General features: G+C 43.4%; 3 protein-coding genes, 1 long non-coding RNA gene and 2 pseudogenes across 4 annotated transcripts; 3 read left to right on the top strand and 3 right to left on the bottom strand.

Annotated features, from left to right (window-relative positions):
- Positions 1 to 2350, bottom strand: part of LOC114788836 (epidermal retinol dehydrogenase 2-like) — a 4713-nt pseudogene extending 2363 nt beyond the window's left edge.
- Positions 2351 to 3089: 739 nt separating this feature from the next.
- On the bottom strand, positions 3090 to 4755 carry LOC114789097 (proenkephalin-A-like; annotated as a pseudogene).
- Positions 4756 to 17442: 12687 nt separating this feature from the next.
- On the bottom strand, positions 17443 to 23344 carry LOC114788795 (inositol monophosphatase 3-like). The gene is made up of 5 exons (XM_028977696.1): positions 22784 to 23344; positions 22344 to 22503; positions 19708 to 19803; positions 18738 to 18899; positions 17443 to 18662 (listed from the first exon to the last, which is right to left on the bottom strand). Exons 1-5 carry the CDS (start codon positions 23120 to 23122, stop codon positions 18394 to 18396), a joined length of 1026 nt encoding a protein of 341 aa, XP_028833529.1. The 5' UTR covers positions 23123 to 23344; the 3' UTR covers positions 17443 to 18393.
- Positions 23345 to 27853: 4509 nt separating this feature from the next.
- LOC114789321 (uncharacterized) lies at positions 27854 to 49145 on the top strand. Its single transcript, XR_003749647.1, has 3 exons — positions 27854 to 28118; positions 41628 to 41717; positions 48996 to 49145. It is a non-coding gene; the product is annotated as an uncharacterized LOC114789321 (long non-coding RNA).
- Positions 49146 to 49158: 13 nt separating this feature from the next.
- On the top strand, positions 49159 to 51622 carry LOC114789320 (protein FAM110B-like). The gene is made up of 2 exons (XM_028978612.1): positions 49159 to 50735; positions 50878 to 51622. The coding sequence occupies exon 1, from the start codon at positions 49295 to 49297 to the stop codon at positions 50546 to 50548; it is 1254 nt and encodes a 417-aa protein (XP_028834445.1). The 5' UTR covers positions 49159 to 49294; the 3' UTR covers positions 50549 to 50735; positions 50878 to 51622.
- Positions 51623 to 65896: 14274 nt separating this feature from the next.
- Positions 65897 to 68368, top strand: LOC114788849 (cholesterol 7-alpha-monooxygenase-like). The gene is made up of 6 exons (XM_028977773.1): positions 65897 to 65976; positions 66349 to 66589; positions 66746 to 67350; positions 67600 to 67730; positions 67817 to 67995; positions 68069 to 68368. Exons 1-6 carry the CDS (start codon positions 65897 to 65899, stop codon positions 68366 to 68368), a joined length of 1536 nt encoding a protein of 511 aa, XP_028833606.1.
- The last annotated feature ends 3558 nt before the right edge of the window (positions 68369 to 71926 follow it).

Here is a 71926-nt window from a genome sequence, read left to right as displayed (position 1 = left end):
TGCTATATATGGTCCTTTGGTGTAGTGTAGCATATTTAAAATGTATATGAAATGGAGCAAAAGGACACTTACTTTTTCAGTGCCATTAAAATGTATAAGGTCCTTGGAAGTAAAAGAAAGGCTTGATCGGTTAAAATGGCATCCACAATCTTCTTTGCGACGTAGTTTGGCTCCAAAATGGGCAGCAAAACTGGCCACCTACAAAAAGCAGACCATTACTATAGACCTGTAAAACACTGTTAGACACGTTTTCCTGGTTTCATGCCATTCTTTTACAATATCTTTGAAATCTAAAATGCACCCAGCAAAACAATGGGAAAAAAAAAAAAATCTGTAGATAATCACAAAATACTTTGCATTTCTGAGCAGCTTTTCAACAAATGAAGTGAATTCTTGTAACAGTGTGATTGCTGAAGCATGTACGCCCTGAGACTATGGCTGGGAATCCTTCAGTGTGGCACTCATCTTGGTTCATAAGGATGCCGCTGCTACCATTCGGGGATCTGAATTTGGCAGTGAAAAATAAAATTATTTCTCCATGTTCAAGAGTGACCGAGCATTTGGGTCAGTACCACAGAAGCGGTAAAGTTTGGTACCCAGAAATCACCTCTCCAGATTGCGCAAATAAACTAAAGAGCAAACAGAGCAGGGGCTTCAAAGTACTCTGGCTCACACGACAACTCGAGTTGCCGGCCAAAATAAAACCTTTTCAAGCGTGTCTCGCACTTACTTCGTGCCACAGCCGTCAAACATGCCGGTGTTGATGAAGTACGGGCACACAATTGTGGTCTTGACGCCATTTTTGCCCGTGGACAACAGCTCTAAAGCAACAGACTCTGCAAATCCAACCGCAGCAAACTTACTGGCACAGTAATCTGAGTGAAAGAGTAAATAAGATGTTGTTCATACTGGTTTTAAACCACGCTTATGTTGAGCGATTTTTTTTTTTTTTTTTTTTTAAATTAGGGGTTATTTTGGCCAAAAAAAACTTACCCGCCAGCCCATTCACACCAATCAAGCCAGCAGAACTGGAAATACTGACCAGATGTCCATGATTGTTAGAAGTCATTGCTGGAAGGAATGCCTTATATGTCTGTTGGGGAGAGAAAGACGGGGGGAAGGGGGGGGGCGTGCTGTTATATCAAAGTAACAAGTATTTAAAGATTCTAAATGGAAGTGGTTTAGCTGAAGTGTAGCTGATAAAGCAGCAACTAACCCAGAAATGGGACATTGTGTTCACTTCCACAGTTTTTTCTATGAGAGAATCTGGAGATTCCATAAACTTTTTGCCAGTCACAATCCCCGCATTGTGATGAGAATGCTGACATCCCCCGACTTCTCTCTTGACCTGTGCAAAAGACATGGACAGACGGACTTATAAAAATAAATAAATATAAAACAAAAAAATTAAATAAAAAAAAATTTAAATAAAAAAAAGAATTAAATGTCTGACTTAGTCAGGGCTTGAAGGTACATAAACATTTAACAATTACATGAACAGCCCATCTAAGTGTCAAATATTAATCGGTCCATTAGATCCTGCTGAGCAAAGGTGGTATTAAGGGAGGGACTTACAACTGAGATAAGAAAAATAGGACGAAACAGGAGAGCCCGTATGTTAGAGATGTTAACGAAATTTTTAAAAAGGGGCAAACTCCAGACCAGGGCTGAATGTGGTTGAGATCTCAGGTGGCGTACCTGCTCGGGCTACTCTGTAGACCTCCGCCCGGTCGCTTGCAGTCGCACAGGTAGTAATGGACCCGCTTGGCCCCCGCCTCCTTCGCTTGCGGGCGGTCTCCTTCATGCCTTCGTGGCTGACTGTCCACAGAACCAAAGCCACCTCCATGCTGGCAAACTCCAGGGCCATGAGCCTGCCGATTTGCCACTGCCGGAGCCGGTGATCAGGACTATCTCGCCGGTCACATTTTTCTTCTTGGCCGGGATGAAGAGCCTTACGAAAGACTCCACGTGTAATATAATGGACAGCAGACCAGCTGCAGAGTTTCCAGCAGGAAGTTCATTCTGATGGACGTGTGTGTGCACGGGCCTTAATGCATTAAACAGAAAAGTACACAAATAAGTGAAGTCCCAGGTTCAAACCACACCTGTGCACAACTGTGTCCCTGAGCAAGACACTGAGTGTCCCCAGGGGGACTGTCCTTGTAACTACTGGTAATAAAAAAGAAAAGTAAACGAAATGCTCACCTTTCCGGTCTGGTGAAGTGAAATGGTGCAGGCAACACACAAACAAACCGAGTGAGCGTGAAACGACAAAGACGCGCCGCGTCGCCTCGCCTCCGACCTGCGGCGTCCAAGCGAGAAACTTCCCGGTTCGCCAGCTGGCGGAATTTGTTCCGTCAGAGCGGCGGTCACGTGGCTGCCAACCAATCGCTGCTCGCTGCGTCGCGAAAGGCATTGTGGGCGGGGCGGACCCGCCTACTTTTTTTGCAAAGTACGAAGCGATTCATTTGACGTCAGCCAGGCGTTCGGCGGTGAATCGGCTCGTTCGTTCGTTTTCTGTGATTCATTAGCGTCATTAATCATGGTTTTTCAAAGGCAGAGAAGTGACGATTACGTCCACAAACGCAGTAACTTAATTTAATGAAATTAATTAATTTAGGGACAGAATTCACACAGACCTGCACTATGCAGCCAAATGATATGTTCTATTTTACATTTTTGTCGAGATGAAAAAGCGACTGATGACTATTTGTGCCAAGCCGTGACCACAGCAGGTGAAGATTCTTACTGGGATTCTATTTAATCAGTGAATGCACCACCGTGTGTGTGTTTCTGCGCATAAATGAATTTATTGTGTCCAGTTCGGGGATACTGCAGTGTTACAAACAGAAACGTGAAATAGTTTTACTAAGTGCAAACATCCCCAGTAGTACACATACAAGAAAGAGGTACAAAACAAAATATACAATAAAAATAGTCAAGAGCTTCATTGCTTTCTCCGTTTTATGTTCTCTACAAAAGGTTCATAAAACTGGAAAGCCACTCTTCTAGCGGCTTGGACATCTTCACAGGTAGCACAGTCCGGTCAAACAGGACTCACAGGACAGAGAAACCAGCAAACTGAATGTTTGGTAAGCTTGCAATTACGAAAACGAAAGGGGATATATTTAATAATGACTAATGGAAAGTGAGAAAATAATACTAATTTTGAACAAATAAATAATATTTACTACATACTCCTATCTTTACATATGTAGGAATGGGAAATGTCCTTTCATTCTGTTGCCTGTAGCGTCTAATCCATGAAGCCACCATATCGCTTCTCCATCTTGGGGCACGCTGCTCTCCTCTCTCTCCCCCCAGGAACGTTTCAGCATCTCATTGTAGGTCTTCGGATCATCTAACCACTCTGGTCGGCCTACCCTGCGCATGAAGCCTCCGTAGCGTTTCTGAAGATCTCGGCCTTCCTCTCCTTCCTGACCCTCCTGCAGGCTCTCATAAAGCCACCGTAACGCTTGGTGACTTCGCCGTTGCGCTGGCCGCTGGTCTCTGCCGCCAGACCCCCGCTCAGAAACTCTCGCAGCACCTGCAGCTGCCGGTCGTCCTCGTGGTCAGAGCCCGCGTCCTTTTTCTTCATGAAGCCACCATAGCGCTTGCTTGCCTGCACTGCGCCCTTCGGCGTCGGCCGGCGCGTCACTGCCGCCAATTTCGGCGGCCTTCTTCATCACGAAGCTGCCGAAGCGCTTCATGAAGCCGCCGTACTTCTTGTCCAGCTTGTGCTGCGGCGCCGCGTCGCCCTCCTTCTCCTGGTCAAGCACGTTGCCGACGGGCAGTTTGTCCTCCTCAGGCGACAGATCTCTGCAGAGCTCCATCATCCTGGTGTTAACTGTTCCTTTACATTCTAATGTGCAGCCCTGTCAGAGAGAAGCAGAGTAAAGTAAGAAAACTGCCACTGCCACCCATGACACTGTCCTGGGCATCAAGTTACATTAAATTACACCACTTCCATTGAGGACGATGGATGACAACAAAGATGCCCTTATCCAGAGCGACTCACAACGTGCTTTCAAGTTACCATAGATGAAGTGATCAGTTCTAGTTCATTAGGACCCTCAACTATGAACACAATCTTTTGACAAATTGTGCTCAATTTGGGTGTGTCAGTAGAAAGAAAGTGGTGTGGGGTTTAAGATAAAAAGAGAAGGTGGCTGGCAGCCTGGATTGAGATTTCCTGGTGTCCTGTGGTCTTCAAGGAGCATATGCCGATATAAATGTGATCGATAGATCCGAGTTTTGACTCAATGCAATAAAATTCCCTTTAATAACAAGGCAGCATATATTTCAATACCGTGCAAAAAAGGCGCGTTTTTGCGCATAGACTAACCCCCCAGTTTCCACGCCAATGCGTGCATCTACACGTCCCAGAGAACTTACCGCGGCGTCGCCGTCCGCGTCCCGCCCGAGCGGCCGAGACAAGCAGCGCGCGCACTCCGTCCCGCAGTCCGCGCGCACCGTGAGCGCGCGCCACGGCCCCAGCAGCAGCAGCAGCAGCGGCCAGAATAACGCCGCCATCAGCAGCGCCATGCCCGGGGGACCCACCTGTCCTGTTCAGCTCTGGCCACAGGAACAATACACAGAAATAGAAACAGTAATAATACACACACACACACACACACACACACATTACATTAACTACCTTAGATGTACAGCTTTGCAAGTTGGTTGCCAAGTGTTACACTGTACGTGGACGTGGACCTGGGTGGGCTACTTATAGTGGGGCCAAACCAAAACGCCCGATGAAAAGGCGGAGCAGCCAATCAGATCGCTCCGAGCCCCGATCGCTCAGCAGCCGCCCTCCGCGCTGCAGAGCTCAGGTCCATAACGTCTGGTCGCCAGGGGAGACCCTCGCATCCACCCATCACCCGTAACATTAGCACCGATGTTGAGCGGTCGAGCCACGTTAGACCTTGGGAATGGACCTCTAGGTCTTGACCCCTGCAGAGGGGGGAAATCCCACAAGAGCGGCAATTTTGGAGATGCTGCTTAAACATCACCATCTGGCCTTCATCCATAACACTTGGCCATTAATTCTGCTTCAAGAATGAAAGTGGTGGCTTTAGGTTTAAAGCCACAGGTTTAAATCCTGAACAGTCAAGCTGCCACTGAGGTCCCCTTGATCACCGCTTACCAAGGGTGTAAAACACATTTCATTGTGTCACCATGTGCTGTGCTTGCTGTGTATCACAATGACTAAAACAATCACGTGCATTTTGAGATGTTCGCTTGCTGCCATTGTTCCACTGTCATAATGCTAGTTGATCAGTGTATACATCCCATACTATTTTGCACACACTATATTGTGTCATATAGGGGTCAAATGATCAGCTTAATTTTTCTCTCAAACCTGACACCCATCCCTTCTGAGACTCTACAACCTCATTAAACTCTTAAATTACTGCAAACTCCTCCAGTTGTCTTTTATTACGTGATGAAAATTCCCAACTCCCTTTGCCAAAATTAAATGGTCTATGGCCTAAAGGCAAGACACAGCAGCAGGGCAAACTGTTGGATTGATAATAGACCCACTGAGATACAATATGGCTCTGCCACTTCCATTAAAGGAATACATACAATATGAAAAAAACTTCCACACAACAAAAATAAATAGCGTTTCCAAAATGAACTTACATTTATTTATTTAAAAGCAATGTTGGTGATCCAATTTAAAATGCACATTTAGACAGATTTTGAGAATATTCCCTCCTTTTGTTTGCAGAAGGGGCTTACAATGAGGAACCCTGATTCAGCCAATCATGCATAGAGACAGTGGGAAAGGGATAATGTAAGGAGAGGGTTTAAACAAGGTGAACACTAAATTGATCAGCTCCATGCGTACTTAACCAGGACCGAGACAGCCAAAGTGCATCTGAAGAGCCAGCATGTTTATTGGTGCCTTTGGATAAGAATACTGCTAATGGTTTCACTCAAATCTTAAATTACAATTGTATTTTCTCTCCTGTTTATCTGATATTGCTTTGGCAGCTGATTATATGCTTGGTACTCTTTTGTTCTTGGCAAAGAAATATTATTTACTGTCTCTATGTGGGTGTCACAGATATCACGTCTTCTTCCACTGTGAATGAAATGGACAGATTCTAGAGAGTTTTGAGTCCTGTATAAATCTACCATCAAGATTCTGGAAACGGACATACATTTGTACTTTTTTATTTATCTTTCTAGTTTCATTTTGTGTCATAAATAATTACAAATATGTAACGAAAGATTGCCCAAAAAATTGTGTATGACATGGGCTATTTAAATAAACTGGTGGGTTGGACCTTTCATATTGTTCCTTTAGCACCCTATGCATAAACTATATTGACATTATTCGTGTTTCATAAGGAGCATTACATAATGGGATGTAATTGCTTGCTCTATTTTTTCTAGAACTGAATAAGGTGCCCAGAGCTGCCAGCCACTTACAGGTTAACATATAACCTTGTACATATACAGCCCTGATAAAAATACATGATCGGAAACTTCCTGAGCGTCACAGGAAATTGTTTAACTGCGGAAGATCTCAATTATCAGTTGCTGAGCCAGCTACCAGCAATGAATGCATTTCTACAACCAAACTCAAATACTGTGCTGATTTTAACTGAAATAAAGTCAGACAAACTTTGTCAATTTAAGAAATATGTTTCATGATGCAATCATGGGTTTATATTTAAAAGGAGAACAATAATGAAAAAGGAAGGCAGAGAGATGAATATGCTAGACTCAAATAGTCAGCCTCGGACCAAATAATACTCACTTGAATTAGCTGTAATTATGAAGATGGATTGAATTCTGTGTTGCTAATGAAGAAAGGCATATGTCACTTAATCTTATCAGTCCTTGCATTTGTTATAATTTTTTGATAACAGAAAAAGCATTTCTGGATCAATCAGACGTCCTTATCCAGAGTGACATACCTTTGGAAGTTACAGGGACAGTCCCCTGGAGACACTCAGGGTTAAGTGTCTTGCTCAGGGACACAATGGTAGTTTGAACCTGTGACTTTGTCATCATCTGGTTCATAGGCAGGTGTGCTACCCATTACAACCACCCAGGTTATCTATTAAATTCACCAAAAATACAAACAAAATCAAGTTGAGAGTTGGGCACTTGTGGACAAGATATAGTCTAACAATTGTAACAATGCAATAACTGTGGTGAAATTAAACACAAGTGGGGTCTGGGTTTCAGCAATCAGCTCATATTCAATTTCCTGTAGGGAGTAGATGGAGAATCAGTTTCATGATTACCCACGTCATTCAAACTGTGGCTGAGCGGGGAGAAGAATGGGCAAAGCAGCACAAAATTACATGACTGGACGTTGTGTGCATATAAGCACAGTGATTAATTCTCAGAAAAGTTCATTCTGAATACATCTAGACTGTGAAATATGGCTTATTGACGAAACAATTATCAAATATTTAATGAAGTATATCACTTAGTGAATAAGATCATTAAAGGTTAGACAACATTTTTTATGAATATTATTATTTGTCATTTAAACTTACTTTAATTTAGACTTTTTGGGTGCTCCGGTTCTTTGTTCATGTTTAGTGCGCCTGCTCTGTTTAGTATAAATGTATTCTGTTTGTGTCCTGTCCCTGTGTCATTTACTGTGTATTTTACTGTGTCCTGACCTGAGTGTCCATGTGCTTTTTGTCATTTAGTAAATCCCCTGTTTTTGTGAGTCATGCAAATGTGACCTTTTTTCCTGCACTGCCACTGATCCCTGACAATTAGGGAAAAATTATTTTAAAAAAAAAATAATAATTGAGATTTCTGAGCACTGTCCAAGTTTCTGTTTCCATGTTGATATAATTAATATAATATAGACCATTTGTTATAATTATCATCAAATCAACTTTCTCTAAGCATTAATAAAGATGAGATGACTCAAGTAAATATCTAAATTTATAAATATATTAAATTAGAAATGTACTATTCCATGTCTTTTCTAGTTTCATACTATTTCAAAATTCTAATTATCAGTCAAGGAAAGTACATGTTTAAGTTGCAGTGCAAAGGAAAATTCTGTTCTTATTGTGTTTTTATTTATGCATTATTATTTATCCTAAAGTCAGCCCAGCCACTGGTGATGCATGTGACAGTGTATTTCTTGGTGCCAGTCCCTGGTGAATGAGGAGGGCTGCTTCAAGAAGGGCATCTGCCATAAATCTTTTCACATTGTGAATATACGGACAACCATCCGCTGTGGAGACCCCTATAACAGGAGAAGCCAAAGGATGAAGATGAAGTTCTATCCTCAAGTCAACACTATAAATTATACAGAGTTGAAATCTAAAGAGCAAAGTTCAAGGGTTCAAGTTGAGCTTTATTGTCATTTCAGATACATACATGTTAGACCGTATACAGTGAAACCTGGTGCTACATGTAACATTTAAACAAAGTTGCATATTGACATGAAGTGAAGTGCACAGACAAACTGGGCTACATAAAGTGCAAAAAAGAGCAAACACAGAAACCAAACTAGTGAAATGAATACTGAATGTGCCGTGTAAAAAAATACGACTGTAATAGATAATATTTTGTAAACAGAGAAGAGGTAGAGGCCATATCCATTTTTCTCTAAAACTGTAAAATATGTCTTCAATCTGGCCTTGTGTCCACATGAATGAATTTATCTTTTCCACGGCTCCGTGTGGACGGCAAGTGGCTTTTTTTGTGTGAAAACGGTGACGTATCAGTGTCGCGTAACTCACAGGGGACGAGTTACAACAACACAAAACCAACTCAATTTGACCCAGCTCAGCTATATAAAGGAAGACTTCACCCCTTGTCCCTACTCTAGTGCACCAGTGGGTGGGTGTTTCTGTAACTGCAACTGATTTCACCCGGTTTCGAAACATTGCTATTTTGTGTCTGCTCCGCCGCACGTCCCTGATAATTAGCCCAACCTCCGGCCTGACCTATAACCCCAAATGCGTCAAATATACAAAAATGGTGGATAGCATGCTTGTGTTTGTGCTGCAGAACCTCACTAAGCAACGTTCTAATGAAAAGACAATGCTGGAGAACAAAGACTGTGTTTAATTCACTGCAGAGGAGAACTAGACACAAAACAAGATGCAAGACTGGGGAGTTACAGCATCACTTACAGGTGTGGAGGGGATTAAAACAGCATTCGGGCTGTTCACTGCATCTCCATGTGGATGCAGTCATGTGGATGGGGCCAGTGTGTGTGTGTGTGTGTGTGTGTCAGTCCAAAGAGATTTAAGTTCCTGAATGTTCAGATGTTCGATGGCCTGTGGGATGAAGCTGTTGCACAGTCTGGCAGTGAGGGCCCAAATTCTTCGGTACCTTTTTCCGGATGGCATGAGGGTGAAGAGTGCATGTGAGGGGTGTATAGAGTCCTTCACAATGCCGGTGGCTTTCTGGATGCAGTGTGTTTGATAAATGTCCATTATGTCTGCTGTCCTATGTGCTGTAGGGTCTTGTCGTCTGATGCGGTGCAGTTCCCAAACCAGGCAGTGATGCAGCTGGTAAGAATGCCCTCTGTCACAATCTAACTATGGTGGGGTAATCCGGCTCTGTGGTTAGGTTCTGAGTTTTGTAGTGTCAATGTTGTGTTCCTGTCTACCCTGACTATGTGCAGCTGTATAGGTTTATATATGTATTCCCATCCTATCATGTCCTCAGAAAATCGTGTATTGTTGTCCTGTCTTTTTTGTATGTTGTCGTGCGAGTGTATCATTCCATTCACCCCATTGCCAGAGACACTCCCTATAACCCCTCTATAGTCCCCCTATATGATGAGGATGGCAGGTGGGAGACGGAGATGGATGGTGGAAGAGATGGTGAGAGAGTTGTGAGTGACAGGATTACTTCTGCCAGTAAAACAAACATGTGCTTATCTCTCCCTCCAAGGCTTCTGTCTGTTAGAAAATATTAGAAAATAAAGACCATGTGTTAATTATGAAGCAAGGCACGTGAAGGTAGCTTTGACAGCACCAAATTGGATGTTTAACAATAACATCTGAAAGTGATTAGAGCTGGTTTACTTCTCTTCATTAATTATCTCTATTTGTACAGTTCAGTGCCGGTAAGCGTTTCAGGAAAATTAATTAAACCCATAATCCAAAAGCTGCAGACACTATTTGGGTCAGTAAACCTTTCTCGGAGTCCTACAACAAGTATTTGGGCCTAGTTTTTGCTGCACTACAATATACAAGACGTTATGCATGGGGAGTATGTCATGTAGACTTACAGAAATAAACCACGAAACATAAAAAACCTGCAATGACTGCATCTCCACAGCTCATCTATGATCAAACTGCTGACTTGGTCTTGTCAGTTTGTGATTATATAAAAAGTACCAACTTCACTTGCAGTGATGAACACAAGTTGAGTAGCTGTAGCAGTCTTATACAGCCTTAAACTAGATTTGTATTATTATCTTTCCCCTTGCAATTTTAGCATTAACCAGATCTTCGGATCCAGAGTAATTTTAAAGCTTCCTTTTACAATTAACTAAGAATTCCATTAACTAAAAATGTACAATAGAGAACACTGTGGTGTACATCAGAACAAATCTAAAGAGCTTCCAAGTATGAATGAATACACAGTATGGAAACTAGGTGCATTCTTTGTTCATAAAACCTTGCTTGTGGAATATCTCCCTCTCTCCAATGGACTCCAGAGCACTTACAGCCCTCACCGAGTACTCGGACCCTTTCCTAAAACAAACAAGGACTCGACATTGTCCAATGATAAGAAATGTGCACAGAAGCGAGCCCCTGAATGCCAACCAAAACCAATCAAAAGTGTGTAGAAAAATGTACTTGTCTGTGTCTTACCCATACCACAGCATCCCAACTAAGCAAAGCAGGTTTTTGACACACCATTTGAGATAACTGAACTAGGGAATGTAGTTTGGGCCGAGAATGATGGCAAGGATGCCCATCAGTGTGTTAATGAATCTCCTAATAGAACGGAGAGGTGCTCCACCCATTCTTAGATGAGGGAAATATGTGACATTCGGGTGTGTCATCACCACCCACAACCCAATACAGGCGCTGGACTGTTGCGCACTGGCAACAATTGCACAAATTTGGCAGTGATTTTAATCAAATTGCCTTTCATCATAACACTGGCCTGGCATCCTGTCCAGGGTGTGTGCCTGGTCTCTGTTCAGCAGAGTTAAGATTACATGGATTGATGGGTAAATGTATGGAGAGAAAACAGTGCTTTCCTTTTTGCATTGGGCTGGGCCTTTCAACGTGTGAGTACATAATGTGCCACAGTGTCTGACAAATGATTTAGTTGATGAAAAAGATGAAGGTTAATCTCACAGGCTAATGTCTCATCAGACCGCCTCACTTAGGGAAGCGCAGAAAAATTATTTCATATTCCAGAGAAACACATAGAATAAATGCTGAACGCAGAATGCTCCAAGCACAATTTGTATTTATTTGCTGCTGGTTTTAATTGCATGTGTTTGGCTCTTATTTGCAGAATGCAGACACAATTAGGAACCTTAAATGAAGTGCAGCTTTTAAAAGTGTCTCTGCCTACAAATTAATTCAAAGGACAGTATTTACATAAAACTTGCAGTGGCAAATTTTATTCGCACATTTGAGAAAAATGGTAATTTTCTCTTATGCCATTACATATGATTTGTAATAATTGGTACAGCAGTTTGCACTTTTTCACCTCAGCTGCAAATTCATTGCTGCATAGTCAGATACTTTATGTTAAAGTCTTCATTTAGCTGAGGCTGGACGTTGAAGTGAACGAAAGAGTAGAAATTGCATGCGTTTGAATTTTGAACAATACTGCCGTATTGTAAATATGGACATACAGTATAATTTCTGAGGTTAAAAAGTGAGCTCTACTTTTTTTCACATTTTCATGTTGCTGGACCACCTGGATGCGTGGAAGAAGCATTTGGTTATCCAGCTTCAGTTTTAATGGAGCGACGGCCTGTAATTGCGCTCCGTGTCTCCCGGCTCTCACCTGCGCTACAGCAGCCACAGAGGGAGCAGTGCTGTAGAGAGCCGGGGGTCGAATGAGAACACATTACTGTCCTTGTTTTGCTGTAACAGAGTACACAATTGGTGTAATTATTGCCATTTTCATCAAAGCCTGTAAAAGCAGTATTTATGTAATATCACAAAATGACCAGCGGCAAACGGACACAGTGAGACACTGATGAAATTAAAAAGAAGCAACATGGGGACAGAAATAATGGCCCTTTTCTCTGATCCACGCCAGGTTTTATAATAAATGCCAAATGTAAAGCTTACATCCTTAATAACACAACACAATGTGACAGAGCTAAAATCCATTTGTTTGATTATTTTGCAAGATGAAATGACCAAATTAAACGTAATTTTGATAACTACAATCATTTTTTAATAATGCTCATTGGTATTATTTAAACATGTTGCCTTCATTATTTTTTTTATGAAGGCAACAAGGATGCATTTAGAGAGATTTTCTCAGACCAGTGAACTTCTGTATCTGTATCTTCATCCTTTGTTCCAAAAATCTGCAAACGGTGACACAACTCATTATTGAAACACACCGCAAATGTCTGCCATGGACAGTTGACATGAGAATAATGTGAGGTAGACAGATTAGAACCATTGTGTTTCCAGTAATCTCCCATAAGGACAATCACACAACTTTTTAAACTTTTAAACGAATCTCATCTATGAAAAATGAGTGAGAGAGGGCGGAACAAAGAGGCGCACAAGGAACATTTGCATATTCTCATATTAGGAGTAATGGCATGCGGTATTTCAGTGAAAATCTAATTAAATGGCATGTGTTGAGCAGCCACAGACGACTACATCATTTCACTCGTCCTCCCTGCCTAAATGAATATGCATGAGTCTGACATGAGTGGTGAAGAGTTTCACCGCTCTGTCTGGCAAACTATTCCATTAGAGAAACCTCCAGTTGAGAATGATAGCCTCGGTTCTTCTTCTGAGAATACTTATTTATTGTTCCTAACTCGAGCCTTTCTTTCTATCACTTTAGAAAAGAAGGTCTACACAGAATAGAGAATGAATATATATCATTTTCTCATATTTCACTTGAGGTTTGAGGCTAATATTCAGCACGATATTGACGGTAGACTAATTAATGTTACTTAGTTGTCATTTTAAAATGTTGAACATGTTTTGTTGGGTATGAATGGCTCCAAACATTTGAGGATGCTCCTCCCTGTCACAAGTCAGGATGTAGAGGACGCAGGTTATGTCCACACATATTTATTAGCACATTGGAAAATCAACTCGGAATTCACACACCCACACACATCCAGGGCTCAGCTTTGGGAGGGGGGTGGTGGAAATGGGGACAGGGAAGGCACCGTCACACGGGGACACTCCACACGGCACCACAGGACTGTTGCAACAAATTCCAAAACACCTACAAAACGAGGAGTCACACCGACTTCCCCCATGCCGAGACCTTCACCTGGAAACAGATACAAGAGTGCATGAGCGCCAAGTTACATTTCCCTTAGTTCTTTGCGGTTTGGTGCAGTACCAGGATGCAGAGTGCTGGTGCAGGAACCCCTTTAAATGGTATATTACACAGTAATATATTTGTGTGTGTAATGAGAAAAGGACTCAGTCAAAGAGAGATGGACATCACCTTAAATGGCTGACATCAGAGCAGCATCAGAAAAAAGAATGTGAAGAATTGTGTGAGGAATTTCTTGGTTGGGTTGTATGTGGCCTGCTGGGTGGCTTTTCTCCAGGTAAATACAGCCAGTCTGGAAATATGTAGACATTTAAACAGCATGTATGAATCGAATTGTTCACTAGTGTAAAGGTTAATGTGTCATCAGGATTCAGATAAATAAGTAGATAAAACAAGGAAGAAACAATATTTCATTACGTTTGAGAGTGTGATGTATTGACAGGCCTGTCAATCATCATCAGGCTCCTCCCATTTTAAACTGTTTACAAAAACATCATGAAAGATTGTGTTTTGGGTAACAAAAATACCAACACAACAACAGGGCAGTGGTGGCCTAGTGGGTAAAAGAAAGCGGCCCCGTAATCAGAAGGTTGCCGGTTCGAATCCCGATCCGCCAGGGTGCCACTGAATCGCCATGAACCCATTATGATAAGATGTAAGACATTACTTGATGATAAGACATGATAAGATGATAAGATGAAGCGGTAAAGAAGCGGACCCGTAATCAGAAGGTTGCCGGTTTGAATCCACCGAACCGCCAAGGTGCCACTGAGTAAAGTACGGTACCTATAACACTGCTCCCCGGGCGCCTGTCATGGCTGCCCACTGCTTAACAAGGGTGATGTTTAAATACAGACCACATTTTTTTTACTTATATGGTTATAAACATTAAAAAAGAATCCATCATTCATATTTTAAACAGTGCGTCCAGCATGCATTAGGAGCAAGTAAACCCAAGACAAACCATTCTTCTCACATAAAGGCTAGAGATGGACGGTTATCCATGTCAGGACGCAGTGAGATATCAGACCTTGTGACGTGATCTGTCACCGTGCCACAGACGTCGCCCCAGGGCAGAAGCAAGGAACAGACAACTGTCCTGTCTCTGTCAAGAGCACCGAAAGTGGGAGAGAACACTCCATGATATGCAGGCCATTATCAAGTGCTGACAGTTCAATCATAACCGGCGCCGAGGAAGCAGCTCACCCGTTAATGGCCACAAGAGCAGCTTCCTGAAGAGGCATCATATTTTAGTGACATTTGTTTTATTTTCTTAATGAAATATAATTTCACTAGCATTTAATTTCAGATAAACGCAGCAATTTGTATATATATAAATATAGTTTCGTATGAGGGAACGATTACCCTCATTTTTTAGATCTTCCGGCAGGTTATGATTCATTTCACACTGATATCCTGGCAAAGCTTTACATCACAGATTTTTTTTTTCTTTGTTACTTTTTCTTTCAGGCAAAAAGAACGGTGTGAAGGTTCCTCCATCTGCATTGAAGACACAAGCAGATGGTTAGGATAATTACTTGAAGCCCAAGGAGGACACGAAAAGACCACATGAGGAGACCAAACAAATCTAGAATGTCTCCAGGCAAGCCAGGGGGGTGGGCAATAGAAAGTTGTTATAAATAATAGTGTTCTTTTAATTTACATTACAGTCTGCTGCATTCAGAGATTCAAGGCAAGAACAAAAGGGTGTTCCAAAAAAAGAAAAGACCTGTGGTCACGTCATAACAGCTGAAGTGTAAAATGGCCTGTGAATTAAATGAATTTCTTCAAGAATCTCCATTATGTTTCGAGTGTGCATCCTCCATAGCATTTCCATGATAACTTCGCTGAAGGCAATTTGATGCTATGGGCCCTGTGAAGAGGCACCTTCATCCTGGAGCTGAGTAGGAGAAAATGCTTCAGTATTCTTCAAGAACTCATCTTCTAATCTCTTCCTCAATAATCCCTCACTCACTTTTTTCCTGGCCACTTAGTCCCACAACTCAGGGTTGCGGCTGCTGACTCCACACCGGCGAGGTGCTGCCCCCTCAAAACTCAATTCCATAGAGGAAACAAATACTGACAAATGCATAATGGAATTTCAGTAACACGTACAGAACAATCACCATGGAGACAGACACCAGTTCCATTAAAATATATTCGTGTAAGAGAAGATATTAGGGATCCTATAACCTCGCCATGATTGCTGTTTTTCCTCTGAGCATCTTGCAGCAGGAAGATATCGACAGAAGGAACAGTGAAGTGAATAACGTTGATTATGATAGCTGGAAGTGGACCTGTAATCGAAAGGTCGCAGGTTCAAATCCCAAACCGCCAAGGTGCCACAGAGGTCTCCTTGTTCAAGGCACCGTCCCCACACGCTGCTCCCTGGGCGCCTGTCATGGCTGCCCACTGCTCACTCTGGGTGATGGTTAAAGTCAGAGGACACATCGCGTTGTGTCCCCGTCTGCTGTGCTGCAGAGTTTCACAAAGACAATCACTTCACTTATCCCCAATAGTCCTTCTGAATATTGACCCCTGCCAGGAAGGGTTTGAAGACCATGACGAAAGGTTCGAGTTGTTACAGGACTTGTAGGACCTACTGCTAACACCTTGTCACTAGATCCCACAGGACACCTTCAGACGCCCATGCCTCAACAGGTCTGATGGAACATGCTGCGGTTGTTTCCGCCTGCGTGCGACGGTGTGCGCTGGGCTTCTCGTTTAGAAGTAGGCGCTCAGTGCTCTGGATCTGATTGAGGAACTCGGGCTTAATTCAATCCTACTAAAGGGCAGTGGTTCCTGCAATGCGGTGGCTTTTTTTTTAATTAGGGAAGGAGGAGGGCTGGAAACTGCACGGAAGATGACAAAACCGACAGTTTCATTTACCACATTATTCATTTGAAGATAATTGCGTCCACAGGTAATTCGACGAGCCCTGTTTTTATTGGCCCCTGACCGCACGCCGTAATTGCTTTTATACTCTGCCGGTGTTTGCGCTCCAAAGGAACGGCTCATAATGAAAACATATTGTCTGTGGAAAAAACCTGCCATTTCTTTCCATTAGGTGAAGGGGCTCATCGTTCAGGCCGCTGAGAAGCGATCATAATCTGGTCATAACCGATCATAGTCCTGTAAAAATTGTTTTAAAAAAAGCTAAATGTCTGCATAATTATTACTTATGCCACATGATATACATGGTGTTGATAAGATAAGTGTTGGGTGTGACACCCAGCACAAGGTCTACATTTTCCCAAGAGGAGATGTCACTGCTGAAATCATCTAGCTTCCGAGTGAAGTTGAGCTCAAAAGCGACGAACCAGATGCTGTCTTTTAGGGATCAGGGGCTGCCATCACCCCTGATAAAGAACAGCTCATGAGTATGATGCATTTAATGCATTTCTTATCCAATCAAGCTGAAAATCTAATTTGCGAGGGGTTTCTGATGCATGCGTGCAGTCAGGACCTGCTAAAGATGTGCCTTTCAATGCAATGCTCTTCGTTTCCATCTTCCAAACAGGTCAAGCACAGCTCTGGTTCACAGTGCCATCTTATGGTCAATATGAGCTTCTTTCTCCCAGGATAAAACTGGCCAACATACATTAGTTAGAATCAGTGATTTAACAAAAAAATATCAGGGTGTAAATAAAAAAAAAAATAAAAAAAACTTATACAAAGACTACAAACACGGTGTACTAAACCCCATTTGTTTATTGTACTCAACATTTTCACCAAAAACAGTCAGCTGTACTTCTGGAGCCACCACCAAATACATTAATTAGACAGTAAAATGAATTATTTTACTCTTATGATCTGGAGTGAGAGGGTGATGTCAAAATATCATGCCAGGAAACTGCAAAATTATTAATATCCAATTCTCATGACCAAAAAAAAAAAAAATCATGGCCCAGTTCTCAAGACGTCCATGCACAAAAAAAAAAAAAAGAGAAGAAAATCCAAACACACACACACACACACACACACACAGAGGCACATATTGCATGCAAAAAAAAAAGCAGAGCTGAAGTACAAAAATAATCCTCTAAAATCTTTCACCTAGAGAGCACAGTAAATGCAAGTCTTACCAGTTTATGCAATCTACAGGTAATAACTATTCCAGGTAAATGAGTGTGTTGTAGTAAGCATGAAACTAAAGCACCATTCACCCAATAATTTTAAATTATTATTTACAAATATATATATATATATATATATATGTTTTCACTAAAAAAATGAAAAGAACCAGGCAAACGATCAGCAAACTTCTCAGACAAAGATTCTCTTCAAATTATTTTTTAAATCTTTGCATTCATCTTTTAGTATTTTAAACAAAACTTAGTCACAATACATTTCATAACTTCCCCGACACGTTAATTCTTCTTTTCACTCACACAGAAAGCCAGAAAACTGTAAAGAAGATGAAGGTACCCTGCTTTCCCATGACCAACCGGCATGTGCTAAAGACTTCAGATTCGGAAAACATCTGAAATATATTCAGAATCAATCATCGTAATCAGAATCAACATAATGTCGTGTGCTTGTACATCCACACACTAACACAAACCGGTGTAACTAAATCTGCTTAAATCATCCCATCATTGAGGCATGTGATAACACTGAAAGCCCATATGAGATTTTCTTTGTGCTAAATGTTGGGTTGTTGTAGCGTCCCGACAACCATCATGGACCATGCAGTTACTTATCGGACTACATGGCGAACAGTTGAGGATCAAGAGATGCACACCAAGGTATTTAGACGAGATTATTCGGCAGTGACCGCTCCTTTCATCCCGTCGCCAGGTCTCGGATGAACAGTAATGACTACACGAACACACGAAAATGACTAAGTAGACCCTGCTAAGAGGGTCCACAAAATTCTGTTTCGCTGTTTTCTTTAGTGCCCGGAGCCGGACGTGAGGCTTATCAGTGCTTGTCTAGGTCCCGTTTTGGGAGTCGGTCCACCAGTGCTTTGTGATCCACCTTGACACTTGCCAGCAGCCCACCTTCATTCTTCTCGTGACCTGAGTAGTCTATCTCCTGTCCTTTTAAAGTTGTCATGTGACCACCGGATGCTTTTAAAATGGCATTGCCTGCACAGATGTCCCACTTTTTTATGAAGGTGACATGAACGTAGATATCTGCCTCCTCGTATTCTTCATCGGGTGGGTCCAAGAGCGCAAGCACCTTGTATCCTGCAAGGTTAATTGTTAAATGAGTTACATAGACTTGATTATTAACAAGAAACGTTGGCTGAGAAGCAGACATACCTGCACCTCCTGCTGGAATGATGACGGTATTGTTTCCGAAGGCCTCCTCTATGAAGTCCTTCACCTTACCCGCATGAGACCGGGATACAATAACCTTGGGTGGGTTTGTGCTGTACTCAGCTCGGGGCATCACATTAGATCCACTACCGACCAGAGCCCAAGCTGAAGAGGGGGTCAAGAGGCAAAGTGGTGCGATTTTTAGGCCCTTTCCCATGTTCCCGTACAAACTCAACCTTATACGGTGATCCGTTGGGACTAAAATGGTTCTTGAACCTGGTAACTGTTCTGGTGTCACATTCATTAAACCTACTATCACTGTGACAACAGATTCATGCAGGGTCACATTTAAGGCCATAGAACCATGATTGATTGTTTCTATTCTAACAAATGACAACTGGAGAGTTGATTTAATTTTAGCATTGTTTCACATACGCTATCAAAATAAAATAAATCAGATGCATTTTACATACCCAAACTCATTTTCATGTCCTATGCTCCAATCAAATAAGCAAACAAATAAACAGGGGAGGGGAACTCACCCCAAAACTGCATTCGAAATGCAGAGAAACCCATCCTTTATAAATTGTCACAGCAACAAGATCATCAAGTCTCTCTGTGCCATCACAACATTTTAGAAGCAATGTGTTTCTATACATAATGTGTTTCTATTAGAGTTGTGAACCTTCACCGGTCTCACGATTCAATTTGAGTTTTTTATACCGCCGCCAGAAAACCACCAAGCACCATCATTATAATATAATCAATTATGTTCTGCACTGCATCGATGCAGAATCTTCCATGCCATATACGATTCATTTCTACACCCCTTGAAGCCTGCATGTTTTCAAAATATCAAATAACTAAATATCGATAACTAGATTTGATCAAATAAAATATTTTACATAAAACATTGAAATAGTTCTATAAAATAAATGCTGCTCTGGGTCTGGACATCAGATGTGATGAATACCTGTGTATCCTGTGAAGGGTTTGTGGATCACTCCAATAACAGGCTCCCCATCAACAGCAACACAAACCATGGTTGTAACGTACTTCCGGAGGTTCTCTGTTGATGGAGGGAAAAATTAATTATGAAATGGGGTGAGAAATATATTGATGACATATATTAAGTGACATTTTGGGGGGAAAAAAATGGAAAATGACCCTATTTTCATCTATTTTTTACATTTTATTTAGTTTTTGTGTAACCACCCCTCACATGCCCTGTTCTCCCTCCTTCTGTCTGGCAGACGGTTCCACAGCATCAGAACCGTAACTGCCAGACGCTGCAATAGCTTCTTCCCACAAGCAGTCAGAGCTCTCAATACACTGCCATCACCAGAACACTGTTAAACCCAACCACAACAACATTTCCAGCCTGAAGCACCTGATTTTTGCACATTCCTGTCCTGTTCGACCAGTTCATTGTACAGAAAAGTTCTACTTTTCTCCTATAGAGATAACCTGTACAGTAATTAAGTTTTAGTTTGTGTAGTTTAGTGTGTATATACATACATATTTTTCTTTCTTTTGTGGTTGCACTATGGGGTGGTCTGTGAGAAACATTATTTCAATACTCTGTATACTGCGTGTACTGACAATAAACCAATCTAGCTCTAAAGTTATTAAGAATATACAGATCCTTCCAAAAAAAAAAATAGCATATTGTGATAAAGTTCATTATTTCCTGTAATGTACTGACAAACATGAGACTTTCATATATTTTAGATTCATTACACACAACTGAAGGTAGGTCAAGCCTTTTATAGTTTTAATATTGATGATTTTGGCATACAGCTCATGAAAACCCCACATTCCTATCTAAAAAAATTAGCATATTTCATCAGACCAAAAAAAAAAAAAAAAAAAGTCAACCTTCAAATAATCATGTTCAGTTATGCACTGAATACTTGGTCGGGAATCCTTTTGCAGAAATGACTGCTTCAATGCAGCGTGGCATGGAGGCAATCAGCTTGTGGCACTGCTGAGGTGTTATGGAGGCCCAGGATGCTTCGATAGCGTCCTTAAGCTCATCCAGAGTGTTGGGTCTTGCATCTCTCAACTTTCTCTTCACAATATCCCACAGATTCTCTATGGGGTTCAGGTCAGGAGAGTTGGCAGTCCAATTGAGCAGAGTAATACCATGGTCAGTAAACCATTTACCAGTGGTTTTGGCACTGCGAGCAGGTGCCAGGTCGGTCGTGCTGAAAAATGAAATCTTCATCTCCATAAAGCTTTTCAGCAGATGGAAGCATGAAGTGCTCCAAAATCTCCTGATAGCTAGCTGCATTGACCCTGCCCTTGATAAAACACAGTGGACCAGCAGCTGACATGGCACCCCAGACCATCAGTGACTGTGGGTACTTGACACTGGACTTCAGGCATTTTGGCATTTCCCTCTGCCCAGTCTTCCTCCAGACTCTGGCACCTTGATTTCTGAATGACATGCAAAATTTGCTTTCATCCCGACCTCTGTAGCCCAGGTCAGGCGCTTCTGTCGCTGTTTCTGGTTCAAAAGTGGCTTGACCTGGGGAATGCGGCACCTGTAGCCCGTTTCCTGCACACGCCTGTGCACGGTGGCTCTGGATGTTTCTACTCCAGACTCAGTCCACTGCTTCTGCAGGTCCCCCAAGGTCTGGAATCGGTCCTTCTCCACAATCTTCCTCAGGGTCCGGTCACCTCTTCTAGTTGTGCAGCGTTTTCTGCCACACTTTTTCCTTCCCACAGACTTCCCACTGAGGTGCCTTGATACAGCACTCTGGGAACAGCCTATTCGTTCAGAAATGTCTTTCTGTGTCTTGCCCTCTTGCTTGAGGGTGTCAATGATGGCCTTCTGGACAGCAGTCAGGTCAGCAGTCTTACCCATGAATGCGGTTTTGAGTAATGAACCAGGCTGGGAGTTTGTAAAAGCCTCAGGAATCTTTTGCAGGTGTTTAAGAGTTAATTAGTTGATTCAGATACTTAGGTTAATAGCTGGTTTAGAGAACCTTTTCATGATATGCTAGTTTTTTGAGATAGGAACTTTGGGTTTTCATGAGCTGTATGCCAAAATCATCAATATTAAAACTATAAAAGGCTTGAACTACCTTCAGTTGTGTGTAATGAATCTAAAATATATGAACGTCTAATGTTTATCAGCACATTACAGGAAATAATGAACTTTATCACAATATGCTAATTTTTTGGATCAGAAGGAGTCAATCAAGAGCTTTCATTTGATAGTCAGCTACATAGAAGCATACATAAAAACGTCTGATTTGGTCTATTTATTGCAATACACTCACACAAAGCTGTAATTGTCAGATGGGAAATATATAGGGGCCTATTTATTCAATGCAGAAAACATGGAATCAAGTTCATAAAATTCTTGGTCATGCCAACAAATCAGCTGATTTCAAACATGAATCATGACTCCATAGTGGGCACAAGTTGTTTGTATTCCCGGTCTCCCCAATGTGTACTATTTGATGAATTTTTATGTTTATATTACAAATGAAAGAATGTGCAATATTGTGAGATATATTTTTTACATAATCACAGTTTTTAGGTGAATACATTTATAAAGGACAACATCTCATGGGGCCGTGAATCGTAATAGATGGTCACCTGTATACTCCTGCGTCGCATCCAGTGGGTCGATCCAAACCGTGATCCTGTCTGCAGCCACCTCCCGGTCTTCCGGAATCTTCTGTTTGACCTCATTAGGAATGTCATGGGACCACACGCCAGGGTCCCCCTCAGCATCATCATGCTCCTCTGAGTTCACCTGCACAAAAGGCCATGGGAACGCATCATAGGGTGGTAGAAGCCTAGGGGGTAACACACTCGCCTATGAACCAGAAGACCCAGGCTCAAATCCCACTTACTACCATTGTGTCCCTGGGCATGACACTTAACCCTGAGTGTCTCCATGGGGGGGACTGTCCCAGTAACTAATGATTGTAAGTCGCTCTGGATGAATGCTGTAAATGTAAATGTATCAAGTCCTTTTGCATTAAAAGCGTTTGGAAAGGCACCAGCGTGCAGGTTCTACTGGGGCAGCTGACCTGCAGGAACGGGTAGGTGTTTTTTATGAGGAAGAACATCCGTCTGTGGGAGCTCAGGTCTCCGAGGGTGAGCTTCTCACTCGCGCCCTCCTTGGTTTCCCCCTTCGACTTCTCCTCCAGGTGGTTTTCCTCGCGGATCCGCTTCACTTCTCGGCCGCCCTTCACGGCCGCCTCGATGGACAGCGCCAGCACGTCCCGCAGACTCACCGTCCTGCGCTGCCTGAACGAGCTGATGCGGCTGGAGATCACGCCGGCGTACAGGTGGTAGATCACGCCGACCCCCAGCAGGCAAAACACGGCCACCCCGAGGGGAGACAGCCGGATGCCCATCGGAGCCATGGCGCGGTCCGAACGAGCGAGCGACGACGTGCCGTCCAACCGAGCTAGCTGGCTGGCTAGTGGCACGGCGCGCCGCTGGGCATCCTACCCCCGGCCCGACGACCGCCGCCCGGCCTAAAAATCCGAACAGGCCGAGGACACTAAACTAGTACGCCGAGCCTACGCGCACCACACGCGGGAGGAGAGGGGGAGAGACCGCGGCGGTTCTCTCGCTCCACGTCGGCGGGGTGTGCGGGCGTGACGCGCGGCGAGCGCAGTTACTGTCAGCGCCACCTGGCGGACCGGAGGGTGGGTGCGTGACAGAAACTGCTCCAGTCATAAAGTCCCGCAAAATATCGCCAACACAACGTATAAAACGACGTTAAAGCCCACGAAGCCACATGCGCCTCCTTACATCGTGTGGCTGTAAACACTACCCCAGAATGTCCGTGCGAGTCCGGTGAGATTTACGGGGAAGGCGCAGTGGCCTGGCGGCTCCACCTGGTGGCGCTGTGGGCCTTCGTCACGGCCTCCTCAGGACTCGAGGGAAAGCAGTGTATAGAGAATATCAAATATATTCACAAAATATATAAAAGTAGAAGTTTCAAAAGGTAAGGGTTAAAAGGTTACTAATACTAACTACATCTATGTATAATAAACCAGGACAGGACAGTGCATTATATTATTTATATAATTTTATTTATTATAATAATAAAAATGAATCAGACTGTTTCACTTCAGCCTTTGGGGCAGATACCCATTGCACGTTTTTACTGTTCAGTTGAAACATATACCAACAAAACAGAATTGAACTTTTTTCTGATCTGTGCAGGCCTGCTACTGGGAAATTACAACTTCATCGAATTATCGAGAGAAACAAGACCACTGGTTGCTGGCTAAACCCTGCATGTGGACTAAAAGCTCTGGCTAAAAGATGACAGAGATGTCAATGTTATTATAGCTGTTGTATTTAATCCCTTAGGGTCCAGGGACCTGCACTATACAGGGTGCTTATTTACGATTGCATAACGCCGCGAGATTAAAAGTGTAACATGGAACGAAATCACTGAGTGGATTTGTGAAACTGCCACTGTATCTGCAGGAGACATTTTTTATCCAGAATGTCCTTTCGGCCCTCAGATGTGGTTCAGCCATTACATCAACTATGAGGCAAATGAACGATCTCCTTCAAGAAACAGTGTACAGATGGAAACCAACATCGTATTGCTGCTCAGAGAGCAACAGGACATTGTTTAATGAAATAAATCTCTAATAAATGCTGAATTGTTGTTATATATGTTTTTTTTATTATTTATGGTTATATAATGGGCATTTTTGGGCAGTCACTTAAATTCCAATATGAGTAAACAAGTTGCTTAAACGCTAAAAAATGTGGATTAGGTTAGAATTAAAAGCATTCTGCTACTGCCTCCAGGCAGATGGCTCTCTCCACTCGGCCCCAGGGCCAGAGCGGCATGACCAACTCCTCCTGCCGAGAACCTTATTGATCGCAACTGTCTTCCACGGGAGCACACAGAAATGTAAAAGACTGGACAAATGACCACACGTTCCAGCTCATGTAGTCCGATCTTCTGAACGGCAAAGTCAGTGCTGCCACAGTCTTAAAGGAAAACCAATTTAACACCAATTTAACCAATTTAAAATCAAGGAATGGTCTTTGATTGCGTTTAACTTTTTCTGAGCAATTCTTGTATATTAAAACTGTATGTGTCTGTATATATATATAATATGTCGATATCTATATATATATGTGTGTGTGTGTGTGTGTATAATCATGTGTCTGCTTGACCCCGTTCAGAACATTGGTCTCCTTCGTCTTGTCAGCAACCTCTGTATGCCTTCATTGTCACGTGTAGGTGCCTGGCGAGTTTTCCATGTTCGTAATCCCACAGTTTATAACGTGCTGAAGTGTGCGTTGTTTCCCAACCAGTTCATAATTACACGGTTTTGGACTGGTGATGCGCCTTACATTCTGTTTAGACAAAAACAATGTTGGGCCTACTTTTTTGCCTGACAACAAGAGTTCTGATTTCATCAGAATCCATCCCAGTGTTGTGGTTGCTTGGTAACAGTAACCCTCAGCTGTGTGCTGCTTGTGTGCAATACCCTGTGTTAAAATATAATGGGTTATTTCTAAAGCCCAGGACACAAATATTCCGATTTCACCCCTGAAGTAACCGTGTCATATACAACATTTTGCCAAAGAGTTATGCCATTATTATACAAGTATATCTGATTATTGTTTAATAGCATCCATTGAAGATGCATGATATTTAACTATCTTTAACTATCATGCCTGTTCTGTGCTGAGCCTTCAGTTTGACACCCTGCCCCCTTTTTTATTTCATTTTTGAGTTGTTTTCCCCTCACTTAGTTAATTAACATATTTTTGCACCCACTTTTCCAGAATATTCTGGAATATTTGAAGCAGCGAAAGCCCTTCAAACCCTGCATGCCCTGTTCCTCACGCTTTCTTTTTCTCTCACCCTCATCTCTCCCTCGATAGCTCGCCTTTTGGGACCTTGAACCCACTTCCAGAATTACTCCCGTTTTATTTCACATTTTTTTCGGCATTCATAAGACTGCATCATATTTGAAATGATGCTTGGACTGCCTACAAGCAAAACATGACGACACAACGCAAATGCAGACATCATTTTTTTAGATGATCAACACAAATCTTCAGCTGGAAAGTCTTATATTTATGTCTATATAACTGAATGTATCATAATTCTAATCTACTGCTACTGAAACAGAGTTGCTGAAATACTAATGCAACTGAAGACAATATTTCCAAGACAAAAGTTTCACAACATACCAATATCAGAAGATGGCAGGGTACAGACTGTTAAAAAAACGGGAAATAGATAACATTTCCTGGCTTTATCGAGCCCCTACGTCTGCATGGAGCCACTAAATCTTTCTATTCAGACATGGTATCAGTATAGTAGTTTATGCAATACAACTGGTGATATTTTGTTTTTATGTTTTCCTCATAATGGCGGCCGCCTGGGCTCCAATCAAAGTTGCACTAATCATTACATTGAGTCTGCTAATCACAGATTACTGCTGCAGCACATAAGGAGCCCATGGATCAGCAACCGCCCTCATATGACAAGTACAATAAGTCCATGGGGTCGGTTGTGGGTGCGCTGGGCCAAAGTCCCATTAAACTCTCGTCCAGACGATCGTTGACTTTCGTAAGCCGAGATACCGTTATTCTCCCTGCAGCTGGTCACACTGATAACGCTAATGCCACTGTCTCCACCATGTGATTGGATTTCCCAGGGCTCATTGTCGAATTGTCCCCCAGTGTAACGGTCCATTGCTCGGCTCCATACATGCCAATTTTACTTTGATCCCCCAAAAATATTTGTTCTATTGAGAACTGAATCTCTCTTCTTTGTGTTTTTGTAAAGACAGATTTACACCGAACTGGAGACCACACTTGGTGCGCACTTCTTCTGTCTCCTGCTTTCTGGAAGTCACTGCCAGGATATGAGTTGCTCCCCGCCAGCTTTTAGACTCTTCAACCAGAACGGGGCTCCACACGGCGCTGATAAGAAACGTTGCCCCGCCTTCAAAACGCCAGATTTGTCATTATACTATCACACTGTCATATTTACATTACACCGTGTTCTCACTGCGGACATTAAATTAAATATAATCTCCTAACGGTCCATAAACAGTCCTGTTGGTCGTCAGCCTAGTTATCTTTGCAGAAAACCAGCAGTGATGCATTCTGTCCTGGCAGCACTAATGTAGTCTTGTCTTTGTGTTGTTTTCATGTCCTGGATAACCACTTCATTCAGGTTACTGTTAATCCATTGCATTTTAAAGCGGACACTTTTCAGTCACATGCAATTTTGGGTTTGGTTTGTAAAGGGACACAAAGCTGAGGTTGTGTCACATGGAAACAGAAAGGCAGTGACACACGTGGTCCTCCATTCTGACCTGACACTGTGAAGAATGATCTAAATTAAAAGTCAGCAAACAGACATTAAACCATCACAGCTGCAGACTCGGCTTGTTTCTGCACAGCTCTGGAACAGATTTTTATGACAAAGTCTGAATGATTTTGTTGATGTCACATTGAATACCATTTTTCTTAATGTCAGGTCAGATTCATTTTAAAATGATTTGTGAGGAACTAAAGCAGACACTTGGGGCATGTAGTTTAATAGCTTCAAACTGCTAAAGTGGAAAGACAGAAACCAGCTCTCTTACACAGCAGCCAGGAAGGTGGTAACGGTGGTGTATATGACCGCTAGGTAACAGAAGCAATTTGTTCAGAAACACAGAAAAAACAGGAGGGCAGCTACAAGGTCACTGGAAAGTTCTCTAATGTTTAAACTTTGTCAGAGCGTCACATTAGGTTAATCACCCATCACATTTAAATATTTTTTAATGAAAACATTAGATTTCTTATTTGTAGAATAAAAATAAATATATACATTTAACCCACTGTTAGTTTCTTTGAAGCAAGCAATTACATTCTGATTTATGTAATAATTATTCTATTTATTAAATATAAATAAACATAAATAAATAGCAGCGACATTTGGAAATAATTCTGAATTACACTGTCCGGTTGGCCTCTGGTGATAAAACGTGCTCGATGCCTTTAAGTGAGACTGAACCAAATCGGATTTGGACAGTCACGTAGGGGGGGCCGGTTGAAGATAAAGTGCATACAGAAGTTTCTGTTCGCCCAAACGTCACGTTACACGAACCGCTAAACGTTCAGCGCCCACACTGCGAACAACGTGGCGGAAAACAACAGAGCTTTTCGAAGGCAAGGGTCTCGCCGCCGCACCCCGCCGCAGCCGCCACCCCTCCGCGGCCGGACTGCGAGCGCTGGCGCCGCGAGGCGCACTGCAGATTGAATTAGCTCGATGGTACAGCCCACGAAGCGGCTCCGAGCTCGCGCCGAACGCGTCGGGTAACGGAGAGATACCGCAGCATCTTCGACCGTCTCCCGCCCCCGGGCGTCAAGGTGAGGCGTTTATTTACAGAACCGGACACGGTTCTCCGCGCTTCGGCGTCGTCGGGCTTTCCCCGCTGCTCCGGGTTTTTTTTTTTTTTTGGTCGTGTTGTTGTTGTCTGGTCGACAGCGAGCAGCATCCTCGCCTATTGTTCAGCCGCAGCCGTCGCCTGGCGAAGCGATGCCGAGCGACGCTGTTGTCGCGGGTCCACGTCGCGTCAGATGGGGCGAGCAGCCCGCCGCGGTTCTCTCGTTCTCCAGACCCCGTCCGGCCGCCCCGGTCACACGGCGGCTCGGGGCAGGAGCAGGCAGAAGTTGGGCGGCTGTCACTTGTCCGTGGCTCTTTTTATTCTGTGTGTGTGTGTGTGTGTGTGTGTGTGTGTGTGTGTGTGTGTGTTATTTTTAGCCCCGATCACGAGTGACTGCAGGACCTGGATGGTCGTGTGAGGGATGCATTCTTCACATGCTCCTGGTCTGATAAGAAACGCAGCAGATTTCCCGGCAGTGCAGATTGACGTGGAACTCACCTTCCTGTGGAATATGGTGACAGTGACACCATCACCGTCCCGAGTGATCGGATGTGTCTCCACTCTCCGCCAGGCCTGGCCTGAGAGCAACTGGTGACAGGGCGCGACCTGGTTTCCGTGGCCTACACCGGGGGGAGAAGCCCGCCTGGACCGGCGCAGCATCCGACTGACATCCAGACCCCCTTTCTCTCTCCTCCGTAAACTTCGCGAGCCGGCAGCCCTCAGCTTTCCTCGTCCCCCGCGGTGACGCCCATGGGAGCCGTCCGGGTGGACGTTTCGCTCGGGTCACATGTCACGATTCCACGGCCCGGTTGGCACAGTTAGTGTTCGTGAAATGTTTTTTTATTTTTCCTTCCCCCACAACGTTGGTGTCTTCTGCTCTCGGCACTCTTTCCGGTTGCACCGTACGGAGTGTGATGCTCCGTTTTTTTTTGTGTGTGTGAAAGGTACGTTGCAGCAAGCACCAGGACCGGGAGCAGAAATACAATAAAAACCGCAAAATGGGATGGATGAGGTCAGTCGGTGAAAGTTTTTCTTCCTGGCATCACATGAGACAGCAGGTCTTTTAATAAACCAGGGGGCTATTTTCTGCTATTGAGTATGGGTTTAGATAGGGAGCAGCCCGAGTCTGCGGTAACGCCGCCCGGAATTTACAGGGTGTGTGAACACAAAAGGCGGCCTTGTGTTTTATTGGTAACCTAATTATTATGTTGTGTATTTAACATGGTGGAGAATTCAGATTTCTGCCTTTTGCGGCGTTGGCGCTCACGACACGGGCCGAGCTTTTGTTTGGTCAGTTTTGCAGCAGACAGCCATCACAAAGATGAAAGACCAAACTTTTGATATAGTTCATGCATACGTTTCGAATCTGGAAATAGCAGTCGGCCACCATGCAGTGGGTGTTCAGAGGGCGACCGCAAAACCCCCGAAAGAAATCTGTTTAATTCTGAATTTAGTTCTTTTAATCCCAGTTCCCATATGCCTGCTCTGTCGGTCCGGTTGGGACGGGTCTCGTCCTGTAGATAAGAATTCTGCCCCACCACTTTTCGCCTATGCACGTACACGTGCTGCGTCTCCGTTGAAACTTTTTCGACGCCCCTTTGATTGCAGGAGACCCCTCGAGGATGACTGGGAGACTTAAATGTTGTGCCGCAACAGCAGGTCTGCCTTAGTGTAACGTGAGACGAAAGACGTCCATTTTTAGCTGCCAGATTGTTGCAACATCGCTTGTTCATTGTTCATTGCCTGCATTAAACTTTTCATTATTGTATATTACGTTTATTACGTATATCACGTTTCTTGGTACATAAGATTTTATATAGGTTCCTGTTTGTTTGGAGTAAAAAATTTTTTTTTAGGATTTCTTTGTTACACAGGACCTGCTTTAACACTATGAGAAGCATATTTTGGATGGGATTGTGGTTGTGTCAGCATGGTGTCATGTTTCATTAATGTGATTTCTCCAGGGGCAATTTCAACCCATCTGTCTGATTCTTCACATCAATAGCAGACGCAGCTGTATGCGCTGACCCCCAGCAGGCCTTTGTAATGTGCACAGGTCTCGTATAGCATGTGTGCATGCATGCGTTCATTTGCATGTGTGTGTGTGTGTGTGTGTGCTCGCGTTTTGCCATTTTCTTTACAACTTCAGTGTGTTGGAAAAAAAAGAAAAGACATTTGAAACACTTACTTCTCACGGGGTACAATTTTTACTAGTTTCAATGAAATTCAAAGCAAATTATTATCATAACCCAGACATTCAAAGTTAACTTTCTTTGTTATATTGAGTGGTGCATCAGGCTTAATTAAAATATTCATACAATGCACCAGATTTTAACTCCTAGTACTTGCTATCATATGTTAAACATATGTTAAAATCTACCATCTTGGTCATTTTAGTTGCATATATTGGTATTGCACAGTTTTAACACCCATTATACATTGATATATTTAGTTTTGTGTGAATGCTTATAGAATTCCCTGAATTTTATTGTGGAAGTTTGTTTTAACAAGTGAGACTAGTTTTCTGTGTCCTGTGCATCACATGGCAAGTTTTCAAACTGCTGTATGGCTTTTGTCATAATTTTAAGTACCCAGTAGTAAGGCACGACAAGTACCTCTAGTTGTGTTCTTATTCTCATTATGTGATGCCCATGCATCACATAATAATGTCACTTGGAATAGAAATTATTTTAGATTTATGCAGATTTACATATTTGCACTATGGGTTGTGAAAAATATAGATAATTATCATGGAATAACTGTTCCTGAATAGAAATGTAAGACATGGTCAACACAAGGCCAAAAGATCTTGTGTCATCCATATTTTGTCAGATAACACGAAAAGCCTAAGATAATGAAAATTCGGAGAGCCCATAGGCTGTTGCCCTTCATGTGTTTGGGTTTTACCTCCATCCCAGATTTTAAAAATTATTTTTTTTAACCATTAATTAATAATGAATGATGTTTTTGTCAAAGTGTGGAGTATGACTGGCAGTGGATTTTTCCCTGATACATTTTTATGATGCAGAGGTTGACATGGGCTGTGTCCCTATGGAATATAAGCAGCGGGGAAACATGCAATGTTGTTGTTCATTTAAGTCGTCCTTCATGGGTCAGATTATGGTTTTGCTATTATTAATGAACTGCTGTTTAGGTTGACTGTTCTGATTGGATATACCTCAAGCTACAATTTCAGTCCAGACTCATGCGGATGCATAATTTAGTCCTTCTGATCAACTTACCTGCAAGCGTCAACACGGAATATTTGAGACCAAGCAACAGACCTGTGTTCCTGTGGTCCTCTGCAGGGCGTACTGGTGTTACAGAGCGTGCTTTGCCAAGTTAGATTTGTGGGGAGTATGCGGCATGTCTAGAGCAACAGTCAAGTGATTCATTGTTCTTGTTATGAGTTTTACTGGATTGAATGGGGCGTGAGGCTTTGGTGCAGTAGTGTCGGAGAATGAATGTCTGGTTATGCCAGACATCAAATTGGCAAAAGTTGGGAATTTAACTTCCCAAAGTGTTTTTTCTCTTGATGCTGTCTGATGAAACCAAAACACAACATCCAACGCACATTATCTCGGAAATGAAATGAACTTTGTTAAAGATCACGCTACACGGTGACCAAGGGCGCTTTCACACCTGCAGGCTTGGTGCTCTTCAAGCACTTTTGGCTCTTGGTGCACTTTGATGATTCGAGATCGGTGAATTATGGGTAAATTTCAGTGTCGTCAACAGCACATCTGCTTCCTGTATTTACATTTGTTGTTCCCGCGGCGATATATCTGACCAATCAGCAGAGAGAAAGTTCTCGCGTGATTTAAAACGACACATTTTGGTTTGCTTGGATTTTTCCCTGTGTGAAAGGTAACCGAACCAAGAGGGGAATGGTACAATGTTCAAATCTCACTGACTGATCCAAACCAAAAGTGTCAAAGCACCCTAAATTACTTCTCCGTCAGACAAACGCACTCAGACTACACACCCTTGACAATTTCCCCCACCAGACTCTGCCTCCAATGCGTTAGCACTTGTCTTCAGATGAACTCGCAACCACAAGTGATAATGCGCATCTCGTTTGAAAACCATTTGACATTTGCTGAGCTGTAAAACTGTCCAATTCATTGCTCGACATGTATTTGCCACAAGCTATATTGTTTGTGATGTAATATGTGAACTGGCAAAAGCACAATAAATCAGTCAGAAGTTCATGTATACTGGTGCAAGGGCAGTAGTGTGATTTAATCGCCGAGTCACGCTGTAGGTGTAGCTTGACGAAACTGTTTTTATGCAGCATCGGCAACCTACAGAGATCATTGCAAAATGAACCTGATGGAATACTTGTACTTCATGAGAGCTGAAAACGTGAAGGTTATACTTATCCAGGAGGTCTGAAACATGCAGCTAAAGCCTCGCGGTAAAGTGCACTATTTAGTCCAGGAGCAGACCAGTTAAACCTCAGTCGTCGGCCCAGTTGATTGTACAATTGCTGCTCGCAAATGGCCTCCATTCAACTTGATGATGGAGCACGAGCTTTTCCTGGTGCATGTTCTGCTGTGAAGTGAACATATGCATTTTTTTTTTACTTTATGCTGGCAAAAGCCACTATAAACCACATTTCATCTGGTAATTGTGGGAGTTTGAAGACAGGAGGTTAAAAACTTACCTCATACCTACATTTTTTTCATATGATTATTAAGAAAAATAATAAAAATATGAATAAAGCAAAACACTGTTTTGAGGAAAACACTAATATAACATATCTGCACATAATAGCAATGCTTTCAGAATTCTGCCAATTACCTTCATCCACATTATTGGTCATGATGTATGTAAATACAAGACATCCCATCAAATTCTTTTACTTCTGTATGTAAAAAAAAATGAACAGCCAATTTTTAGAAACATTTTCAGAGAAAAATGATCATTTGTAGAAGCGGGATAAACCGCTAGATGAATTCATTGTCTCTGCCCCTATTTCATACTCAATAACATTTAATGAAACACCATTGGGGCCAAACGTTTTAACGGGCCTCGCCATCCTCGTCCGGACCTCTAAGCGATTTTCCATCTTGGCAAACAAGAGGATTACCTTGGTTTTAACCGTGGCCAGGTGGGATGATACAGCTCCATTATTCCAAATCAGGTTTCTGAGCAGTTCCTGACTGGATGTTGCCAGAGAGGGCATAGTGGAGTCCCAGCAGAGATGGCCGCCAATCAGTCCTGAGAGCTGACACCAGAGCATAAGCCTGCATTAGCCCAAACCATCCATTTAAGACATTAAGCCATTTTTTAAACATTTCCTTAAGCCAGCTGGAACTTCCTGTCCTTTGAAGGTGTTTACTTGCCAGCAGTACAAATGATGGTGCATGTTTACACGGCGCATTACACTAATGTAAAAAAAAAAAAATAATAATAATCTATTCTCAGATATGAATCGATTTTGAAATCAGTTAGCGCTGGTATAGATACTTTAAATTCTAGTTTTGCATCTGCTGGTTCAACAGGCATTGCAGCAGGCAGCCCCTCCCCCGCCTTCCCAGAGGATCCGGTGCTTACATGGTATCAGGCGAATGCAGCTCCAGCATGAATTTTTCATTTGATTATTTATTCATTATTTTTTAATCTATTAAGCAATTTATTTATTCATTCATTTCTTTATGTAGTGTGTATATATTTACATGTGTGTGTGTGTGTGTGTGTGTGTATACAAATCAAAAATAGTATTGATTACCATTCTTAGAAATTCCAGTATCGTGACAAGCCTGCATTGCACCCAGTCTATAAAGGACATCTCCATCTCCATTTTAAATGCACAGATATTAAAATCTTTACAGCATGGCTTCACTAAGGTCCATTGACGGTCCAGTCCTCCTGTCAACCCCTTGAGTGGCTGGTTACTCCCCCTCGTTGTGCGTAGCAGAGAACGGATGCTCGTCCCCTTCGGCCCCGACTGCTGGAAACTCGGGGCTTTTTGGCCAAGCTGAATGGTTGTTCTGACTGAAGTCAGGGTGAGTTCAGGGTGGCAGCTCTGGATTTGCAGGTCTTTGACGCGTGCAATGTGGCAGCCATGTGCCAGGTGGGGGGTTCTAATCTGTGGCCATGGCCACCACCTGGATTTACCAGGATTAGTTCACTCTCTCGCTCTCAATTCCATATTATCTCTTGAAACTAATAGTAAAAGTGCATTTACTATGTATGAGCGGTCAATTTAAGGATATTCATTCACTCTTGGGCAGCACAATATAAAACTAAATTGAGTACATGTGTTGCATTATTACCAGTAATATTGTACAATATTGTCTATTCAAACTGTGTTTCTCTTCTGTGCATATTGTGATTATTTTCAATGTCCATTTAAAATGTTTTAATAACTTGTTTGCATGTCATTTATTCTGGCTATAATGTCAAATAATGTCCAACCTAAGATGATATATAATTATTACTTATTTGTTTCAGGCATAAAATCTGTTCTATTTTAACAAATAAACTAGGCTGCATGCCTGAAACACCAGTCAGCCACAACATGAAAATCTGGCCAACAGCTCTGACGCATCAAGGCCCAGACTCCACAAGTTGTCCTCTGGTATCTGGCACCAAGCCGACAGCAGCAGGTCTTGTGAAAGCCGGGAGTTGCAGGGTGGCACCTCCATTGATCGGACTTGTTTTTCCTGCATATTCCACAGATGGTCAGTTGAACTGAGATCTGGGATGTTTGGAGGCCGAGTCAACAAAGCCTTGTGGCTGCTTCCCTCACGGGGCAGCGTGTATTTACCTGCCGAAAGAAGCCTCTGTCATCACATTTCTCAGATAGCCGGGTTAACGTAAAACAGAAGTCCTGATTGTCCAATAAGAATGTAGGTGAGGAGCCTTCCCATCGGTTAATCGTGACTAACTGAGAAACCCTGCTTTGTCGAACATTCCCCTGGACTTTGAAGCACGGTCAGACATTGTGACACGGTCAACTCCAACAAGCAGTCCAAGCTTTCGTTAGGGAGCAAAATTGTAATCCCCACTGTAATCTGGCGCACCTTTTGTTCTTTAATTGTCGGTATGCAAATCCACGAGGAATGCGAGAAGTTGTTAGTTTTCATCTCTGGATGTGGGTTGCAGCTTTCGCAGCGTGGGCCCAACCTGAAGCCCTCACCCAGGAGTCAAGGAGTGTGCATTCGACCTGTGATTAAAGCAAACGGTCAGACAGTATTAGGGTAATGGAGCCTGACAGGGGGGTTAGCCGGCATCCCGGGTGGCTTACCTGCTCGGTTGTAGTCTTCGTCCTGGTGCCTTGGCCTGCGTTGCGATGCAGCATGTCGAACAATGTGTACCGTAATCCTGTGCTTCCTCGTTCGGCAGCTGTGGAAATTCGTCTTCGCTGTGTGGGTTTCGAGGGAAGCCTCGTCGGGTGAGTGTTCGTTCGGTTTCCTTCGTAGTAATACGCGGCGGCGAATTTCACGAAGAATCTCTGGTGCGCAAAGCACCAGTAACTCGGTGGGCTGGCAGCCCGCATTGCTCCATTTTTGATTGTTTTTTGTGGAGAGTAGTAACTGAGGAGTCGCAGACGGCGTGGCGTGACATCACGTACTGTATTCCAGCGTACGCCGTACGTGCCCGGCGGCGCTGACTGCCCGACCGCCTCGTGGCTGAGCGGGGCCGACGTTGCGCCTGCTGAGAAATGCCACCGTTTGCTCTTCCTGTTCTGCACTGGGAGCATTGAGTTACCCGCCGGCTTCCTCTTTCTCATTTATATTTTACAAAAAGGCCTTTTTAAAATGTATTTTAAATGCCTTTTGAGTCGGCGTTGTGTAAATCCTGCCACGTTGGTGAATGTCTGAACGGCCGAGGGCGCCGCGGTACAGTTGGGTCGTGGAGCCCTGCAACCAACGCACCGCAATGGGGTCAACCCCTCAAGCACAGCTCGGAACAGCGTACAGCTAATGGGGGGGATTAGCTTTTCCATGAGGCTCACTTGGAAGCACACTAAGCCCTGCGGTCCTTAAAAAAAAAAAAAAAAGGAACAAACTTTGAAAACGCGTGAAAGTGGTGAACCGTACGATGAACTGGCTGTCCCACGCCAGTTTGAATGCTATGTTTCCGAGCATTAATAACTAGACTTTTTTTGTTGTTTTGCTACACATCTCCTTCGCTATGGTGGTCACATTGCCAGCCCAGTTTGAGGAAGCGTCTTGCTGAGCTGAAACTTCGAGGTTTCTGTATGTTGAGCCTAGCCGTGGAACGTCCAGCTGTGGATTTGCTCTGAGCAAATCAACGAGGTCGCCGAAGACAAACAGTATCTGACACCTGAGAGTCAGCGGCAGGTCATTTTACGTGAGGCTTCAGGCGACAAGAGGAACACCCGATCCGGTTCCATGACGCAAGCAGTCAGAGGGGACAACGCCGCGCACAAAGACGTGTTGGACTGGAGGTCTGGAAAGTTGAATCGCCCTGGACGGAGGGCTGAAGGAAGCGCTGCTTTTCTCTTTCAGCAACGTTATTATTGTTATTAAAAGAACGCCAGGATCAGGTTTGTCTCCGAAGGATTTAGTTTATGAAAATGCAATATTGCCGAGGCCGTGCACCAGACCTCACCCCTGCTGCCCCTGCCAGCAAACAGTAGCTGTCTGTTCAAGGCCTGGTAATTAGATTAGAGGGAGAGAGAAAGACTAGGCAGGAACAAAGAAAGAATGATAGTTCACATGTTAAATGCATGTAATGTATTATTCAAAGGTAAATAAATCCATTTTTAGCTTTGGAATGAGACACTTATTTAATTTACCAATAATATACAATATGGAGTATTATAATTAGCATCACAGTTGAAGTTGTTCTATATTGTAAATATCCTACCTTTGTACTAAATCTCGTGAACCTTTTAACATTTTAAATTTGACTGGCATGGGTCGCCTCTTCCCATCGGTGCCGATGCTATTTTTAAAGCTGTCTGTGGCATGTGTCATGACTCCATCTGAAGCCTCTGTGGCTACTGTGAGCATCCACCGATGAGCGCGGTGTAATGGTGGCAGGACCTGGACTGGTGCGGGTGGGTGCTCACTGCTGCAGGTGTCCTGCATGGTGACAGATGTCCCTCTGTGTGTCTGCAGTTACACGATTCAGTCGAGAAGGTGGAGGTAGGCATGTAATATGTGGACATTAGTCCTTCCTGAGAGGTCACTTTGTTCTCTTTGGGGCCGCACCTTGCTACCTGCAGCACGGTGGTGGTGGTCATAGGTCATAGGCTTGATTAGGAGACTGTGCCGTGTCAATCATCTGTCAACAGGGATGTGACCAACTGTGCCGCTGTGGACAAGGCGTGGCTCGGTAGAGGCCTGTGAATTGAGGCATCAAAGCATCTTATTTGTTGCAACAGATTGCTTGATGACTTTATACATGTTAAATGCTGCACAAATGATCTTCAAATTATGAAATGAGTTCAAATGACCATAGGGCCCGGTCACTGGTTGGATGACAGGAGATTTGCTGGCTTTTTATTGTCTGTAGTGTGTTGAGTGGAATGAGTGGTCAAGCCTGCACAACCTGGACAAACTGCTTTGAATGGATTATTTTGAGTTTTGCTAAATGGACAGACTAATGGACAGTATATGAATGGAGTAAACATGAAGTTTGTCACCAATGTCATGGAGTTTGTAACAGAATGTAAACACGTACGTTTTCACATGCAGGGATGCAGAAAAGTTTTATTGTATTAATGAGCATTATTCATGTCTGTTGCTTTTTACTGCTCATCAGCGTGCTTGTTAAATACTGAAGATGCCTGTAGCGCCATCTTCATAATATAGCGACTTTCACGACAAACATCATGGTCAACATCCAGTGGACTCTCATCTCATTATACCAGATTACGTAAGACTTCTTCAGGCTTTTGGATTTGACTCGTCTCCTTGTACAGTACAACTGATAATAATATGATTATCAGACGTTTTCTATTCCCGCTTGTCATGTTTGTTCACTGCAAGCTCCGTTTCCTCACAGGTTTGCAGTTAAGAACACAGGTTCTCTCCTCAGTTCACCACGTGCTGAACTTGTTCAGGATGCAACATCTGTAAACGCTTCATATCTCCTGAAGTAAAATGGCCGGTTTCAGTAGTGTCCTGTATTTATGCGTACAGACATGGTAATTAAAACATATAATGTAAGATACTCTCATTACAAATGAAAGTATTCTGACCCAGACTTTGGGCGCCAGCGCTCTGGGCACCGGGCCTAAGTGTTCAGTTGTCCCCCATTATAAGCCTGGTGGAGGGATATTAAGGTCAAGTGTTTTATGAAATAAATTCAGCCTCCCACAGCTGTATGTCGAATGCTGGCAGTAAAATCTGAGGTTATTGATCTGCTGGTCATTGGTGGATTTGTTCCTATTCTTGTCAACATTAAACATTCCGGCATTTATCAGACGCCCTTATCCAGAGCGACTTACAATCAGTTAGTTACAGGGACAGTCTCCCTCAGGGTTAAGTGTCTTTCTCAGGGACAATATGGTAGTAAGTGGGATTTGAACCTGGGTCTTCTGGTTCAGGCGAGTGTGTGAACCACTAGGCTACTACCACCCATGCATCGCAATACCTTTTTCATAGTAACTAAACTGTGATTTGAGATGCTAATTTTGCAGATTACATTAATGTTACCTAAAATGATTGAATGCATTTTGTCTGTAAAGGTCTGATATGGATAGATCTCTCTCTCTCTCTCTCAATCTCTTTTCTTTCTTTCTTTCTTTCTTTTCAGGAGAGATCGCTCGCTGGCTAATTTGCAACTTTTCCCCTCCAAGTCTTTGTTTGCACGCTAATGAATTCAAGCTGTCCTGTGGGCCGGAGAGGAAGGCAGATCGGCGGATCTGCAGCGGTGACCCGGCGAGGGGGGGGGCCTGTGCCGAGCCCGAATCTGCGTAGCCGCGCCCTCGCCCTCCTCCGCGCCGCGGAGCGCTGGAGCCTGTCAGTCGGACCCTTCAGATGGTGGGCCGGCAGGCGGTGTAGTGGCGCTTAGTCAGCACTATTTTCCCTCCCCTCTCGCTTTTTGCCTCGTGATGCACTCCTCTGCGCCCCGGCTGCCAAAATGTCTGCTTCCGTGATGAAGAGATCACGCGCAAGCGCCCAGCTCTCTGCTCGCAGACCACAGTCGTTGGAATATGTCCGCCGTTGTCATTCTTCTCTAGACGTTGTGGTCGTTGCAGCTGAATGGTAGCACGCAGCAGTGGATTCCCACGAATGGCGTAGTAATAAAGCGGCTCCGGTGGGCGCTGACGCCAGGAACGTCTGACGTCTGAGAATTCCTGGTCGGCCGAGCGCTGGACGTGGCGGAGAGTGAGGGATGTTCCACGGCTTCCTGTGCAGGATGGACTTGTTCCACCCGCGCTCATTGGATCCAGGCTGCGCTAAATAGTTCAAGCTGCTCATTGTGTGCTGGTGAGTGTGTGATGATGATGATGATGATGATGATGATGACGACGGAATGTTCCTGTTCCTCTTTTTGTTTTTTTTTCTTTGCTGTCTGTCAATTTGCAAAAGCTAAAAACTAAAAAGCTTTTTTTTTTTTAATATCGGAGATGTTTAACCTGTTATCATACTGTTATCATGGCGGCAAAAAGTTTAATATGCCAGTGTGTTTTAGTAGAGGGAACACGTTTGGTGTGTTTGGCATCAGAATCGGCAGCGCGTGTAGATTTGGGGAGCGGCGCCAGCGCAGCGGTACTAGGTTGGGGTGCTGTGCCAGTGTGTGGGTCTGCCAGGAAGCTCATTTATAAATAGCCCTGCCTACAGAGATGCACTGTGGGATGCAAGCATCTTTACAGGCTACTCATCTGCAGCGGGTTCCTGCTTGTGTCAGTACCGGCGGCGGAGGAGGAAAAGGAAAAACCAGAAAATATGTCATTCCAATGAAGTCGGCACTGAAAGCGGCCAGTGATTGGCTGTTGTATAAAAAGCAGATTCCGCCCGTCCAAAAATGAAATCGAAGCCTCTGCTTCTGGTCCACGAGTATAAGGTCCTCTGGAGGGGTTCTTGTACAGTCCAGTTTTCCCAGTTTGTGTTTGAACTGTGAATAAGTCCTGGACTGCATGTCACTCGGGGTGACATCTTGAGCTTGACGTGGTTAAGAAGCCTGTACTGTAACACCATGTTCTGAACGCCCACTTTTATTGCTTTACCACTGAGGTGGGGGGCCTGCGGTTAAGGAAGCGGCCGAGGTGCCACCGCGGTGCCAACGAGCAAAGCACCGTCCCCACACACTGCTCCCCGGGCGCCCGTCATGGCTGCCCACTGCCCACCAAGGGTGACTGTTAAAAGCAGAGGACACGTTTCGTGGTGTCACTGTGCGCTGTGCTGCAGTGTTTCACAATGACAATCACTTCACTTTCAACAAACACTGTTTTCATCTCACAATGAACTCACATGTATGTGTAATTGTTTAATTTAGTTTTGGTAAACGGATTTAATCTGTTTTATTGAGGGGAAATGTGGATTTTTTTTGTGTGCATGTGGCCATGGTCCCTAGACATCTGTAGCGTGTCTTGTGATGTCCTCTGGTGATATATATTGGATTTAGTGGTGGAGTAAGAGGATGTTTTTACACCGTCCCCATACCTTGCTAAGCTCGGCCACTTTGTATTGTCCTCTTCTTCGGATAACAGAGGAATTTCTTGTTGTTCTTGCCCATTGTGGAGTCACAGACTCCTCTTCATGCGGCTGTGGGTGATTGGTGGCGGGACACTAATTTGGCATGATAATGCCGTCTCTGGTGTTTGGTCGGTCGCCCTGACAAATGAAGCTGTGAGAAGTCTTTAGTCCGGACTGGAACTAGTCCTGTCCTGAACGGAATACAAAGTGCGGCCGGCCTACAGCCGATGTTTTGTCTCGTGAGCATCAGACCACCTCCATGCAACTAGACTGCTGATGAATCCAGGCCTTCAGCGAAAGGGACATTTCCGCCACGGAATCTGGTTTTACAGCGTACCGGTTTTGTGGATTTTTATTTTTTAAAGAGCACTCGTCTGGCGCCACATGTGATTCGCAGGTGAACGTTGTACCGATACGGATTTGAGGAAAGTGTGTTTTCCTCATTTTTTCAAACTAGAAGAGATTTGTTGTCCACAGTGGGACTTTGATAGGGGACAGTTTGACTTGACCCGTTTTCTGTATATTCGACTGCGGCAAAATACGAGGAACTGTGGAAAACAGTGAATCACAACATGGACACCAGGACAATGAACAATGCTGCTGTCCTGTCCTAGCCGTGCGGGTGTCCATCTGTTAGGGTCCCAGACAGACGGTGTGACTGGTAGTCGTCCTGAAAACTGCCAGCTTCTCTCCTCCTGTCTGATGAACTTTATATATTTTTATATTAAAAATATACTGATGACACTGATGACACTGAATGAGCGTAAAAGGACCGGCCAGCGCTTTCTGAGACTTCGGCCAAAAAAGCCGACCGAGCAAACACACAAACCCAGGCTGACCGCCCCACCGTTTCCTGTTTCCGTCAGGTGTCAGCCCCACTGACGGCCTGCAGCAGCTGGAGGAGAAGGGGGGCTCCGAGGGCCCCGGCGCAGGACCCGCCAGAACCTGAGACCCAGGTGAGCCGCTGGACCCATGGACATTCTGGTCCGTGTCAGTGGACAGTTTCTGTTGTGTTGCATCATTTGTTAAACTGAACAAGTTGTATTTTTCATTTCTGCTGAAATAGAATGACGACAGGCGCAATATTTTTCTATATATTATATTTGATCGATAATGGATTTAACCTCCGACCTCACCGGTTTAAAGTGCTTTACCGGCCTTGGTCCCCGTGAGTTGTGAAGGGCGAGGCGTCTGTTGCAGCCCAGCGCCGCGGCCCGCGGCGATACCGTGCTCCAACGGGGAGGAAACCCCGCGAACCCGAGCGGTGTTTTCCAGGGCGGAGGGAGAGTTCCTCTTCGGAGCAGCTTTTGTTACCTGGGGGAAATGGCTTCCATTTATCCCGCAAGGCTGAGCGGCAGGAATGGTCTCGCCGGAGGAGAGAGAGGCGGCTTTGCAGGCGGTGAGGGGACGATGGCCGGTCGAATTAAGATGCAGCATCAGAGTGCTGACCGCGAATGTTCTCAGCGCGCCGAACGCCACAGCAGCAGTGTCTCCTCCTCCTGATGAATTAGACGTGTGGAAAATATTGTGGATTATTCGGCGTAACCTGGCCGAAATGATTTGGTGGGCAGCGTCCGTCCCCGGCGGCTCTGCTGGTAAAAGTCGCCCGGAGAGACGTGTTCTGTCCATAGTCTTGTTTTCGAACCAGATGCACATTTTGACCCATTTCTAACGTAGCGCGTGCTGTTGATATTCCGCAGCGGTGCTGAATTTATTGCTAATTGAGATATTGGGATGTTGTGTACCGAGCATGTTCAGCCCAGCAGATGGTTTATAGTTTTTAGTTTAGTTTATAGATTTATAGTTTCTGTGCATTTGTGCCTGAAAGAGGCTGCAAATCTCTGAAGCAGAGTCACATGATGAGAAAATGAGCAGGAAACAGGGGGCTGGGCACAAAGAGGGGGGGGGGGGGATCATCTTGTGCTGGTTCATGAAACGGATCGTCATGGCAACTTCCCAGCAGTTTCCAAAAGCCCCGGAGCCGCTTTCACGGATGTTTAACACTCAGTCCTAATAGACTGAACATGATGGCTCTTGTAGGCCCACAGATTCACATGATGGCTCAAGCCTTTCAGAGTGTATACACCATCCTTTCAATTATGGGTCATCACCACGCAGTTTAGCCGGAGAAATGACTAAGGAAATGAGGCTACCCCAGAGACGCCGGGTACCCAGCAGCATTGTAGCGTCCTGAAAGACATTTAAACGTCACCAAGTGTACAGCTGCCCCAGCATCTGGGCCAACTTTCCTTTAGCTGTTTTGTGGTTGAGTACGGTTGCACACTTTTTACAACAATAATAATAATAATAATCATCATTATTATCATTATTCTAACCTTGTGTCAGTTGTTCCACATACAAGTTGATGAGGCAGATTGTCCCCCACCTCGTTCTAACTACTTTTCCACCATCATTAAAACCGCGGGAAATGTCTTTGGGAAAACAGACTAATTCATCACAAATTCCTTTATAGCGCTGAGCCGTTTGCCAAGAAAAGAAGGGGGGAAGGGGAACACGTACAACATTCTGTCCCACAATAATCTTGCATGCAGAAGTGCATGTCCGGAGTGAAATGTACATTTCATTTAGGGCTTTTCAGACAGTAGAAAAAGACGCGCAGTATTGCGTCGCCTCAAGCTATAACTGACCCCAAACTGGGTCACTGGCGCGCGTTCAAGGGAACCCCTGTCTGCTTTAATACCCTTTGCATCTGTTTGCACGAGACAGATTAGCACGGCACCGTCTGCTCAATGCATAGACTGTGATTGATCAGTATTTGGATGAAAACAAAGAGTCCATCGTTGAGCTGGAAGAATGGGACTTCAGCGTCCCTCAAACTGATGACTATTGGATGGCATCCAATAAGCGATAATAATTCAAAATGGTATTTTTAAGATATTAAGAGATTTATTTGTTCAGGACAGATTGTACAGATTGTGCATAAGGATAATCTGAAATTCTCATTAAATCTTCACTGTTTGAGACGCAGCAAGACATTTCAAGAGCAGAATCTGTAGGTGTAATATAATGCAAATATGACGTAAAATAAAATAGAAGCATAGAAAAGCTTTTTACACAGTAGTGTACAAACGTTTTAGGCAGTAGTGACATTTCCAAACAGTAACTCTGAAATTGTTCAGGAAGGGACTATTTAAAAGTATAAAACACAGAAATAATAATTGTTAAAAAAAAGGCAATAATTTAATTTGATTTGAGAAAAACTATTGATATCTAGAGATCTGCTGTAGGAACTGGGTGTTGGTCTCTCCCAAATCTAATGAATGATCTACAAGCAAAAGTCTACAGATTGTATTTGGCAGTAAATAAATCAATATTTATTTCACTTTTGACTGTTGCTCAGTGCTGTATAATACGATAGTTAGAGACATAAGTGTAAATGCAGTGGATGACCCCATATTTAAATTACCTTCAGTGAATGAGAGCAGAATCACAAATATACACAACCAGGTTATAGGATCTTTGGTGACAAAGTGCAAATTTGAACATAGTCTGAAAGGGTCTAGCAGGAACGAAGCGGTTGCCACTGAGGTCCCCTTGATCAAGGCACCGTCCCCACACACTGCTCCCCGCCGCCTGTCATGGCTGTCCACTGCTCACCAAGGGTGATGGTTAAAAGCAGAGGACGTGTTTTGTTGTGTCACCGTGTGCTGTGCTTGCTGTGTTTCACAATGACAAAGACAATCACTTGCACTAAAAGAAAAATGAGCGTTGATTTATTGCCCAGCTCTACGGGTAGGGAGTGAATTTATTGCAGCTTCCTTTAAGAGAGCACAGACCACAAGCCTTTACTGAAGTCACAACCAAAAGCACACCAAAGCACAGCCATGGTTCATCCTGCTCAACCGCATCCTGAGCGCGCTCGCCTCTCTGCCAGACTCGCCTCCGTGCCAGCCAAGGATGCTTTAGGGTCAATGGATTCCCTGTCCTGCAGCACCTCTCTTGCCCAAGAAGCCATGAATTCTTCATTCAGGCTGCAGATGGAGAGCTCTCCCCCTGACAAGAAATGGCAATAGACTGCCTGCTCCGGCTACCCCGCAGATCCTGCCACCTGCAGAGACTGTGGCTCTGTCTTTTACACATTACAACATATTTATTGGTGAATTTCGGTTTGTATGTGCAGCATGACACTCATGATACACATACACAGCAGCCTAAGCACTTTGCGGTATTGCCATATGAGCATTTTTCTTCAGGAAGAGGTGCCCTTCTGAGCCACTCATGATTCTCATGTGACTCGGACTGGAATTTTGTGAAGGTCTTGTGACATGTTCCTGGTCTGCAGTGGTCAGGGCCGTCCAAACATTAAATATGGGGTACCACATCAGCTGAGAGAGGTGGCTAAGAACATTTATGACCTGCTGCCCTTCCGCATGGATTCCACTAGACCTCTGAATGGATTCTGTATCTGGCTCCAAGACATGAGTAGCAGATCCCTTCAGTCCTCTAAGTTGTGAGATGTGACCTACATAAATGTTTCTTCAGCACATCCCATCCTATCCCAACTCAAGCTAATCAATGTGTTCCTCCAACCATTCTTGAACCATTTTTGCGGTGTGGCAAGGCACATTATCGGTACAGTAGCTCTTTACTCAATCAGCCTTAGCTCTCAGTGTACAGCAACGATCCATGGCCACCCTTGAACTGGTACCTTCGTTGGGTCCTTGACAAAATTGCTATAATCCATACACTTGGGAACTTTTCTGGTTCCAAAACAGGTAAGACTGATGCCCACTTCACCTGATAGTTTGAAGCGAGCATGGTCTGTACTCTGTGTTTGTGCATGTGTTCAGATCCAGGCCCTGAATTCATAGCCGGTATAGTGGGGATTTTGACTTTTTTTTTTTTTTTGATTGGACTGATTTGGCAAGTGAGGATTGGTTGTCTGGAGGATTAACTCCATGCTTTTTGGAACAGTGGGTGTTGGGCCTTGTTGGGATGGAATTAATGTCAGTCGTTTTAGACCCTTTCTCTTGTGGTTAAGCCTTTTTAATTGTGTTTGATCCTGATAACCTGCTTTCTGTCTGCTGCTCCTGGCTAGATGTACCCAAAAGGACTATGTTTCCTTCAATGGAGAGATTAGATTGTCTTTGAATATGGACGCCATGAGTGTCCTTAAGCAAAAAAAAAAACTATATATAAACAAACAAACATATGTGAAATTAAATCAATTAAAAAATAGGGGTGGGAAAAGAACTCGATATTGCAATATGTTGTTGTGAGCTCTGTCGCAATAAATAATCGATACTCTAACGGCCAATATCGATATTTTATTACAATACAAAATGATTAATTTACCCAATTATTAATTTTCACTGTCACTACCCAATATCTACCATTCTGTTTGCAGGGGCGCTGTTCGAGTAAATAGGGGTAAAGTGGCGCCGGTGAAGAACACAAGTTAACTAACAACAGAGAGCGCAGAGAATGACGGAAAATACTAAAAAAATTATCAAGCACCCATCCGCTAGTTTCCACTCTAAAGTGTGGAGACACTTCGGGTTTTACGCACTGGATAAAGACTATGCAATCTGCAAGAACTGCTTTGCAAAGATAAAATATAACAGCAACACTACGAATCTGCGAGTGCACCTCGCTCGCTATCACGGTGAACTACTCTCAGGTGATCATGGGCAAACCAAGTGCATTACATTAACTTACTACTGACGTTTCAGTATCAGTATGTTAATTAATGTTCATGTTGGTTTTTAATATTCATGCCCTTTTATCTGTCTAGCTGTACAGTGTTTACATTTAAGACCAGGAGGCAGTGAGTTATTATGCAAATGCTTATTTCCTTGCACAATGTTGGAAATATTGGCATTAATAAATGCATAAGATTTCCTTATTATTTCCTTATTCCTTATTTTTCTTTTTCAGTCACATATATCGTGATATATCGTTGATGAAATTTCTTCCAATATATTGAATATCGTAGATCTTGCAAATCATAATATTATCATTATGGTGGGCCACATATCGCCACGGAATTGAATTGTGAGTTACCTGTATCGTCCCACCCCTAATTAAAAATGTATGCCCCAATCTTACACCACAATAGATCTCCAATAGATCTTCCGTGTTCTCCATTTGCTTAAGGAAAGAAATCACCTAAACCTCTTTGTAGGCTGCATCACGTTCACTGCTCTTCTTGTGATTGAGTGTCGTTTGTGTTTGTTGTGACATTAACATATTTTGTCACTGTGATGGTCTGGCTGAAAGCAGAGTTTTGTGCTTCAGTCTGTTTCCCACTGCACTCGTGTCTGCTTTTGCTGAGTTGACAGACTTCTGCATGTGTGAGCTGGAATAGTGTGACTATCAACTATCAAACGATTGCGTGGGATGGTGAAGAAAGATTGAGTACTGTAGTAGTTAGATGTTTCATCTACAACCAGTCTAAAATTCCAAAATAGATATTAGATTATTTTAAGTTTTGTCCCTTTTCTGAAATAGATGTTAAAAATGTAAAAATTTGTAGTTATTTTGTCTATCGGCCCTCTTTTCAGCCATCTTATTCTATCTATTGTATATTGTGCAAAATAGCAGCCACAGCAGTTAAACATTTATCAGCTGAAATCAGCATATAACTGATATTCACACACGGACAAAATTGTTGGTACCCTTTCGTTACAGAAAGAAAATCCCACAACGGTCACTGGAATCACATGAAATAATACATAACAATTTACTGAATTGTGGTTGAGCAGAATTATATTTTAGTACACATTTATGAAACTGGCCTGGACAAAAATTATGGTAATCCTAGAAAATACTTTACTAAGCCTCACGGTAAAAGACTGAAAATGCTGTTTAGTATTATGGTGTCCTCCACACCGAGCATGGACCATGGACAGCTAAAGAGAAAATTGTCTCAAGAGATTAGGAAAAAACTTGGTACAAAAATGATCATTTTATAGGTAAAAGCTATAAGACCATCTCAACTTGATGCTCCTGTGAATACAGTGGCACATGTCATTCAGAGGTTTAAGGTCCACAGGACTGTAGTCAACCTTCTTGGATGTGGCCGCAACAAGGACAAGTTACATCAGTGTTTTGGTCTCAGTTGCAGGGATGGGGTCCTCCAACGGCTTAATGACCCAAAATACAGCAAAGAGCACCCAAGAATGGCTAAGGACAAAAATTGTCCCTCTATGAGCCCTGATCTGAATGCTGTCAAACTACATGAAAGGCGCTGACATGTGGCTGTCTGGAGAAGGCGCTCAGGCATACAGTTTCCTTGACATTTATTTGTTCCAATAGTTCATAAGACATAACTATAATTCAAAGGTGCATGAAAGCATTTCATTTTGTAATACAGAAAAAATAGGAATGATCTGATTAAAACAGCCTGGCTTTGAATGATCTAATCAACAAAAACACATGTTTTCTTGCTGAAAATATGTGCTTTTTTCTGTTCGACTGCATACTGTACAGCTGTTGTTTGCAGCATTTCTAGCAATTAAGGGTGGAACGTGTTGGGCTGAATGTCATCTGTTCAAACAGACCCCGGACCAGATAGTCTCCAGGGATGGACGCTGTAATTAGCAAATGTAAATCACTCTGGATAAGATCGAATACGACCAAACCAACTCATATCTAACTTCCCGTTCTAAAAACTTCCTTAAAACGTCCTAGAATCAATAGTTTTTTTGTAATGGTGATGTAATGACAGATGAGATACTGGATGGAATTAGTTTTGAATGGCGGTTGGTCCGGTGATTGGTTGCCTCTACTTGGCATCACTAGTGAAAAGATATCCTGAAATTTTTTAAGGAATTTTCCTAATTGCTCCCAGGTTCCACAGGGAAATTTTGTGTAAATCTGGAACACTTTGCCTGTAAAGTAAACTCTACCCTATCTTACTTTTCGCTTTCGATCTTGGCTTCTCATCTTACAATAACGGAACCGGTGAGGAAGTTCGTAATTAGCGTTTACTGATTTTTGTCTTCTTTGTGTGATTGGTTGAAACGCTGCTTCATGTCTTTTTCAGAAATGTATTTGTAGTTTGTATAATAAGTTGTCCGCTGTGTAATGCTTGCAGAAATATGGTTTTTGTATGGAAAGCGTATTAAACGACACGGTCGGATCTGCCGCCAGAGCCGCGCCGTGGTTTTTCTTCATCCATCCGCCTGCGCTCGGCCTGCTCTCCTTCTGTTGTTGCCAGGAACGTGATGTCACCTGCTCCCTGAACACGATTGGTCCTTTTTCTGTTTCAGATCCTCTCAGCTGCGGCCCAGGAACAAAGGAGGACAGACGAGGTTGCCGCCTTCCCCCCCCCCTCTCTGCCTTGCTGCTAACACCATCAACAATCCTTCACTCCACTCGTCTTCTGTCAGCGGAGAGCTTCCTGTCCCCCCCCCCCCCCCCCCCCCCCCTCGCGCCGGGGTTTGGCAGAGAAGGTGCCGGAGTAAGAAGATTTGAGGGAGCGGGTCACGTCCATGTCGGGCGGGTATGAGGCCTCGCCGCTGACGGCCAGTTGAGACGGCGTGCCGCACCCCGCCGCTCATCTGGCTTGATGTGTCTGTCCCCTGGTCCAAAGCTCACAGCCCCTCCATCCACCACGGCGGCCACCGGGAGACCAGCCCACCACCACCACCACCACCACCACAACACCATTACCATGCCCACTGAGACGCTGCAAGCCGACAGCAAGTCCCCCGCTCAGGGGGCTTCCTTCGCCTCAGCCGTGCCGCTGCGCATCCTCAACAAGGGCCCTGACTACTTCCGCCGGCAGACGGAGCAGAACCCCAAGCGGCTCAGCGCCGTGGAGCGGCTGGAGGCCGACAAGGCCAAGTACGTCAAGAGCCAGGAGGTGATCAACGCCAAGCAGGAGCCAGTCAAACCCACAGTTCTGGCCAAGCCCCCCTTCTGCCCGGCGCCTGTTAAACGCAGCTGTGGGGGCGTGGTCGGCGTGGGAAGCTCCGGCCTCAAGGCGTCCAACAACAACGCCAAGTCGGACACCTGCGCCACCACCGCCAAGCGCGAGAACCTCAACCTGGAGATCCTCAAAAACATTCTCAACAGTTCGTCGTCCTCCGAGGGCCCTCCAGCCAAAGGCACCGCCACCCACAAACCCGGGACCCCCCACCGGGGCCCGGCCGAGCCGTCCGGCTCCTCCTCCCTGTCGGGCGGCAACCTGAACCTGAGCCGGCGGCTGCTGGAGGAGCGGGCGGAGGGCGAGCGCGGCTCCCCGCTCCACGCCTCGCACAGCTCCTCCGACATCCGGCGCCTGTGCAACGGCAAGCCCCTGCGCGCCGCCCGCAGCAGCAGCAGCTCCGCCCCCCCGCTGCCCCCCAAGCCCAGCCCACAGGCCCTGGCCGGCTGCGACAACGCGCCCCGCCCCGCCGAGAGGGAGCCCCCGCCCACGCCCAACGCCGCCGAGCTGGACCTGGAGCCGGCCACCCGCCGGCCCTCCCTGCACCGCTCCAAATCCGACCTGAGCGACCGCTACGCCCGCGCCGGCGCCGACGTGGAGCGCTTCTTCAACTACTGCGGGCTGGACCCCGAGGAGCTGGACAGCGTGGGCGTGGAGAGCTTCGCCCGCGCCAACTCCGACATCGTCTCGCTCAACTTCCGCAGCGCCAGCATGATCAGCTCCGACTGCGAGCAGTCGCGGCACAGCAACGAGGACCTGACCGACGAGGACGAGGACGGCGGCGGGGAGCGCGTGCCGTACGGCATCTCGGCGGTGGAGCGGAACGCCCGGGTCATCAAGTGGCTGTACAGCATCAAGCAGGCGCGAGAATCGCAAAAGGTCTCCCACGTTTAAAGAGGCGAACTCTGTCCCGACCTCCTCCAGACTTCGTTAGTCTTCATTTTTTAACGGCCTCTTTCCACGACCTCGACCTGTACGACATTCTGTACACGCCAACCAATCACAAGCGCTTTTCTTCAGGACGCCCTGTCTCTCCGTTTTGCTAGCGCGTCTGCATGGTTCCCGTAACTGCGTCCTCCAGGTAATGCAGCTGGTTTTAGGTCGAACATCAGCCCACGTGTACAGATGGCTTATGCATACAATCAGTGACATTTCTGTCCCTCTGTCTGTCCGTATCTGATGTGATGACCACTTCCTTCCCTCTCCGTGTCGTTTTATTTCAGCGCACTGAGCCAATGAAGCCATATCAGTGTGAATGCAAAGCTGCAGTGTGGAGAAGAAACTATATCATTTCCACTAGTTGGGAATCATGCCCCCTCCCCCCCCCCTGACTCGTTCAGGTTGTGTGTGTGTGTGTGTGTGTGTGTGTTTTAAATAAAGCACTGCACACAATTCTGCTCAAGCATGTCTCAATCTGGTCTCATGCTCTGCTCTCTTAGCTTCTCAGCCTGAGCGCCGCAAGCTGATGTTGTTCCAGACTCACCGTTCAAGCACTGACAGTACGTGCTGTTAGATTTTTTTTATTATTTCTTTTATATTTTATTTCATTTTTTTTCCGTCAGTGAAGTTTCCCGGGTTAAACTTTCATTTTTGTGGCACTCCCCCCCTCCTCTTTGTTGTCTCCACCTTTTTTTCTTTTCCTGTCTTATTTTTAATAAATGATGCAAGAACATGTGTATTTCAACAGTGTTTGAAGGATGATGAAACGATGGAAAAGGCATCAACTGCTCTGCCATTCAGCATTCCTCTGTGTTGTTTTTTTATTTTCTGGGCTTTCTCGGCAGGACTGCGTTAGGTTGTGTTCATGATCCGACCTGTATAACTGTTGTTATAATGCGATACATGTTGAATATACCGAAGTTGAAGTTGTTACAAAAACAGGCCATTGAAGGATTTGTTCACATTTAGTTATTTTGCATTGTTTCAATAAATGGCTACTTTTGCCATCTTTTTGCCATCAAAAGCTAATCAGTTTTTTGTTTGAGTCTTTAATTCATTTGTTCATTATGAATTGATTTCCCTGCTCTTGCATAATAGTTGTCAAATTATATTAATTCATGTAAATATTAGAATGATCGTGTACAGTTTTATATAACTTATGAAAGGCATTTCCAAGGTCTTTCCAATTTTAGGACATGATCCTGCATCAAGATGACAGACCCATATATGATAAATTGGATATAAATAAAACACTAAGATACATTTACAGTATTTACACACTTAACCAGAGCAACTTACAATCAGTAGTTACAGGGACAGTCCCCCCCCTGGAGACACTCAGGGTAAAGTGTCTTGCTCAGGGACACAATGGTAGTAAGTGGGATTTGAACCCGGGTCTTCTGTTTCACAGGCGAGTGTGTAACCCACTACGCTACTACCACCCTGATTAGCTAAGATTGTTCAGTGTAGAATGGCGTACCTGGAGCCCTTGCTTTTTTTTGTATAGAATGGCTTTGTACGGGTCAGGGAGGAGTCCTTGTGGCCACAGAATGATGGATCTCTACGGTTCATGGGCCAGGAAGTAGCCTGAGTTTTAACCAGCATGTCATTATTGTTCAGGGCCTATCAGATGCATCACTTTTAACTTCCCCTGTCTGTTTCCATTTTTACCCTAGTTTTGCTCTCAGCAGAAATCAGGTTCTGAACTTTTAAGAACTTTTTTGGGCTTCATAGCAAAGGCCTGTTTGTAAATGACATAAATGCAAATTATACACTCACTGTCTGATATTAAATCATACAAAACCCTTTCAGTTTTAGGCCTGTTAAGATTCCCAAAATTATTTCTATTTGGTAAATGTGAAAATATCAAAATGTGAGAGAATTTTTATTACTTTTTTCAAAGTCAAAAGTTTACATACATTTGCATACGTTTACTCAGCAAGGAAAAACGCCATTACTCCAGAAGTGACTTTGCAAAAACTTTTACACACTTTGCAAATACACACAAGGACAAAGACCCTCATTTCTGGAGACATGTCCTGTGGTCTGACGAAACAAAAATTCAACTGTTTGGCCATAATGACCGTTGTCACATTTGGAGGAAAAGGGGGGAACCTTCAAGCCTGAGAACACCATCCCAACCATGAAGTACGGAGGTGGCAGCATCATGTTGTGGGTTTTTTTGCTGCAGGAGGGACTGGCGCACTTCACAGAACAGATGGCATCATGAAGAAAGAACAGTATGTTGAAATATTAAAGCAGTATCTCATGACATCATCCAGGAAGTTGAAGCTTGGGCGCAAATGGGTCTTCCAAATGGACAATGACCCTAAGCCTACTGCAAAATTGGTTACAGAGTGGCTTAAGGGCAACAAAGTCCATATTTTGGAGTGGCCATCACAAAGCCCTGATCTCAATCCCTTAAAAAAATATGTGGTCAGAGCTGAAAAGATGTGTGGGAGCAAGGCGGCCCACAAACCTGACTCAGTTACACCAGTTCTGCTAAGTAAAGTAAAGTAAAGTTCTGTCAGGAGGAATGGGACAAAATTCCATTAAACTGTTGGGAGAAGCTTGTGGAAGGATAACTAAAGCATTTGCATCAAGTCATTGAGGTTAAAGGCAATTCTACAAAATATTAAGAAAATGTATGAAAACTTTTGACTTTGAAGAAAGTAATAAAAAAATCTCCCGCACATAATATTTTGACATTTAGCAAATAGAAATTATTTTGGGCCAAAGACTGAAAGGGTTTTGTATGATTTAATATCAGACAGTAAGAGAAAAATGTTCTGTCTTTTTATACAGTGTATGTAAACTTTTGTATTCAACTGTATGTATTCACCCCCTTTGCAATCATCCTTGTCTCCCTTCTTTTTCTCCCTTCCTTGTCACATAATTAGCAAAATTACCAAATCCGCCAGGGTACCACTGAGGTGCCACTGAGCAAAGCACGGTCCCCACACACTGCTCCCCCGGGCGCCTGTCATGGCTGCCCACTGTTGTGCTGTGCTGTTTCAATTCAATTTCATTAGATAAGAGTCTAAACGAAAATGCTATATTGCAATATACAGTGGGTCAAAAACATTATTTGGCAGCCACCGAAGTTGTCTCACTTACAAAGATGAGAGGGTTCTGTGATTTTCATCATAGGTACTTCAACTGACAGGAAATCACATTGTAAAGTGTTTAAAGAATTTATTTGTGTAATGGTGCAGAAAATAAGTATTTGGTCATTAGCAAGATCACCTCAATTCTTTGTAATGTAACCTTGGTTGCCAATGACAGAGGTCAAAGGCTTCCTGTAGGTCTTCACCGGGTACGCACTTCCATGCAGATCTTCTCAAGGCTGTCACTGGGCACAGATTCTCTATTGGATTGAGCTCTGGAGACTGGCTAGGCCACTCCAGAACCTTGTAATGCACTCCTTTGTTGCCCAGACAGTGTGTTCGGGATCATTGTCAATGCTCTCAGTGAAGGTGGAATACATTTATATCTCTATACACATTAAATTATTAAAATATTGTAATATTAAAAGGGTTTACAAGACAGAACTAAATATTTAATTTGCAATTTCATGGTAACATTTTGTTATTGCTGCCTTGTTTTTCTACAGTAAAGCGTCATGGAGTTAAACAAAAACTCATGATACATGGCCCCATTCATCCTTTTCTTAATGAATCAGTGTTCCTGTCAGCAGCCCCAAAGCATCATGGTTCTACCCCCATGCTTCACATTGAGTATGGTGATCTTGGGATGCAACAGAACATGAATTCTGTATTGGTCTCATCTGACCACATGACATTCTCCCAATCTTCTTCTGGATCATCTAGATGGTCTCTGGCAAACCTTAGACTGGCCTGGACATGAGCCGATTTAGGCAGGGGGACGTTTCGAGCGCTGCAGGTATCTTAATCCATGATGACGTGATGTGTTACAAAACCTGCACAGTCAGTGGCTGCCCAACTGTTTAAATATATATGGTGCAAACCCATTACTCCTTTATGTCATTATACTCTGATTATTCATTATTATACATAGGCTAGTGATCTACTGATGGCAACCTTATTGCCTGATTTGTACAAAACAGTTACATAAAAGTGACATTGATCATTTATGGTCAGTGCAACCGTTTTATTGCTTTGTTTTGTATTGTCACCTTGTGACATACAGTTTACCTTGGTTACTGGCATTGAGGCTCGAGTAGCAACTCCCAGCATGAACCGACTCATGACTTGCAGCCTGACACCCCTGCCTGCATGAATAATATTGTGTTTTACTGACTGCCTGCCCTTTATCGCTCTCACCCAACCCACCTGCCTTTCTGCCTGAGGCCTGGGCGGTGCCTACACCTTTAAACACCAGCTGTGCAGGCTACTGACACCTATGTGCCGAAAGATAATATAATAATAAATATAAATTCCCATAAGGGAACGTAGAGGGACAGTTTTTATGAGAATTATGAGCTGCTGAGAAATGCCGGATTCAACTGGCTGGCTAGACTGCTTCCCTGGGGTCAGTTTAATGGAAATTCATCAATACGTTCGTCAACTTTGTGCAGTAAGCTGTGTGTTAAAGGGATGTGAGGCATGTTGCAAAAAAAAGAACTAAGGTTTAACTAAGGTTTCTGGCTATGTTTTCCATTTTAAAATAGACAAACCTGTCAATTCTATATAATTCAAATCTGAATATTTATAACTGATGATCATTACAAATCTTGATTATGTAAGAGAACAGCCTCTTTTTTTCATTTCACATTTTAGAGGGATGCACACATTTGGTTCATTTCAATAAAATGGTGAAAGGACGCCACCTACTGGAAATGTAAGACCATTACTTATAAGAATGCGCGTTACCTTGTTATTTAGACGGTGGAATTCGTTTATATCTCTGTACACATCAAATTATTAAAATATTATAATATTATAAGGCAGAACTAAATATTTACTGTTTCAAATTCATAATTTGCAATTTCGTGTTATTGTTGCCTTGTTTTTCTACAGTAAAGCGTCATGGAGTTAGAATAAAATAAATACATTTAAAAATACCCGTACTGGCCGGCTGGTGGTGCTATGTGACATGTCTACTCAGCTAAGCATGCAGGAATTTGTAAACTCGTTTGCTTTATTGCTTTACCTTCTAATTTAAAGTACAATCTTCTGCTGAAGGCCTAAAAAAACAAACGTAAAGTTGTAAGGTCTTCGCAGATACGTTTGAAGCCCACAGCTTTTCTTGCCAAACCACCAAGAGTGGTTTTATTATAGTAATTTAACTATAAAAACTTAATTTCAACAAATGTGATTCAATATTAGTATTGTGACTAAAAGGGGGCCTCGCAAACGTTTTGCCCAGGGGCCCACACAACCCATAATCCATCCCTGGGTACAACATGCAGTGAAATGCATCCTGAACCACTCCGTTTATGCTTTGCATTGTTAAGAATAAAATGATCAAAAATAAGCAAAACAGAACAATACAATGGGGGGAATAAATGAGGAGTAATACTAACAAAAAAAGGGAAAGTTCAGCAAGCTAAAATGCAAGCAAATGTTCAAGCAGGACATAAGACACAGACAGACATCACTGGGCAGTGTTTATGGATACACACTGACACAGTACGAAGCAGATGTAATGTTAAGTACAGTACAAAGTACTGTAGTGCGTTTAAGCGCATTGTGCGTTGATTGTGCAATAACCGCTGTAGCAGGTAACGATGAAATGAACAGACAACATTGAACATTCAGGTGGTCGGGGTATGAGATGTGGTGACATGTCCTGGTTCATCATTCTAATGGCCTGAGTCTCCCAGTCCTTGCCATGTTGCTTGCAGATGTTGAAACAGGCTGTTGTTGGGATGTGTTATGTCCTTAATCATTTTGATGGCCTGGGTCCTGCATCTCTTGATGTAAATGTCCTGCATTCCACAGCATGGATCAGTACCTGTAGGGCTTTTTGTGGGCTTTTTTCATGATCCTAGAAAGTCTTTAGGATGTCTGGAGACACCCTCAACATAAACTGTCTCAGGTGGTACAGGCACTGTTTTGCCCTTTTGGTCTGAACCTGGATGTATTCAGACCACGTCAGGTCTGTGGACACCCAGGGATTCCTCCACTGGAGTCCACTGGTACAGTGAACGTGCATTGTAATCTAAGATCAGGGTTCACCTATCCAATACCAGAGAGGAGAATATTTGTTGGCAGCGCAGTGTATACATACAGGGAGGTAAATGTTCTGATGTGCTGATTGTGTATGATTTCCCACTAATAAAGAAACAATGCTATAATTTGAACAGTGAGAGACAGAACGATGCATATCAAAATAGTTCTAAATTAATTTGTATTTCCATGAATGAAATAAGTATTTGATCAAAATACAAAACACGCTTTAGTACTTTGTAGCAAACCTTTGTTGGCAAGAGGTCTGACATTTCTTGTAGTTGGCTGCAGGGTGGTAGTAGCCTAGTGGGTAACATATTCGCCTATGAACCAGAAGACCCGGGTTCAAATCCCACTTTTCTAAGGTTTTATGGACTGATGAAATGAGAGTGAGTCTTGATGGGCCAGATGGATGGGCCCGTGGCTGGATTGGTAAAGGGCAGAGAGCTCCAGTCCGACAAGGTGGAGGTGGAGTACTGGTTTGGGCTGGTATCATCAAAGATGAGCTTGTGGGGCCTTTTCGGGTTGAGGATGGAGTCAAGCTCAACTCCCAGTCCCACTGCCAGTTTCTGGAAGACACCTTCAAGCAGTGGTACAGGAAGAAGTCTGCATCCTTCAAGAAAAACATGATTTTCATGCAGGACAATGCTCCATTACACGTGTCCAAGTACTCCACAGCGTGGCTGGCAAGAAAGGGTATAAAAGAAGAAAAACTAATGACATGGCCTCCTTGTTCACCTGATCTGAACCCCATTGAGAACCTGTGGTCCATCATCAAATGTGAGATTTACAAGGAGGGAAAACAGTACACCTCTCTGAACAGTGTCTGGGAGGCTGTGGTTGCTGCTGCACGCAATGTTGATGGTGAACAGATCAAAACACTGACAGAATCCATGGATGGCAGGCTTTTGAGTGTCCTTGCAAAGAAAGGTGGCTATATTGGTCGCTGATTTGTTTTTGTTTTGTTTTTGAATGTCAGAAATGTATATTTGTGAATGTGGAGATGTTATATTGGTTTCAATGGTAAAAATATATAATTGAAATGGGTATATATTTGTTTTTTGTTAAGTTGCCTAATAATTATGCACAGTAATAGTCACCTGCACACACAGATAAACCCCTAAAATAGCTAAAAATAAAAACAAACTAAAAACTACTTCCAAAAACATTCAGCTTTGATATTAATGAGTTTTTTGGGTTCATTGAGAACATGGTTATTGTTCAATAATAAAATTATTCCTCAAAAATTCAACTTGCCTAATAATTCTGCACTCCCTGTATAAGCGCAGGGTCCTCATTGTGCCTGCTCGAAAAAGAAGGGTGGCAGCAGACATGTTTAGCAGCAGCAGACACTGAGCGAGAGATCAGGGCTCGGAGAGCAGAAAAAGCTGCTATTTCCGAAAGAACGAATGAATAAAATGCACGTTAATATGAATGATAGCAGACACCTTTGAGCACAGAATCAATTTTTATTTGCTCGCATGAAATTCTCTGTGTACAGAATATCGCAAATATAACACCATTGTCATGGCCTTCACCTGTCCAGTGGCCACCAGGGGATGCTGGTACCACTCCAACCCTAGCGCCGCTCCAGGAACCCATGAGGAAGACAGTAAACACCATAAAATGGCAGAATAAACAAACACAAGTTGCAAACGCATACTCATTAAATTAAATGTGCTGTGAGCAATTTTATGATTTATATCCATTTATATGACTTATATATTTTATCTCCAGCTGACTGCCTTTGACCCCGACCTGTCATGATCTGGTCCAGAAGGGTTATGTTCGAGTTTCATGTTCGTTGTGTGTAATGATCATGTTCACCTGTGTCTGTTCGTGTGTGTTCACCATTGGGTCGTTGTTACAGGTGACATGTTCACTATTACTGGATGTCTCTCCTGACCTGTTCATCACGGATTAACCCCCTGTTTCTTGACGTCGTGCGAATGCGTCCTTCTTCCTCGTCATGTCTTATCATCGTCTCAGATCACCTGCCTCGCCATGCCGAATGGCCGTGACATGACCTTGCTTTTGGATATCTACCTGTTTGTGTTTGACCCAGATGAACTTTGACCCCTGTGCTCTCCACGCCTTTTCCTGCCCCATGGACAATCCTCTCTCTCCCGGTACAAATGACCACTTTTTGACAGTTCCGTTCCCCATGGATGGTTCCAGCCCCATGGATGGTTCCGGAATTTGCGCCCCAGGTCTTACCTCCTAATGGCCATACTCTAAGAACTCTTTGTGAGCCAATACTTTGTTGCCATGGCTCTATATTTTGGATCATTAGAACCCAAGAAACATTTTCAATGACTTGGCTGAGGAAAGGAGATTAGTAGTGTTGTTGTACTCAACTAAATTTATGACGAAATGTCTTCGTCAATTAACATTTTCTGATGTGACGGAAATGAGATAATGCAGGTCATGTGACAATAACTATAACAATATATCATGAAATATTGTTAATAAAAACTCAAATAAATATGGTTTACAAAACTATAACTATACAAAAATATCTCTTCTGTTTTGTTGATAAAAATGAGACGAGATGTTATTTCCTCTCATTTAATCGTGTTATTATATCATGGTTTCTGTTTCCTGTATCTCCCATCTGGTTGCACATATTACATCACTTCTGCAATAAGTAGTGTCAGTACCCAATCAGTACCATTTGCCCGATCGGTTCCACACATGTGCATGCAAGTGCACTCTGAAAGCTGCCATTATGCTGCCTGATAGGTACTCATGAACTTTGACCAACTGAAACACTTTATAGAAATTTATATCTGCAAAATTTTGGTATGAAATGCATTGTTGGTTATCCCTCAAGTTCAAATATATCCCGCAGTTCGATTCTTTTCATATAATTTTTTACGTAGTTAAATTGCATCCATCCATCTCTGACATGATAAATATGGTAATTATATTAGGTAAATCTCATATAAGCTGTTGCAAGTGGAGAAACAATAAACCATCTTTCTCTTGGTTAATTAATGACTTCCTTATTAATAACAGTACTTCCTTTCATTTGCACAACTGAAATTCTGTATATCTGTATGAAGGCTGCATGATAACATAATTGTTCTGTATTTGCTGTACCTTATAGATGTGCCTTTTTTCATTTGCTCTTGATCTGTTTTTTTTTAGTTTTACTTTGAAGTTTATTCTTGCCCCCTCCTTTTTCTTTTTATTAAAGATAATTTTCTCTACGAGGAAACTGTATTGTATACTGTACTGTATTTATTTATTTGTCATAGATATATACACTAGATAACGCTCACTTTCAGCCATTCAGCATGCTTCAATAGTGCTGCCATATTTGGATGGGGTTCCAAGCTTAACTACGCTTCGGTGATGGTACACGTGAATATGCTGGACTTTTGTGCCATGTATGGCTGTAATAACAAAGGATCGAGGCATAACATTTCAGAAGTCTTGTATGTTACAATACTAGTTTTTCAACAAATAACGTTATTCATGTTACAGACCAGTCTTCCCTCCCCAACTTCATAGGAAAGGCCAGAGGTGGAAAGTATCCAATTACATTTACTCACGTTACTGTAATTGAATAGTTTTTGTAAGTAATTTATACTTTTTTAAAGTTACATTTTTTAAAGAAAAATGTATTTTTACTCAAGTACATTTTGACCTAAGTATTTTACTTTGCTACGTTGTAAAAAGAGTCATGCAGAATGTGGCAGAATGGAGTGTGGTTATCACTTGGGATGGTTTTAATTTCACATGACCAGAAATGTCCCATGTTTAGGGGTAGGTTAGGGATAACATTACCTGAGTAATTGGAGGAAACACAGGCCTGTATGAGGGTGCGGCAGTTGGCAAGAGTTCTTTTTTTCAACCATTAAGAGGGGGAAGCTCAGGATAAAATTAAGTAGTGTCCTGTGCAGGCGGATCCAGTTAAAATTATTATTGTGAAATAATAGAGAATGTAAAACAGCATGGGCCTAGTGGCATGTTAAATGCTGATACTTTACTATTGGATCAATTTGTGGAACATGTCCTCACTAATGAGGACATTGTTTGAAACAATTTGTGCATAGAGAGCCAACTGCAACATTCCTGGAAGTCAGAGGGGAGGTGTTCCATTGTTTTAAAATCCATGCCGGGTGAGGAGGATGGAGGTACGGATGCATGGCATTCCAAGGCGGGAACAAGAGGGGTCCTACGGTAGTATGAGACACCCAAGTTGTTCTGCGTCAATAGTAATTGGGATCCATAATGGAGTCCAAAGGCATATAAAAGTACTGTTGAAAAGACAGCAAAAACAGGTAAACTTGATTACACAGAGCGTGGCTGCACTTCAGCTGTCTTCCCCTCACAGCTGTTCCCCGCGTCAGGGCTCTGTGATTTGTCGGCACAGTCATTACGTGTGTCTTCACAAACTGGTAGACAACTTACTACCACCTCGCCCCCTAGCACCCACCAACTAGCACCCACCAAGCTACAGAGTCATAGCTTGGGGGGGGTAATTGGTGGCTCCAACATTAATAATAACCTTGTGTCACCTTGCTAGGGGATTCAAGTATCATGTTTAATTGATACAGCGTGAATGGTGTCTACGATTACCAAAAGTGTCCTTCGTTAGCATTATGAAATATGGGACCATGAGCGGTTACAGTCATGTCATTAGTTGTGGTTAAGGGCAGCTAATGGGTTGTCTATACCTTATTCAGGGTATGTGGAAGTGGAGGTTGAGTTTGAAACCACATTGTTCAGTGTGGGTCTTGGTAGTTAAAGATCCTCCAGGGGGTTTATCCTCTAATGTCCCTGGTATTTTGGGCATGAATGTAATACACCGGTGTTACCAGGAGCTGTTTGGACAGCATGGAGAAGCTTTGTGTGATTCCTCGTCATGTTGTTAGTCTACCAGCTGGTGTTACTGAAATCCCTTTGCCCACAGTGTTGTCTTAACAAGTGGAGTCCGCTTCAAAACTATGAATGAACACATGTGGAGTTATGTACTTAACAAAAAGTGGAGACCTGGCCTCCACAGTCACCGGACCTGAACCCAATCCAGATGGTTTGGGGTGAGCTGGACCGCAGGGAACTTTGGGAACTCCTTCAAGACTGTTGGAAAACCATTTCAGGTGACGACCTCTTGAAGGTCATCGAGAGAATGCCATGAGTGTGCAAATCAGTAATCAGAGCAAAGAAACTAGAATATAAAACATGTTTTCAGTTATTTCGCACCCCATTGAGGGGTGAGTCTACATGTACGAAAATTAACGAAGACACCCAAAACACAAATTTTCTGACACAGATATGGCAGTGTTTTGGGTTTTGCATCATTCCGCTACCTCTGCATTGTGATTTTATATTGCAGTATGAAGCAGCTACCAGTAGCGCACTTCATTGGAAACTCCATCTAGCAGCAAGGTGCATGCAAAAGGTGATTTTGGTGACTTACTTTATTTTTCTTGTTTTTTTTATAAATTGCCATTCATTTATTGAAAGTGTATTTCATAAAAACATGATTTTATTTTTTTATTCCTTGTTTGGATTGTTTAAATACAGTCAGTTGGTTGATGTGCAGACTCCGGAAGATGGTTGAAATATGCAGTTGAGCCATTAGGTGATGGGCAGGAATCCACCATGCGACCATAAATCACTCCCCTATTCACACCTGTGGCCCATTTACAGTCACCAATGTGCACGTCTTTGGGTCATGGGAGAAAGCCACGGGGAGAGCCTACAGACTTCAAATTCAAACTCATTACCTTGGAGGTGTGAGTCCACATTGCTTGTCCCTGTGCCACCCGGTGGCCCAATTGAACCCATCACATGCTAAGGTACACCTTGCTAGTACCTGGTTAGAACCATTTTTTTTATTTTCAGAACTGCCTCAATTCTGCCGTATCAACAAGGTCATGATCCGAACCTTACCTGACACTGCAGGCCAGGAGTTCCTGGTTCTTCATGTTGGTTGTCAGTCTAAACTCCTTGATTGACATTACCTGTAGTGTGTTATAAAGGTTCTGTTCCATGTTTGTGCATGATCTCTGTTACCTGTACTTGTACCTTGTGTGATTAAACCCATGTGTGTTTCCCTTGAGTTGAGTGTTTGTGTCCTTCCTGCCCTGCACGCCATTGTGACAGAATGCACGAACCAATCCCTGGGTGCAGTAGACTTGTCCCAGCAGACGAACGTCTGGTTTTCCCAACGCTTCAGTGGACCTCGCCAGTTCCCCTGCCCAGGCCGGGTTGTGCCATTGTTTTAAAATCCATGCCGGGTGAGGAGGATGGAGGTACGGATGCATGGCATTCCAAGGCGGGATTCCGGCGCTCATCAGAATCCATGGGAGGTTGAGCATTCCTGCATCCTTGTGTGTTTCCCTTGAGTCGAGCATTTGCATCCTTCCTTCCCTGTTGTGACAGAAACATTAATCAGAGATTTTGTTCCACGATGCAAATGTCCCATTCCAACACATCCCAAAGTTGCTCTACTTAATGATTGAGATCTGGTGACTGTGGAGGCCACTGGAGTACAGTGAACTCACTGTCAAGTTCAGGAAACCAGTTTTGAGATGAGCTGAGCTTTGTGACTAGGTGAATTATCTTGATGGAAGTAGCCTTCATAAGATGGGTGCACTGTGGTGTTAAAGGGTCGGACATGGTCAGCGACAACAATCAGATAGACTGTAGCATCAGATTGCCCAAAATGTCCATTTTTTGGACCAGTCTCTGTAATCCCTACATATGTTTGCACGTGGAAAGTAAATCAGCAGTTTCTGAAATATTCAGACCTGGCCATCTGGCACCAACAACCATGCCTTGTTCGAAGTCCCTTAAACCCACATTTTGTCCCATTTTGATGCTCAGTTTGAACTGCAGCAACCACATCTAGATGTCTAAACGCATTGTGCTGCTGCCATGTGATTTGGCAGATGAGATATTTGTGGTAATAAGCAATTCTAATAAAGCGTTCCCATTAGTGTATAATCCTTAACATCCTAGTTGCTTTTACAAAAAAAAATTTTTTACTTATTACTCATGTTTATAAGAGCAAGTGTAAAAACTCATCGGGGCACACGCTGCATCCAGACTGATTCAGGCACAGTAATCCTGAAGCCGGAGCTAACACTGGGCCAGCCGTGTCTCTGTGGGAATGTCTTCCAAGCAAACAGTACACAGTCTTATCAGAGCTCCAGTATCGCTTTCTTTAGGAACTTGTCCTTGACCGTATTGCTTTAATGATAATCTTATTTTGATACCATTAATGAAATTGGAAACATTACTATTTTAAAATCTAATCATATCCTTCAAGATATGCACTATGAAACGTTGTTTTTGATTATTTATTTTCTGTGCTGTCATATTTGCTTGACTGGTCTGTTGAATTCTTGCATGTACTACATGCACATTACGACAAACATTTTAATAAAGACTGAAATTATGATTTGTGTCTGCAAATACTTCATCTCAGTAACTGGTTTTGGGCATATTGTGCATCTGAACATCCACTGTGGTTTATCTGAGGTTCCAAGGCCAAACGAATGCCCTGTTGTGGAAGTGTTAATTATTAAAGCTAATGTGGTTGGCCTTCAGGTTTCCTCTTATCTGTTTAAAGTTAACTCGGCTCAGCCAGCAACGTCACATTTGCAGAGTATGAGGCTGTGCTCTGATAAGGTCTGTGCTAGAGATGGATGATGCTCTGTCAGTAGGATCGACTGGATGCTGGGTTGCTTTGAATAAACCAGAGCAATCAAATTTTATTGAAAATGCATTTACTGCAAATAAATATGGCGAAATAAAATTCCACTGAAATACTTAAATAATAATGCTTCCAGGTATCAGCACTACATGGAATGGACATTTGGAATGGATGTAAAATAAGTCTTTTTCTCAAATCAATTCACTGACTAATTAATCTGTAAACTGCACAGCGACCTGACAAACATACAAATATAAAATGCCTCATAGACATAACAAACATTTCATGTAAAGGTAAAAAAAACAAGGACAGAGTAATACAGAGGCTCAGTGGTAGACTGTGGGCTGAGTAGGTCAGTCATTTTTGATGGACTCAAGACAGTTTTAGAGTGATAAATCCTTCAAATGTCCATTGTAGGGCAGCAGGCAGGTAAACAATAGCGAGATTCCAGAATAAGCAATAGTACATTGCAAAGCCCTCATAAGATATGATTTAACTTTTTTTCGCCCATACGGTTTTGAGTCACTGAATTTCTGCAACACCATAATTAGAAACCCTCAATAACCTTTTATCCAGCAGTGACCCTTGACAGAGCCAGTGGATTTAGGTTACTGCCGTATAAACCCAGAGGAATTTCTGCCAGGTGTCAGGATCTGGGTCAATAATTCATAATTTTGTTTCAATTGCACAATTTCAATTGCACAATAAAAAAAAAGATTGCCTTAGAAAGTTCTTTTGCGGAGAAATTTACCTTGCTTAACTGCACAAACCCAGTAGCAAAACCATTCATGAGATAAATTGATCGAAAGTATTATAGTGATATAAATATATTTTTTACCACTGGAGCGAGTGTGGAAATGCATCCTAATCACCCAAATCTAAGTGAATGACTGCTGTAGCGGGCGAGGAAGTGAAACGTGTTTCAAGAACAAAGGTTGTAAATTAAACAAAGAGATGAGTTGCGAGGAGAGAAATGAATAGCTATAAATCTTTGCTACAGCCTCATTTCATTAGCTCTCATACCTCACGTTCATCTTTATAGTCACACTAGGTTCTAATTGCAGCGCTTTTTGACTAAATGTGTTTTCAACGGTGTTCCCTTCAGAAAGAGTGTGAAGTAAACCTGGCCAGACAAATTATGGATGTGCCTTTGTGTTTCCCTCCCAGCAAAAAAGAAGTCACACAATCCAAAGACCTTGAGAAGGTTTCCCAACTCAACACCGCAATCAAAGTACAGTCTACTGAGCCACAGGTAGAGGTGTCCATGGACTCCGTTCAAGGCCACACACACACACACACACACACACACATGCACATCTGCGCACTGATTTCGTAGAAGCATCTGGAGTTGCGTCACACGTTGCTGTTTGAACAGAGTATAAAACCAGAGGGAGTTTGGTGGAACACCTCAGTGCATCCTACAGGGTTATCATCCCTCCTCTTTTTTTGCTCAGATCTTTTTCTCCAAGTCGTGCAGAAATGATGAGCATAGCTTTCATTTGGGCCGTCGTGGTCGGATTCTGCTGCTGCCTGTGGCTGGTTCTGGGGATTCGTCGTAGGTAAATACAATCTTGCATGGACCCACATTTATTCTTTTGTATATTTGTGAAATACAATATTCCTTAATAAAATGCTGTACTTATTTTTCTTGATTTCTGACGCAAATATTATGAGTATTTTGAAGTGCATGAAAACAAAATAAATTGAAACTTGAAATTTCAATGACTTTTTCCCTGTCTTTTTGCACACTGTGAATCCCTAAGGCTTCACAATCTCATCTCTCTGTGTACTCATATTATGACATGACAATAACATCACTTTGACTTTGAAATTTGAAAAAAAAAAATCTGTCTGTCAAATTCCACACAATGCAAACCCTGCGTGACATATTAGCCAGTCTGGACTTGATCGGTCACTGTTGTGAATTGCAGACAGCCCGGGGAGCCCCCGGTGGAGAATGGTTGGATCCCGTACCTCGGCTGTGCCCTGCAGTTTGGCTCCAACCCCCTGGAGTTCCTGCGCAGCCGGCAGAGGAAGTACGGCCACATCTTTACCTGTAAGATCGCCGGGGACTACGTGCACTTCCTCTGTGACCCCTTTTCCTACCACTCAGTCATAAGACAGGGGAGGCATTTGGACTGGAAAAAATTCCATTTTGCTACCTCTGTCAAGGTATGTTATTAATGTCGAGGGCCTCAACATGAAGCACATGCATGTTTCTTGCTTGAAAACCATGTAATAAAACCTGTTGACAGATGGGATAACTGTGGTGGACGAGCATCTTCAGCATATCAGAGAACTTTTTACTTAATTTTTGTTTCCCAAAAGGCTTTTGGTCACCAGAGCATGGACCCCAGCCATGGATACACAACAGAAAATCTCCACCAGACCTTCCTAAAGACCCTTCAGGGGGAGGCGCTCACTTCACTCATCGATAACATGATGGAGAACCTGCAGGGTGTCATGCTGCAGTCCGACACACTCAAGGTCTCTTCTGACTGGGAGGTCGACGGCATCTTCGCCTTCTGCTACAAGGTCATGTTTCAGTCTGGTTACCTGACCCTTTTTGGCAAGGAGCTGGGGAAAGGTGACAAGATGCAGGCCCGCCAGGAGGCCCAGAAAGCCCTGGTGCTGAGCGCCTTGGAGAACTTCAAAGAGTTTGACAAGATCTTCCCGGCTCTGGTGGCCGGACTCCCCATCCACGTGTTCAAGAGTGGCCACAGCGCTCGCGAGAACCTCACCAAGTCAATGCTGCACGAGAACCTCAGCAAGCGCGAGAACATGTCTGACCTGATCTCTCTGCGAATGCTGCTCAACGACACGCTGTCCACCTTCAACGACACCAGCAAGGCTCGTACTCATGTAGCTCTTCTCTGGGCCTCTCAAGCCAACACCCTACCTGCCACCTTTTGGACCCTATTCTACATGATCAGGTATGGTCTTACCTCAGCGCACAGTAGTTAAATTGACATTGCTATCAGAACGTTCATTGGGAACTGCTGATAATGGCCCGGCTTTATCGCAACGATGATAAGGACCAACAGTATGTCACTACACACCCGGAATGACATAACCTGACAGTATTTGGTTGCTAGGCAGTAGCCTACATCATGCACTACTTGTTGGAGTCAGAAATAAACCCGTTTAACATGGCAACGTGCCTTGTTTCTACTTCTCCGCAGGAGCCCAGACGCTATCAGAGCAGCACGTGAGGAGGTGCAAGCAATCCTGGAAAGTTCCAACCAGAAAGCAGATCCCAAAAAACCCTGCCTGATACTGACAAGGGAGCAGCTGGACAACATGACCGTGTTGGGTAAGAGGTGCTCTGAGTTCGCCACATTACAATGATCGCAAGGTTCAAAGCAATGCGAGTCTCAGCTCTGTGTTGATGCCTTGCAGACAGCATCATCAAGGAGGCCATGCGTCTGTCCAGTGCATCCCTCAATGTGAGGGTGGCCAAAGAGGACTTTCTGCTCCACCTGGACAACAAAGAGTCTTACGTCATCCGAAAGGATGATGTCATTGCCCTGTACCCACAGCTGCTTCATTTTGACCCTGAAATCTACGAGGACCCTCTGGTAAGTGACGATTTGTAGCATTGAACGTTGGCGTCAGGGGTTTTCATCTTAACTGGTTTTGCCATCTTCACAGACATTCAAATATGACAGATACCTTGACGAAAACGGACAGGAAAAGAACGTGTTCTACAGAGAAGGCCGCAAGCTGCGCTACTACTACATGCCTTTTGGCTCCGGCGTGACAAAGTGTCCTGGACGTTTCTTTGCTGTGCACGAGATCAAGCAGTTCCTCACCCTGCTGCTGTGCTACTTTGACATGGAGCTGGTAGAGTCTGACCTGAAAGCACCTCCACTGGACCAGTCCCGAGCCGGCTTGGGCATCCTGCAGCCTACATATGACGTTGACTTTAAATACAAGCTCAAGGCTCAGTAAGGGAAAAAGGGCATAGAAAAAATTATCTGAATTGTACATAATTTGTATATACTTGTAAACAAACTTAGTTTTGTATTTTTTTGGATCACTTTTGAAATTATTCAAATGTGTGGTGCTGAACGAATAGATGTTTTTGAGTTCATATAATGTACTCACTATACTAACTTCATCAGTAATATTTATACTAGCATTGGAGAATCCACATGTCAATTTTTTTTGCCTTTATGTCAGTTAATGTAACGAAAAACTGTTCAGCAAACTTCCTGAGAACCTTTACAAAGAGTCTTTGCTTGGTTTGTCACTGTTTTTAAAATATCCATCTTTGTTCATACTAAAATGAATATGCATGAAAAATTATACTGCATGTTTGTGCAAACTGCACACTTTGGAAGGTTATACTTTCTGTATTATTGCCTAATAAAATAGTTTGGAAAAGAAAACATGTTGTTTTCATCCCTTTATTGTTCACACATTTCACAAAGGTTCTGTTTAAAGGCTTAAATAAACTCATCTGCTGCCAGAGGCATTTCTATGATTTCTATGAATTATCCAGGGGTTGAAGTCAGGAATGTCTTACATAACTACAGTAAATTATGCTTTACATTTCAGAATGCATTCTGTCAGCATTACTCTATATACCTAGATTCCACTCCCAGACAAGGAAGAATATTACTGCTGACTGAGAACCATCTGCTGATTATGTGACCGAGGGCTCCGCTCTATCGTTGCTTGTACATAATTTGTATTTACTTGGAAACAAACTTAGTTTTGTATTTTTTATGATCCCTTTCCAAATAATTCAAATGTGTTGTGCTGAACGAATAGATATTTTTGAGTTCATATAATGTACTCACTATACTAACTTCATCAGTAATATTTATACTAGCATTGGAGAATCCACATGTCAATTTTTTTTGCCTTTATGTCAGTTAATGTAACGAAAAACTGTTCAGCAAACTTCCTGAGAACCTTTACAAAGAGTCTTTGCTTGGTTTGTCACTGTTTTTAAAAAACTACATATCCATCTTTGTTCATCTGAAGTGATTGTCACTTGTGATACACAGCAGCACAGCACATGGTGCACACAGTGAAATTTGTCCTCTGCTTTTAACCCATCACCCTTGGTGAGCAGTGAGCAGCCATGACAGGCACCCGGGGAGCAGTGTATGGGGACGGTGCTTTGCTCAGTGGCACCTTGGCGGATCGGGATTCAAACCGGCAACTTTCTGATTACGGGGGCCACTTCCTTAACCGCTAGGCCACCACTGCCCCTTGATACGGCCCCTTCATACTAAAATGAATATGCATGAAAAATTATACTGCATGTTTGTGCAAACTGCACACTTTGGAAGGTTATACTTTCTGTATTATTGCCTAATAAAATAGTTTGGAAAAGAAAACATGTTGTTTTCATCACTTTATTGTTCACACATTTCACAAAGGTTCTGTTTAAAGGCTTAAATAAACTCATCCGCTGCCAGAGGCATTTCTATGATTTCTATGAATTATCCAGGGGTTGAAGTCAGGAATGTCTTACATAACTACAGTAATTTATGCTTTACATTTCAGAAGGCATTCTGTCAGCATTACACTATATACCTAGATTCCACTCACAGACAAGGAAGAATATTACTGCTGACTGAGAACCATCTGCTGATTGATTGATGTCCTTCGCTTATTTGTTAACAGTAGAGAAACTCATCCGGCTCACAATCAGCCTGATTATGCGAGTGAGGGCTCCGCTCTATCGATGCTGTACGGCGCGCTTGTAAGGGAGCTGGTTTCTCATGTATCCTCCCACGAGCTGTTCCACAAGCCCTGCTTGATGTCACAGCAGCTGGCAGAAAACGATGATGTGGAAGTCGGTACTTGTTTGAACTGCCAACACTCTGGAGCGAAGGGCACCGGCGATGAGGGAGCCTTGGATCGGATTCGGTAGCAGGTGGCGAGTCTCAGGCTTCACGGACATCGACGTCGTGCATGCTACTGACTTATGTACTCGCTCTACCTCCTCTGTCTCCTGGCCAGACCTACAGTAACCGGGACCCTGCCGAGACATGACATTCGTTATTAGGCCCCTGTTTGCCTCAGTAAATATTGCTGTTGAATTGCTTGCTTGTGCCAGTGCCAGCTGACATAGTCTTATCTTTAAACAAAGTTGGAGCTGTTTGTGATGCCCATCAAGCAGGATGGGTCACTGTAGTTCAAGCGATCCCCGCTGTCCCGGTTCATTACGCTGCTCTTGGTGTAACTATTGGTCACTCGTCATAAAACGTATCTCAAATGCAAGCAAGTTTTTAGATTCTAGCGGCATCTCGCCTTGCGCTAAGTGCAGATTTGTCGATGTAGGAATGCACATGACACTGAGACAGGCTTAAAGGTTAAAGAGAAAAGACTGCACGTGGACTTTGAGCAGAAATGCTTTCATTATTGATGTTATCTCCTCTTCACAAATAAGGAGAACCATGAGGTAATTTTTATGAGAGTTTGGTGCAATGTGAAAGGTTATTTTCAGCCGAGTTAGCTGCATGAAACGACCATGTGTCCTTAAACTAGGCTGAATATAAACCACCGAAACAGAGCTACAGTACAGTAAGGTGCTACTTTTTAAATGATGACTAGAATGCACATCCTTTATAAGAAGAGACATTTTTTTCTGATGAAAGAGAGGAATTAATATTCAACACTGTTTCAAAACAAGTCCGGTTTAGTGCGAATTTGGCTTTTCCTGGAAACCATATTTGAGTAGTGTGTTCAAACAAATAAAAAAAGCCATGTGCTCAGACATGACTGCATGTGAACGGTGTGGATAAAATGATTTACAGTCAACCGTGAACACGAAACCTCTCATTCCTCTATTTTATTTTTTATTTTTTTAACTCAGCATTTTAAGCATTATTTTTACCACATGTCATATTCACGGCCGGCCACCAGGGGGCGGTGTTCCGCAAGGATTCAAAAGGTGAACATGCAGCAATTTCCATCTGGATCCGTTTGCCACAATAATGAGAACAAGTCTTGACGTGTTGATGGCTTTGCATTATGCGCCCCCTAGTTGTGAAACTAAACACTGCGTTCATTTCCCCATCTGTACAAAAAAACAGCATTTCACAGCTTTTTCATCTTTAAATGTAATGAGCGTGGCTTCTGGAACTCAGCGTCAAACACTCCAAATGAGTTTATGTAGCAGCAGATCTTGTGTCCTGTACAACTGTAAGGTATGTTTTTTTCCACCAGCTTGATCAGATTTGGATCTGGGGAAGTTGGGGCCCAGGTCAACACCTTGAACTCTTTGTCATGTTCCTCAAATCTTTTTTTTTTTTTTAAATGCAAGTCTGGGTATATTACGCTGCTAAAAGAGGCTGCAGCCATTCAAGGGAATAGTGTTTCCAATAGGAGCTGTAGGTTCTCCGAATGGAAACAGTATACGTGTCAAAGTAGCATCCTCAGAAATCACGGGATGCAAGCATTCCCAGGAGAACATTGCCCTTGATGCATCCCATGATGCATCCTGCCGCCCTCTATTCCCCTGGTAATTCACACAGCCAAACATGTGTG

Source organism: Denticeps clupeoides, chromosome 4 (genome assembly GCF_900700375.1).
Source record: "Denticeps clupeoides chromosome 4, fDenClu1.1, whole genome shotgun sequence".
Lineage (NCBI taxonomy): Eukaryota > Metazoa > Chordata > Actinopteri > Clupeiformes > Denticipitidae > Denticeps > Denticeps clupeoides.
Note: the sequence above shows the minus strand (reverse complement) of the source record. Positions and strands in the feature narration are given on the sequence as shown.

What these genes read in the sequence shown, in the direction of transcription:
- LOC114788795 (XM_028977696.1), bottom strand. Translation starts at nt 23,122, where the DNA reads ATGGCTCCGATGGGCATCCGGCTGTCTCCCCTCGGGGTGGCCGTGTTT. An exon ending in ACCCTTCACAGGATACACAG is followed by an intron (nt 18,900 to 19,707) that starts GTATTCATCACA and finishes CCCCCTCTTCAG; the next exon opens with CTTGGGCTCTGGTCGGTAGT. An exon ending in CATTCCAGCAGGAGGTGCAG is followed by an intron (nt 18,663 to 18,737) that starts GTATGTCTGCTT and finishes TTAACCTTGCAG; the next exon opens with GATACAAGGTGCTTGCGCTC.
- LOC114789320 (XM_028978612.1), top strand. Translation starts at nt 49,295, where the DNA reads ATGTGTCTGTCCCCTGGTCCAAAGCTCACAGCCCCTCCATCCACCACG.
- LOC114788849 (XM_028977773.1), top strand. Translation starts at nt 65,897, where the DNA reads ATGATGAGCATAGCTTTCATTTGGGCCGTCGTGGTCGGATTCTGCTGC. An exon ending in ACCCTATTCTACATGATCAG is followed by an intron (nt 67,351 to 67,599) that starts GTATGGTCTTAC and finishes ACTTCTCCGCAG; the next exon opens with GAGCCCAGACGCTATCAGAG. An exon ending in GGACAACATGACCGTGTTGG is followed by an intron (nt 67,731 to 67,816) that starts GTAAGAGGTGCT and finishes GATGCCTTGCAG; the next exon opens with ACAGCATCATCAAGGAGGCC.